Genomic DNA, 72,089 nt, shown 5'->3' with positions numbered 1-72,089 from the left:
ATTACATGTCAGAATGCTACACGGAGGACAAGTAAAGGGGACCAGAATAGGATCTACCTTCAAAGGCAATAGACCGCTCACACTCATCTCCCCTATACTCTCGGCCACCACCTCATCCCCACCCTTGTAACCATCGATTCCAGATCGAGAACTAGCTACACTTGTTTCACCGTTGGTAATATCCATTGAGTCAGAAGGCAACGTATCATCCATTACAGAAATCAAAGTGCTTGGTGAAAGATTAATTTGCTGTCAATCATTGTTGTCTAATCCACTAAGAATGTCAAATCGATTAGAAGTTGGGATAGCAGATCTTCCTCCCTCAAAACGCCCCCAGTTAGGTAATAAAGGATGATAACCCTGCATCCTTTCCTGCCATGGGGACGAATAAAAATAATCGAGGGGAACAATGTTGACATGATCTGTAAGGAGCTGGCCAGAAAAACATCTCTCAAGGATATCATTAACCAGAGTAGGTGACCGGAATGAAAGAATCACGCAGTCCCCTCTCAATGATTTAGGAGATGAACCAATCCAGCCAACTCTTCTAGCCATCTTAAAAATAGAAAACAAAGCACCATTTGATCCAAATTTAACAGATAAGAAATATAAAGATTTATTTCTCAAAGTTGACCAGTGTTCTTGGACATTTAGGGGAAGGGGTGGGACATTAGCTAACACCACGGTGTATGGTAAGGCCTCCGGGGGCAAATTTATGGTAGGTAAACTGGGTGTAATAGTAACCTCCCTAGCATCAACAGCTGTTCCTTTAACAGTTGGAGAAATATTTTGGACAGCTTTAGAAGGTCCTGGTACATCTAAGCCCACCAAATTGGTGCCTTTTGATCTGGTGGATTTCTCCTGCACGCTACTTTCAGTCAGGTGATGTACTTTTTTAGGATTACCTTTCATCACAGGCAGCGGTTTTTGTGGTACAGAACCATTTCCCCGCATAGCCTGTGATTCAACCATAACTAATCCTTCCATGTGGGCGACCCTAACTTCAATATTTGATAATTTGACCATGATGGGTTCCACAAGGGTCATTAACAAATTCTCCATTTTCCCCCAGAAACCCTCCCCTATTAACGGGTCACTCATGCTAGTATTAGGAGGGGTAACTAATGTGTTATTAATAACCTTTTTCCCTTTTTCCACAGATTTACTAGTAGTTTTGCGTGGTTTATGGGGTCCCTTTCCCTTAGCATTTGTCAAGTGTGACCCTTCCTTAATGCAATAGTTTTGCTTTTGCTTCGCCTTCTGGCCTCTAGTTGTCATTCGTAGTGAATCGTTATTGATGTTTTGATCAGATCCAGAAATTAGGATTGGACTTGAAAGAGGAGCTGCTCCTGCCTCAACTATAGGACTCTCATGCAGAGAGTGCTCAGAAAGTTGATCACTAGAAAAAATAACAGGGTACAAAGATAACCTAGATTCCATAGGCCTATGATCTAATTGTACCTGTGGAAGGGAATTTATATTGTCCCCGGGTATTTGTAAAGATCGAACTTCAGGAAGGCCAATAAAAGATGGAACTATTAGTGACTCCTGTAAGTTAGAAGTAAAAGTCGATGCATTAGTGGCAGAAAGAGGGGGAAGCATACCTACAGGGAGAGAGAGGCGCCTTTCAGTACTTTCGATAGCCGATGAAACCACCCCAATGGTTTTTTGTAACATACGATCGATTGCTGTCAAGCTGGGAAGAGGAGTATTGACAGTAGATTTGGATTTCGAGTCATTATGTAGTTGTACAGACCTATGCTTTCCCATATCTTAGGACAATAATACGTTAAATAACAAATATATACAATCAGTAAAAGCGAGGGAACCAAGCCCTAAAAATCACTCAATACGAAAAATATTACTCGATGCTACGACCAGGAATTATGGCCCTGCCCTGCCGCGGCCTGCCCCGGACGGCCACAGACGGCCCACCCTTTGCCCGGGCTTAGCCCGGTGTCGCCCACGCGCGTCCCGCGACGCGGGGGCTCTCCTCCGTCTTAAAGCGCCTCCGGGCGCGGAAGAGGCGTGAGCGGCTTCCTGCCTCAAAGTGCTCTGGGCAGTGTAGTCCTTGTTTCTGCCGATGCGGCGGAAATGGCGGCAATGACGGTAGTTGCAGGGAAGTGGCGCCGGTCAAGCTGGTGGCCCAACAACGCCCCGCAGGTAAGGTGATGACTCAAGCTAGCAGCAGGAAGAGCCCCCGCTCCACCGGGGCTCTCCTCCGTCTTAAAGCACCTCCGGGCGCGGAACAGGCGTGAGAGGCTTCCTGCCGCAAAGTGCTCTGGGCAGTGTAGTCCTTGTTTCTGCCGGTGCGGCGGAAATGGCGGCAATGACGGTAGTTGCAGGGAAGTGGCGCCGGTCAAGCTGGTGGCCCAACAACGCCCCGCAGGTAAGGTGATGACTCAAGCTAGCAGCAGGAAGAGCCCCCGCTCCACCGGGGGCTCTCCTCCGTCTTAAAGCGCCTCCGGGCGCGGAAGAGGCGTGAGCGGCTTCCTGCCGCAAAGTGCTCTGGGCAGTGTAGTCCTTGTTTCTGCCGGTGCGGCGGAAATGACGGCAATGACGGTAGTTGCAGGTAAGTGGCGCCGGTCAAGCTGGTGGCCCAACAACGCCCCGCAGGTAAGGTGATGACTCAAGCTAGCAGCAGGAAGAGCCCCCCTACTCCAAGTAGTTCATTGTCCAAACAAATGCATCTGAATTGGGGGTAGGGGCTGTACTGTCACAATTGAATGATGAAGGTCAGGATCAGCCAGTAGCTTTCATAGGCAGAAGGCTGACCGTAGAGAGAAACGTCGTTCAGCCATTGAGAGGGAGGCCTTTGCTGTGGTTTGGGCTCTGAAGAAGTTGAGGCCATACTTGTTTGGTACTCACTTCCTTGTTCAGACAGACCATAAGGCCCTCTTTAGGCTAAAACAAATGAAGAGTGAAAAACCCAAACTGCTTAGGTGGTCCATTTCCCTACAGGGGATGGACTTTACAGTGGAACATAGACCTGGGAGTAACCATGCCAATGCAGATGGACTCTCTAGGTATTTCCACTTAGAACATGAAGACTCAACTGGTCAAGGTTAGTTTAATGTCCCTGCGTTTGGGGGGGGGGTTGTGTAGGAGAGTAGGATCTGCTTCACATGGGTACCCCCACTTTTTGCTGGTGTTTCACTGTTTTTCGACCTTAGTCTGGCTGTGGCCCTGCTAATCAGGACCACAGCCTAGCTGCTTCCTCTCTAAAATGGTTTGCATGTACATTGGGTACATATCTAATTGGATTCTGGAGTGCCTTATAAGCCCCTAGTATATGGTATACTATGTACCTAGGGCATAGCTACCTCAGAGGCCTGCCAGGGGCTGAAGCATATATTATGCCACCCCTGGGAAGCACTCCAAAATGACACCACAGGTCTGCTACTGCAGCCTGGGTAAGGGTGTGCTTGCACCCCTTACAGTGGTATAGGCTACCTATATCCACCTATATATACAGACACATATAAACCTATAAGTCACTCCTATGGCAGGCCTTGACAATCCTGAAGGCAGAGTGCTTGGTTTTGTGTGAGAGGGTGCCCAAGAAGGAGCTGAGCCCCTCTGCAGCTTTCAGAAATCCTTCCTTATGGCTGTTCTGTGATACAGCCATACTATATACTCTTAAGTGCATTATAACCTCACGGTAAATGCTAACTTTGGAATGGTTGCAATAAAACATGTTGTGTTTGGTGTCAAACACATTGGAATACTACCCCCCACCCCACCAGTTCTGGCGGCAGGGGTAGCATTCCACCCATCTAGAGGGAGAGACATGTTCACACTGGTAAAACCCGGTAGGACTTTCCTGAGCCCTGGCATCACAAAATGGATGCCTCTGCCACAGGTCTGGCCTCCTGCTGCTGAGCGAAACTCCGGCAGGGGAGGCCTGGATAATAGGTTTCCTGTCGAAGGGAGGTGTAACCACCTTCCCAGACAGGCAGATGTGTATTGGGGCTGGGCGGGAGCACTCTCTGGTGCTTTGAAGTCCTGCACTGGGAGCACACTTGGTGTCCCTGTGCATAGTCCAGTTCAAACCAGTTGCAGGGACTACCTGCCCCTGCTCTGGTGCGAAACTGGACAAAGGAAATGGGTGTAACCACCCCTCTTTCCAAACCCTCCCATAGGTGGGTCCCTAGAGTATGTCCAACCCCCAAACTTGGTATAAGTATGGGAACCCAGTCCTTGTGACTTTAGATTACCCTGGACGAAACTCTGCAATATATATCCTGGACCTTCGACTTTCTATCCTGACTAGAAGACTGAAGAAATCTCCCTTGGGGTCAAGGAGTGACTCCCCTGCTTGGCAGGCACCAAAGAAGCAACTGTCCGGTCTGCAATTTCGTAGCTCCCGTTGGAAGCCGAAGTCTGCATCACCAGAGGTGGATTTCCTGACTTCCCCGAGGCTACCCTGAGTCCACAGCAAAGCTGAGGCCCGTGGCTATCGTGGGTGACGAGGAACTGTGACCCCTGGGCACTGCGTACTATTGCTGGTACATCGACTTCTTGTGTTTCCCTGAGGTTCTGCTTTGGGCTCCAAGTAGCCCCAGCCTTGAGCACTGACTGCACCAAAGATCTCTGGCCTCCACTCCACGAGTGACCCGTGGGCCAGTTTCAAGTGCGACCGCTCGAGGCTCCTTCGCGATCGCTAGCCCGTTGGCTAGTGGGTCCCCACGAAGGTAACTCCACTTCTGCTTGAGCTTTCCTGGTTGCTCCAGACGTGTCCTGACTTACCCTCGCTGGGTGAGTCCCTCAGACCTTGCTGGTCTGCACCGACGTCCTTCTTCTCGTTCCACGAGACTTACCGTTGCCAAGGCTTGTTGGGTCCATTCTGGTCGCCGACACCGCAGCACTCGACAGACTTCATGGGACAGCTCGAATTCGGCTCGTGGACTTCGTCGATGCCTCCTGGACCTTGTGGCTGAAGAGTCAAGGCACCCGTCAACTCACCTGAAGCACCCAACATCTGTGGGCATTGTTCCATCCTGCCCTCAGTCACTGGCTAGTGACCCAGACTCTGTCCCTCTGCTTTCAGGTTCCTTCCATCCTAGATCCAGGCTTGGATCTCTTCGGACACTTCTCCTCTTCACGGCAGCAGCAGTTCTCTGCAGGCTTCCATTGCAACTGACGACGCGACCCGACACCAAAAGACACCTATGCACCCGGCTTCGCTGGGTGAGGTAATACGAGTACTCTGGTGCTCCCGTGGGTGCTAGCCCTAGAATTCTTAAGTCCAAAAGGGTTTGATCCTGACTCGATTCTAAGTGTCCCTAATCTTTCAATTTCTAACCGCGACATTGCCCATAGAAGATAATGGGAACTCACAGTTGTGTTATCACACTGCATACAGTCCCCGTGGGTCCCCTGTGTCACTACCTTGGGTGGTTCCTTGGGGTCCCAGCGATTCTACAGGCTCTAGGCCTTGTATCTACCTCATTCGTGGTTCTTATACCACTTTTTTTGTATATGGTTTGGTACGCCCCTAGGACCCAAACGTGTATTTGTGCTATTACTGATAACTGCTTACTTGTAACTTAAGTACTTAAGCTCCAGTCTCATAAAGAGATTAGAGGGATGTGTTGGATCTTAAATACATATATTTTAAATATATACCTGGTGTGGTTGGCCTTTCATTTGATCATTCAAGAGGTTATAGACTGGTAAAACAAGCTGCTTTACATTCCTTCAAGACTTAGCCTGAAGGCTGCTCTCCATAGCTACCTCTAGGATAGCTTTCAATAAAGGTTGTATTTAACCAATCACAATAAGGGGTTGTTTGGACTGATACAAGGTGCCCACTAGAACTAGTGGACAGCATATATCAGGCCACCTTCTCACATCCATACATTGGGGCGGCCCTGCAGCACCACTAATTAAGGCCTAGATGAAGGACCTCATATATTGTGATACCACTAGTGATGTGAATGCGACGCTGGTGCCTCCCTCCTCGAGGCTTAAAAATATTTGGCAACCCCTTCGCTCTTACTTGTTGCTCCAGCCTGAGGTGGTGGATGGACATCTGGACATTCGGACCCAGCCTGAGGTCCGGAAGCAAGAGGTGAGCTAGAATCATAGGGAATGCTGTGGGAGAACACAACACCACCCTACCTATACTGTAATGTTGTCAGAAGTGCACCTCCCCCTGACCAGAATCATGTTCATTTAACTCTGCCCTTTCCAGCCATTCACACTGCCACTTTATGCTCTGACCTGCTAATACTTCAAATGTACTGGTACTATTGTGGTCAATGATGTAACTGCCAGCTGACCATGATGAATGCTTCATCCTCTTCACCTTTCCTTATTGTGTATTCCTGCATTGTTAACTCTGTTATGTTTAAGTTGATTGCTGCCATGTCAATTATCTTTATTTCTTACTGCACATGATCCTAACAATGGATATGATGGCAGTTGTTTATGAAAAATGTATTAAACAGTTAAAGAAACCACCTTAGTCCATAAATACTGCACCCGTTAATTTTGGACCTGGAGACACTATGCCTGGTTTCACTGGGTGTGAATGACGGGGAAAGGAGCAACAGCAACACACTCTGGTGAGCCATTTGTTGTTGCAGTGACCTGCTGGTCACTGTTCTAGTTGTTGCTGTGCCATCCACTCCCCGCGGGTTAGCTCACACCCCACCCGACACCCATCCAACACAGGCGTCACAGGACATGTGACCCTGTTAATAAAAGGGTCTGTGAGCACGTGCCTTGGCCAGTTCTACGCACTAAGTTTCTGTGTCGTGATTATATATGCATGGGGACCTAGGGCCCCAACTCATTACATTGGCGACGAGCGGGTGGACCCACAGGTGCTGCCACCTTTTGGGTGGATAAGAGGGTAAACAATGCCCTTGTTGAGGGCACCCCTGCCAACACCAAGGTGGAAGGTGATCCTGCAGGGTGGTAAAAGTGCAGCAGAGTTGTGTCAGTGCCCCGTGGAAAAGGGGTGGAGTACCACGCTGTTGCATTTTACGTTCTGTCACTTTAATTACCTATACTTATGTCTTTACTCTTGGCATGCGCTCTGTTATCTTTTATTGTACATTCCAAGTTCCATTTAGAGCTTCTGTTAAGTTTTCCAGAGAGAGACTCAGTTGCGCCTGGAGTCTACATCTGGATGAATGTACTGCTGTGCTGTTCCTCAATAAACCTACTGAAGATTTACTTTGTTGTGGATTTTAAAAATATTGGCGATGAGGAAGAAACTGCTCCTGTCTGCATCAGCACGGGAACGGAGAGTTTCAAGAACCCAAAGGAATTTCAAAAGGATAAACCTAATATTTTAATTTAGTTGGTTTTTCGATTTATACGTGGAAGAAAGTAGAAGCATTTCTGACCAGCGCACAGAACAAGGACGCACCTTCCTTAAAGTCTTTGTTTCACTGGGGAAGAAAGTGCTGAATTTGGTGAGCCAAAAGTAAAGGAAAGAATTTGAAAGTAAATATTACCGGCACGTAATGGTCTTGAAGGACAGCAACCACTGTATCCTAGCAGCGTTAAAGTAAGAACGTGGCAAAGGAGAACAGCAGTATCCTGGCATCAGCGCGATATCTGGAAGCTCTAGAATCAACGAACACGTCAGAAGCTACGTCCAAAAATGTGCGAGGACGGACGCTGACGTGCGATGCGGTGCGGCGGCCATTTTGTGTTGCCATAGTAACCAATACATGGAAAGGAAAATCATATGAGGAGAGCTGCGCGATCAATATAAAAGTATTTATACAATTTCAGATATCGGATAAGAAGTTAAAAGGAGAGTTTGAGTTAAAATAGAATTATATGAAAATTGTGAGTAAACTCTGGTGGGCAAGTAGTTTTGAGTACCCTTAAATATCACATCAGAAGGAAGTTATAAAAAAAAAAAAAAAAAAAAAAAACTCGAAATTTAAAGGAACATTTATTCATTTAAAAAAAATTTTTTTGTCAAAGTATGTTGTAAAGAGGAACTTTCAGAGGATACTTAAAGACAAGGAAATATTTGAGAACATTTGACCACTAGACTATTAAAAAAGAAGAAAAAAAAAATGCAGTTTGACCCACCAGGAAAGTTTTTACAGAATAAGGGTGATCCACCTTTACCATGGACAAGGAGGAAAGAGAAATTTTGAACTTACATGAAGGCAATCGATGGCGAACGCATGGGCGCTGAAAGGAAAAAAAGCATACTATTACACTGTCTAGGATCTGAAGGACAGGACATTTTCAGAGCATTACCAAAAATCACACCACAAATAGGAGAGGAGAGTGTAAATGTATATATTGAAGCTTTACAAAGGCTCGAAAAGAGGTTTAAACCAACTACCAGCATTGCGCTGAACAGATTTAAGTTTTACACAAGGGCGCAAAAAGAGGATGAGTCATTTGATGATTTTCTAACTGCTTTAAGATCTCTATGTGTTCTTGTAAATTTGGCATGATGGCAGATGAAATAATTAGGTATCAGATAATTGTGCATGTTAGGAACAAGAAGGTTCAAGAGAATCTGTGGGTGATGGGTGATCCTAGTTTATCTGAAGCAATAGCTAATGCTAAAGCTGTAGAACAATTTGAAAGTTGGATGCAAACTGTTAGGCAAAGTACAAAGAAGACTGAGATTGTGGAAGAAGTTTGTGCTATAAAGAACAAAACTGGTAATAGTCTGGAGGGTCGTAGTAGCAAGCCGGAGAGTACCCAACAGAAATTTGTAACAAATAAATACAACCATAGTTATGCATTTCGAAGTAACTGGAGTTTGGGAAATCAAAATTCTTGTTATAGATGTGGCAGCAGAACACATTTGGCATCTTTCATGGGTTGCTATTAACAGAGAATGCAGGAAGTGTGGAATGTTGGGTCATTTTAGCAATGTTTGCAGAGACAATAGGAGAAATAATACAGCTACGACAGGGTCAGGCTCAATATCAACGATTACTGGAAATGAAAAGATTCACAATGAGGTTGAAAGGAAAGAAAGATATGGTAATTCTGAGTGTGAAAGAGGTTTCGTTGTATCGATTGTTAATAGAAGTGTAGATGGAAACAATGAGATTTTGCTTAACTCACCTAAATGTACGGTACAAGTGTTTGGGGTGGAATTACAGCTCATGGCTGATTTAGGATCACCGTGGACCATCATATCAAAACAATATTTTGAAGAGAAATTTTCTGAAGTTTGTAATGGGAAAATATTACATGCTAGTGATATTATAGCTGAAAGTTTTGACGGTTCAAGGATCGATATGGAAGGATATTTTAATGTTACCTTGTTGTTTAAAGGAAGATTTGCGGATATTAAATTGTATATTGCTGTGAAGGGTGTAAATGTGCTAGGATGGCGTGATCAGTGGAAGCTTGGGATTATTCTCAATCCACGATCTTCTGAACCAGTCACATTAGGTGATAATGTTTTAACACAAAAAGTAGCTGTTTTAGATTCAAATGACAAAGTTAGAGCTTTGGTTAAAAAGTACAAAAATGTTTTCAGTGACAAGTTGGGAAGATATAAAAACTTTGAACACAAAAATTATTTTAAAGAAAAATGCACGTCCGGTTATACAAAAACTCAGGGGGGTGCCCATTAATGTGAGAGAAAAACTTAGAGACATGTTGAAAGAGCTTACCAATGAAGGTATAATTGAAAAAATTGATTCTTCAGAATGGGTTTCGCCCATAGTTTTAGTACGTAAGGCTGATAAAAAATTAAGGGTGTGTGTGGATCTGAGAGCTTTGAATTCTAATATAATTATTGATTGTCATCCCCTTCCGAATATAAACAAGATGGTATCTATGCTGGAAGGTGCAAAGGTCTTTTCAACATTAGACTTAAGGTCTCCGTATCATCAGATTTGCCTTTCTGAGGATTCAAAAAACCTAACGGGTTTTATAACTCCTCAAGGCCTGTATCGTTACACAAGGATGCTGTTTGGTTTGGCTTCGGCCACATCTGTTTTTCAAAGAGTTATGTTCAGGATGTTCAGAGATATTGATCAATTTGTAAAATGTTTTCAAGATGATATATTAACTTTTTCCAAAAATGAGGCAGAACATACTTTACATTTGAATAAAGTCTGCATGAGATTAGAGAAGCATGGACTCACACTTAAAGAACACAAATGCAAGTTGTATAAAAAATCTGTAGTATATTTAGGACATACATTATCAGGTGATGGTGTGGTTCCAAAGAGATCTAATGTTGATGCCATCCTTAATGCTCCAGCTCCTGTTAACAAGGAACAATTGTTAAGCTTTGCGGGAATGTGTGAGTACTATAGCAAATTCGTTAATAATTTTGCAAGTAAGATGGAACCTTTGAGAGAATTACTTAGAAAGAATGCAAACTATGATTGGTCTAGTGCTCAACTAAAAGCGTTAGAAGATATCCAGCAGGAGATAGTGTGTGCACCCACTTTGAAACCTTTCTGCTGAAAAAAAGAGTGTATTATCACAGTAGATGCAAGTCTATATGGGATTGGTGGTGTATTTTCGCAAAGGTATGGTAGAGAAGAATGGAATGTAGTGTTTGCTTCCAGAACACTTAATGAGACGGAGAGGAAGTATGCTGTGATAAAACTCCTTGCCTGTGTTTGGGCTATTGAACACTACAAGTTGTATGTGTGGGGTAGTAAATTCACTTTAAGGACGGACCATAAACCATTAGTAAACATTCTTTCGTCTGGTGGAGGATGGAATTCCACTGCTAGAATTGCTAGGCTTTCCTCTAGGCTTCAAGAATATAACTTTAAGACGGAGTATGTACCAGGGAAGAAAAATGTGACAGCAGATTTTCTTTCTAGGTTACCATGTGTTCAAAGTGGAGTGAAACCTTTGTCAAAGAATCTGATTTTGTACTTACCATCTGTGACATCATGCCTGCACAGTTTCATGAGATTAGTGAGAGCATATGGGAAGAGTGTGTCAATAAGGATTGGTTAGATATTAAACAATATGTTATGGAAGGATGGCCCAATAAACATCAAATTAGGCCTGAGTTATTACCTTTGTTCAAGGTCGCTGAAGAACTGGAATTTGAGGGAGACCTTCTTTTTAAAAATAGTAAATGTATTCCCCCAAAAGAAATGCAAGATGTTATTCTTACAATAGCTAACAAGACTCATCCTGGCATTTCATCTATGAAACGCCTAATCAGGAATTTTTTTTGGTGGCCAGGAATGGACAAATTTATCGAGCGCATTGTCAGGGAATGCAAATTTTGTGTATCTAGTGAGAGAATGCGGAGTGTTAAAACTCATCCTTTAAGAATGGTTAAATGGCCCAAAGAACCGTGGTAAAAGTTAGCGTTTGACATTTCAGGTGCATTCAATATGTTGCCAGAAAATTCTCGGTTTGCGTTAGTCTTAGTAGACTACCATTCGAAGTGGCCGGAGGTAAAATTTGTGGCCAAAATCACCACGGGAGTCGTTTTAAATTTCTTAAAAGAAATATTTGCACGGGAGGGATGTCCATCGTGTCTTGTTATTGACAATAGAGTACAATTTACTTCTTCAGAGATGAAAACTTTTGTAAGTGAATGTGGCATTAAACATGTTTATACTTCCTTATATGGACAACATGAAAATGGTCAGGTTGAAAGATTTAACCGTGTTTTGAAGGATTTTATTGTTGAATCTGTCAAACAAGGGAATGATTGGTTGAGTAGAGTTGGAGAGAAATGATGCTTATATAGAATAACTCCTCATACCACGACTGAAGTCAGCCCTTTCAAATTGTTGAAGGGAAGAGATCCAGCTTCTAAAATTTGCCTTTGGTGGTTTAGAGAAAAGTGTAAAAAAAAAAAAAATCTGAGCAGTGAATGTGTAAGAGACATTGCTCTTAGAGTGGAAAACAAACAACAGAAAACTTGCACTTGGTTTGATAAGAAGTGGAAAACTAAAGTTCCGTCTTTTAAAATTGGTGATTGGGTCAGGATTTTAAAACCAGGTCTCATCAGCAAGGGGGCCAGCAAATTTGGAAAGGCCACCCAATTTAAAAGGGTTTTTAGGAACTCTGCTGCCACTCAAGATGGTAAGGTATGGAACATTAGAAGGGTTGCCAAATGTCCACTTAACGTGTGTGGTGATACACAAACAAACTCTTCTAGTAAGCCTGACAGTAGTAACAAATTTAGTGCTGGTACATCTGGTGAATCCAGCAATGTGAATAAAGAAGATTCTGTTTCTTCTAGGGTCAGGACCTCTAACCGTTTAAGACATTTTCCCAGAAAGTTAGAAGATTATGTTTAGTTTGTTTTTCTTTCCTCATTATTGTTTTTGCTTATATTTTGTTTTTATTTATAAAATGAGGGGATGTGTTGCATTTTACGTTCTGTCACTTTAATTACCTTTACTTATGTCTTTACTCTTGGCATGCGCTCTGTTATCTTTTATTGTACATTCCAAGTTCCATTTAGAGCTTCTGTTAAGTTTTCCAGAGAGAGATTCAGTTGCGCCTGGAGTCTAGATCTGGATGAATGTACTGCCGTGCTGTTCCTCAATAAACCTACTGAAGATTTACTTTGTTGTGGATTTTAATACATGCCAAGTCGGGCACCTGGACTCCGAGGGCGGAAATGATCAAGAGCCCACTCTGCATCTCAAGGTCCCGCAAGAGTGGGACTCTACCCAACAGCAGAGAGCCCCGCGTGGCGAGTGCGGGAGTCGGTGGTAGTGAACCAGCTGACAGCCTGCTGAGACCTCAGGGAGAGTGGTACCGGACTGCCGAGGTGCCGGCCCACTTCAGGATTTGAAGCACAAAGAGGAGGAGTGCCCGGTCAATCTGTGGGAGTGAGGTGGGCCCTAGACCGTGACAAGTGCCTGGCCGGCTGTCACAAGAGCCTGCGGCAAGAGCAAAGGCTGTCCCTGAAGCCCCGCAGTGCAGGGAGATAGGGGCAAGGCTGTCCATCGAGGAAGAGAGCGGTTAAAGAGACTGTCCTGCGACTCCTGAATAGCCAAGCGGCAAGATATGGTGAGCTCGTTGAGCAGGATGCCTAATATAGTACATCCTGTGTGAAAAGCGAAGGGCGACGTGAAAGTAAAGTAGAAGCAGCTGTGTGAGTGGGCCTATGCCACATACCTGTTCTGGCATCTGCAGGCCACCGTGGTTGGTGGCTGTGGGGAGATGAGGAATTCTCTGTCCCTGCCGAGTTGAGGATATAAGGCCGCTCCCTGCCCTGAGGGTAAATGCCTGCATTGGCAGCACCCGAAGTGGGGAGCTGTGGTCACCGTGAGCTTGGGGAAGGGGGAGCGTGAGGCCCGCAGCATTGGGAAGTTGCCGGGGCCTGGGACCAAGTGACAAGGTCACCTAGTGGCCCTCTACAGGTACCGCATCTGCAACAAGAGATACACTGCTGAGGCCACGTGTGGCCTCCTAAACGGCCTGAAGAAAATAAAACAGAAAGACTTACTGTGCACTCTGTCATGCGGAGGGTCCCCCACTGTACGTGTAGACCGGTGGCAGCATTCGGTGGGCACAGCCTGCTGGCTGCATGGAGGAGGTGGTGGCGGCACCACCTAGTGGTCATGCTGACTGCGCGGCCGGCCGAAAACAAGGAGACGAGGCCTGAGTACTGAGCAGTTCATTGTGGGTGAATGCGAGTGGTCGAAGAGGTCTGCAGCGTCGAGAAAACTGCTGGGGCCTATGAAAATGAAACAGCATCACCTACAGGTTGTGGAACGCACACGGTCCGCCAGGCAGTCCAATAAATGTTTTAAAGAGACAGTGCAAGGGAAACTCACAGCAGCACAGAGACAGATGTGGCAACTTAAAGTTGATGGGGGAAAGTGCAATTGCCTAAACTGAAGAGGCAGAAACCCCCTAGACTTTGTTTTGCTATGCGGGGAGGAAGGACTCCATCACCAGTCAGTGAGTGAGTGCTGGAGGGAACCTTGAGGACAAAGCCTGCCAGGGCTGGTGAGGAGAATGCAGTGACACCTAGTGGCCATAGCGGATTACTGCAGCAGAAAGGATAGCCTTGGGACAGAGTAAACAGGGACACTGTGGCCCTGGACTGCTGTGTGCAGAGAGGATGCAGAGAACGAACTGTGCTCCCCAGGAGAGGGAGAAGCTCGCACTAGCCAATACTGAAGAAGGTGCGCAGCAGGTGCGACCTGTGATGTATGGATGTCACCGCAAGTGGAATGATTGGGTGCACAAGATGCCTGAAACAGGAATACCCTCAGATGACAAAAGGAGAGGAGTTAGCCTAACGGCTAGGGCGCTCGACCTAGGGAACTGGGTTCGAGTCTCGGTAATGACGCTGAACATCCTGTGATTCTGGGCAAATCACTTAATCTCCCCGTGCCTAACAAAAAAAAATATGAATGTGTGTCCTCATGTAACGTAACTTCTGCTATGTAAAGCGCTCTGATACCTGATTGGTTTCGGGTCAAGTTTGCGCTATATAAAACTCTGCAACAAAAAAAAAGAAAGGATAGAAGTGCGCCGAAGATTGTACCCTACACACTACATTATGGTCTGGAGCCCGGGAGCGAGAGGTCAGTGAGAATGTCCAGTGAGGTTAGAGAAGAGATGACCTGCGAGAGGTCAGCAAAGATGACCTGCGAGAGGTCAGCAAAAATGACCTGCGAATGGTCAGCAAAGATGACCGAGGAGAGGTCAGTAAAGAGGACAGAAGAGAGGTCAGAGAAGTGGACCGAGGAGAGATCAGAGAAGAGGACCGAGGAGAGGTCAGAGAAGAGTGACCTGAAATCGAAGGCTGAAGACCGAGAAGAAGTCGGAAAGGTTGAAGGTCATGATGAGTGGTCTGGACACTGACAGAGGAGAAAACATTGTCCTATGGGTAGGACATGGCCAGGGAAACCTGTGTGAAGTGCCCGTCACATGGAGAGGCCTGGTCAGAGAAGGCAGGTGAGAAGATGGGACCAGAGTGGGTCGCAAAGTGAAAGAACAAGGAAAAGGAAATCGTGTGGCATGAGGCTACTGCAGAAGAAGAGAAAAGAAAGACGAGAGGAGTGTGTGAGCAGACACCTGGCGCACCAGAAGATAAAGAAGACGATCAGTGCAAGAATATCCGAAATGGAGCACAGTACCTTGGTAACATTGGTGGCTCCATGAGAGGCTAGCTGCCCAGAAGTCTTCAGCAACACCAAGCAAACCTGGTGACCCCGGATGTGAGCAAACTGGACCATTTGTGATATCCACCTTTGGGGTTGCTCAGGAGACTGGATTGTGAGACTGCTTGGACGTCTTGAGGGACCTCTGATGGGGCGGTCTAGAAGAGGATTCGACCACTCCACACCAGACCGTGGTGATCCAGGGGCAAAAGCCTCATGGACGCCCGGTGAGAGCGGGTCCCGCCACGAGAGATTAGTCCACCGCAGCTTCCCCGCAGGTCCCAGGAAGATGAAGATCTCGGGTAGCGTGCTGGTTCTTCTAAAGGCCATCCCATCAATGCTGGTGCACCAGAGTCTAATGTGCAGGAGTAATCCTATCGGGAAACAACTGCCCTCCAGGTGGAGTGAGGGACTTGGAAGGTGGGACTCGTAGCACTTCCTCCAAGAACCTAGAGGGTGGCGTTGGAGTGACACAGCGAAGTACACCCAGTCCAGTGGAAGCCTGGTGAAGAGGGCCTCTGGGACATCCTGTGAGAGGGGCATCCTTGTGAGAGAGAGATGTTTGTAACTACTCCACCATTCTGCAGCTAGAGGCACTGCTGTCTCTGCGAAGGCGCAACAACAACCAGGACTGATTTGTGTAAATGTAACTTCTACCATATACACTATCACTCCATCTGCACCATCACAGTGGACTGTTAATAGATACCTTGGTTGACAACTTCCACATCTCAAGTCCAGGGACGACCGGATCAGAAGGGCGCCACTGAACTGTGCCAAATAGAACTGGTGATCCTAGCTGCAGTTGTACCATCGTCCTGCTCTGAAAGCAGCTAAATAGACTTAGTGGAAGTTTTCCATTTGTTGTTTTGTGCTCTCCACAGGTTGGTCTTTGTTGTTCCAGTTTGAATAAAGTTTGGGAGGGATGTAGTGACCTGCTGGTCACTGTTCTAGTTGTTGCTGTGCCTGACACTCCCAGAGGGCTGGCTTACACCCCACCCCAAATCCATCCAACACAGGCGTTACAGGACATGTGACCCTGTTAATAAAAGGGGCCGGGCGCACGTGCCCTGGGCCAGTTCTACCCACTAAGTTCCTGTGTCTGAGTCGTGATTATATATGCATGGGGGCATAGGGTCCCAACACATTACACGTGTGACCCCTGCAACACCACAAGAAAGGGCGGCAATGTCTACTACTCCAATCCCCACAATTAAGGGAATACCCACCACAAAGTGCCCCTCAGCAGGAAAGCCAGCTACAAAAAATGATCCCAGAAACTTCTAGAGGCTGTTGCTTAGGGCATGCCCCCCGTGCCTTAACACCTGCATGGGGAAGTAGACTATTCTTTCTCGCAACCCCTACCCATCCAGCAGTTCACACTCTCCCATGTTGGCAGGCACACCTGGTGCCAAATGCCCCTCCCTGCCCTACTGCTGTAAGTTGTGTGCCAGTCCTCACGCTGCAAAAGGAGGAACCTGTCGGAGTCCAGGGTTTGATGGCTCCGTGGCCCTTCCCTAAGGAAACACAGCCCAGAACCATTGGCAGATCACAGGGTTGAAGCCTCCATCTCTTCCTGCCACCTGCCTCATTAATTAGAGGCTTGGGGATACATTGAATTGAATTGAATTGAATTGAAGAAGCTCTTATATAGCGCATGGCTACTCGAAAGCATCCCAGCGCTCAACAAGGGTAACCCAAGGAAAATAGGAAAGCCGTTAACTAGACCAGAAAACACGACTTAAGTCCTCGGAAAGAGCCAGGTTTTCAACTTCTGCCGAAACACAAGCAGACAAGGCTCCTGGCGAAGCATCAGAGGAAGGGAGTTCCAAAGTTTGGAGGCGTTTAGTGAAAAAAGACGCCCACCCGAACGAGATCTCTTAATTTGAGGGATCACTACCAAGTTCTGATCATTGGATCGAAGATTTAGAGGGGATTTGTGGGGAATGACCAAATTTTCCAAGATGGGAGGACCTTTCCCGTGGAGGAGTTTATGTGCCATACACAAAGATTTAAAGAAAACCCGCTCTTTCACCGGAAGCCAGTGAAGAGATTTCAGGGCGGGTTTAGCTGATGTGCGGTGCTTGACGCCCATTAGAAGTCTTGCCGCCGCGTTCTGAACAACTTGAAGCCTTTTGGTCGTGGAGGCTGGTACTCCCAAATACAAGGCATTCGCATAATCTATCCTGGAAAGGATCAAAGATTGTATTAGGATTTTTCTGGCCCTTTCCGGCAGTTGTGGGAGGATTTTTCGCAAGGTTTTTAGAATCCCAAAACAAGTGGCAGCAACCTTCCTAACCTGAGTTCTGAAAGTTAGCCCCGTATCGAGCCAGAGCCCAAGGCTTTTAATTTATGGATTAGAGATAGGGCCCGGCCCCATACACAAAGGCCAGAAGGTCGCGTTGTCAAAGCTGGCCTGCCGTCCCAGCAACAGCAGCTCTGTTTTCCCGCCATTCAGTTTAAGGTGGGATTGGTCCATCCAACATGCCACAGCTTCTAAACAGTTACGTAACTGCAACGGAGACTGTCTGAACTGATTCATGGAGAACACCAGCTGAGTGTCATCGGCGTAACTCACAAGCTGGACCCCGAAGGGGACCACTATCTCCGCCAAAGGGGCCATATACACATTGAACAATGTGGGGCTGAGGGACGACCCCTGAGGAACCCCACACTGTAATGGGACCGGACCGGAGCAATGATCATCTTCAAAGACCCTAAAAAATCTGTCCTCAAGGAAGGATTCCAGCCACTTAAGAGCCTTGCCCGTGATTCCCATATTGCTGAGGCGGGAAACCAGAATGTGATGGTTAACTGTGTCGAAGGCGGCACTGAGGTCCAGGAGGATAATGGCTGCGCTGCCACCATCATCCAGAATCCTCCTGGCATCCTCCACCACCCTCAACAAGGCAGTTTCTGTTCCCTGTCCTTTCCTGAACCCAGTTTGTGATGGATGCAGCAAATTATTAGTTTCCAAAAGGAAGCCAATTGTGAATTGACGAATTTCTCAGTCAGTTTACTAATGCCCGGTAATAGAGAAATAGGACGGTAGTTGGAAAAGTCCCCTGGATCCAAACTGGGTTTCTTAAGCAAGGCCCTAACCATTGCTATCTTCCATTCTCTAGGCACAATAGCTGAGTTTAAAGATACATTCACCATATTCACAATTGGTTTGCTGATGGTGGAAAGGGCTGCATTTAAAATGCTCATCGGAGCAGGATCACACGGGGAGCCACTCTTGATGGTATTCAGCAAAGTAGGCAAAAGATCCTCCCTAAGAGGAGAGAAGAAGGAGAGCCTGGGTTGATCCGATAGATTCTGACTAACAGGTGGCATTTGAGAGGCGATTGGAGATAGTGGAGGAAGCGTATCAATGATCTTTTTAATCTTGGTGCAGAAGAAAGTCGCCAGTTCTTCGCATCGACTGCCTGCTTCGTCCGAGACAGGCCGTGGGTCAGGGACTTTAGTCAGCAATTTCACAATTCTAAATATCTCCCTGGGAGCATTAGCAGAGGACTCGATTTTACTGGCAAAGAAAGCAGATTTGGTATTAATCAGGGCGGTCTTGTATTTCTTTAGAACCGCTCTGTATCTGCTTTTTTTTCCCCCATTAAAATCTCTCCTCCATTGCCTCTCTTCCCTTTTACACTCTTGTTTAAGAGCTCTCAGCTCCTGATTAAACCAAGGATGCTTGGCGAGGCCTTTCTTGGTTGTTATTGGTTTTTTTGGCACCAGACTGTCCAAGGACCGCTCTATCCACAGGTTAAACTCCTGATTGGCTCTCTCCACGTCCAAATGGACTGAGGGTTCAGTGCGCTTCAGGATGCTTGCCCATTTAGAAAGGTCAAGCTTGGACCAATGCCTGGCTAGCCCTCTATAAGAATTTGAGGAAGAATTAGGCTGAGCCATCTTCCAGCTAAAAGGGACCACCATATGGTCTGACCAAGGGACCGGAACAGGAACTTCGGTAATGAGGCCAGGAATGTTACAAAAAATGGGGTCCAGAAGGTTGCCCTTCGAATGAGTAGGATGTAATACCTTTTGACTTAGGTCATAGCTGCCCAGATCCTTTATGACTTCTGAAGCGGCCAAATCCGAGTGTTTATTAAAATGAAGGTTGAAGTCCCCCAGCACCAAAAAGTTAGAGACAGTAGTGGCTACATCCATCACTGTTTCAGCCAGGTTTTCCTGAAAGAGCCCCAGAGGGCCCGGGGGCGGTAGATCAGGAGGCCTGAGAAGGAGGTAGCTGGGGATGTTGTAATGACAAAGTGTACACTCTCACTATCCGAAATTGAAAGCTCAAGTAAACGACATGTGATGTAATCCTTATAGATGATAGCGACCCCTCCCCCTGCTTTCACGCCTCTATCCTTGTGCTGGATCAGATACCCAGGGGGCAATGACCGCACGATATCAGGGTCCGAGGTGGGGCTCAACCAAGTTTCCGTAAGAAACAAGATATCCAAAGATTTGTCGAGAAGTAAAAGAGAGATCTCGACAGCAGTTTACTAGTGCCATTTTTAAGTCCCGTTCACATCGGCTACTTAACTTGTCACTCTCTGTGGTCCCAAATGCACAATTAGTACACGTAGATTGTCCACGGGCTAAATTTAACGAGTGGTAACAAGTCGGGGGTGTGTAGCCCTTTAGTGATAGTAGAGACTGGCGTGAGTACACAAAAGGCAGCATACATACTGGGGCAGAGGGTCCGAGCCCTGAGCCCGACCGTGCGCGAATGGGCGCAAATGGGCTTACCTCTGGCGCACCTCCGGCGCATAAACGGCGCTCCCGCTGCGCGTATCCATGAGTCGTTTAAGTAGGCTGCCGACCTGACCACCGGAGTGCTAGAGCGCTAACAACAATGGCGCTCCAAAACGGCCCTTCCTACCCCCAATATGGCGGCAATATCGAGCTCTACCGGGCAGGGACCCGCTCTAAAAGCGGTGGATACAACAATTTAGAGTGCAAGAGATGCGTGACTGGAGAAATAGCTCGAACATCCAATGCCACAGAATAAAAACAGGGCAAAACAAATGAAGTAAAACACAAATGAAAAACGAAGGGGTAAGTTTAAAAAACAGCACATCAGAACTGAGCAATAGCAGCATGCACCAGTAGCAAACAGCGCTTCCAGCACCCAAGGGTACCTTGTTCAGACTGACCCACCTGAGTATGGGATTTAAGTAGGCTGCCGACCTGACCACCGGAGCGCTAGAGCGCTAACAACAATGGCGCTCCAAAACGGCCCTTCCTACCCCCAATATGGCGGCAATATCGAGCTCTACCGGGCAGGGACCCGCTCTAAAAGCGGTGGATACAACAATTTAGAGTGCAAGAGATGCGTGACTGGGGAAATAGCTCGAACATCCAATGCCACAGAATAAAAACAGGGCAAAACAAATGAAGTAAAACACAAATGAAAAACGAAGGGGTAAGTTTAAAAAACAGCACATCAGAACTGTGCAATAGCAGCATGCACCAGTAGCAAACAGCGCTTCCAGCACCCAAGGGTGACACAACACTAGAGAGCATTTAATGTTCTCTGAACTGATCCTACCCTACCCTGATCCCCTTTTGCTAATATCTCAACTTCTGCTGAGCAGACGGCAAACGTCTATCAATTCGTCTCCGTAAATTATGTGGAAATGACTGGAAAAGGGCCCGGTGTTCCTCGGTCCATTGGGTTATTGTTAGAAATGGGGGTCTCTAGTTGGCAAGGGCTTGCACCTTTGTCCAAATAGGGACCCTTCTTCCTAGTCAGGATATGGGAGTTACACTCCTAAAATAACCCCTGCTTACCCCCTTGGTAGCTTGGCTTATCTTAGAAGCAGTGTGTAAAGCATTTGCACGTAACCAACAGTAATACAGTGTAAGCGCTACAAAAGAACACCACACCAGTTTAGAAAAATATCCAATATTTTTCTATACTTAAGACAAGACCAAAAACGATTAAACATCCACCATATAGTACTAAAAGAAATCTTCAGTTAGCAAAGTAACTTTGTAAAACAGTTCCTTGATATCGATCGCTCCGTTCGGGGCTATCACGGCATCGTGAGCAAACAAATCCAAACAGTTCTGGCTGACCGTGGCATCGCGGGCCAGATGCGGTGTCGGGGAAGACCCACAAACAGTATCTTTCAGAAATGCAGGGCATCGATGACCTCTCGTTGAGCTTCTGAACACACAGCGTCCGCAGGCGTCGGTTCCGAAGGTCGGTGCAGTTGTCGTCGAAGCCCTCGAAGTCACACGCGTTGCAGATCGAACTCCTCTTTGTTGAAGTCAGGAGTGCTGGCGTCAGCGTGCGGTACCCTCAGGTCGCGGTGGCGGCCTCAGATGGCATCGGCGGCGAGACCCAGGTTGTGGTGTGAGATGAAGGCGGTGCTCGTCACGGTGCGGACAGGTCACGGTGCAAGAAGCAGCGTCGTCGTTGCTGGAGCGCTGTCGTCGGCTGACGAACTTGAGTCGATGGCACCGGCGTCGGTAGGCCAAGGCTGCGGTGTGGGATGAGGGCGGTGCGTCGTGTAACTTTATGAGCGGTGCCCTCGAACCACGGTGCAAGCAGCAGCGTTGATACCGGCGTGGAGCGGCGTCGCCGGGGATTCCAAGGCGTTGTCGTGAAGCGAGGCGGTGCGGAGTGCCGTGCCCACAGGTCGCGGTGCGAGCAGCAGCTCGGTGGCGGCGTCAGCAGGCATCGTTGGTCAGACCAGGGTCACGGTGCGGCGTTGTGGCGGTGCCCTCTGCGGTGCCTTCAGGACACGGAGTCGGCAGCAGCGTCGTAGACGGCGTCAAGCTTGAAGTCTTTGCTGTTCCTGAGACTTCTTGAACAGGGGGCAAGCTCTACCTCAAGCCCTTGGAGAAACTCACAAAAGCACACAGCAAAGTGGTAGTTCCTCCTCACAGCTTCTCCAGCTCTTCTTCTTGGCAGTCTTCTTGATCCAAAAGAGTTCTGAAATCTTGGGGTCTGGGCCCCAATATTTATACTAGCAAATCCTTTGTCCTCTGCAGGCAGAGGGTCCTGTACCTAGTTCAAACCAGTTCTGGGTGCATTCTGTCAGTGTGCACCTTCTTCCTTTGTCAGTGTGGGCCAGGGTCCTCAGACACACCACAGGAGGTGGAGCCAGCATTGTGGAAGGCAGGCACAGCCCTATTCAGACCCAGGTGCTCCTCCTCCCACCACTCTACATGCAGATAGATCTATTCAGCCTTGTGCTGACTCACACTGTCTCCTGGAGTCTCCCCAGCCTCTGTCACTCACAAACCAGACAGACAATACACAAGCTAGCAGAGGCAGGCTGGATGGTTAGGTAAGAAAATACCTACTTTCTAAAAGTGGTATTTTCAAACACAGAATGTTAAAACCAAATTCACAAAAAGATGTATTTTATCACTCTGAGTTCAGGCATACTAAACTCGAATTCCTATCATGTTCCCTGGGTCGGTTAGGATTATAAGATGTTATAATCAAACTGCCCATTCTGGCCTATGGGGACAGGTAGCCTTGCAATAGTGAAAAACAAAATTGGCTGTAATTCACTATCAGGACATGCCACACACACCAGGGTATGTCCTACCTTTCACATACAATGCACCCTGCCCATGGGGGTAGCTAGGGCCTACCTTAGGGGTGACTAACATGTAGAAAAGGGAAGGTTTAGGGTCTGGTAGTGGGGGCATTTACCAGGTTGACATGGCAGCCCCAGGCTGCACACAGGCTCTGCAATGGCAGGCCGGGGTTACACTTTACGGGCTGTTTGCGTGGGTGGCACAATCCAGTGCTGCAGCCCACCAACAGCATTTGATTTATGGGCCCTGGCACGCGTAGTGCACTTTACTAGGGACTTAAACATAAATCAAATAGGCCAATCATGGAAACACCAATCCATAACACATTTTACACAGAGAGCATATGCACTTTAGCACTGATTGGCAGTGGTAAAATGCATAGAGATAGGAGGAAGAAGCAAAAAGTTTAGGGATAGCCCTGCAAAAAGGGCCATCTCCAACAGTTATTCCCAATTCAGCTGACACATCTCATAATTTCCTTATTTTTAGATATGGATACTGACCAAAATTGAATATTCTAGCCCCCTAAGTTTGCTGTACCAAACTCCAGCAAATTCTAATGTGGGCCTAACCTGCAAATAGTGTAAAAATAACAATGCGCATCAGGAACACCATTTAAACCCAGGAGATGACATTTCTTACATCTCAGGAAGTGTAATTTCAGGGGTGGTTTCTCTATGAGGGCAGAAGGTCATTAACCCCCTGTATTTGTTTCCATCCGGCCCTGTATTAAATGTAAAAAAAAATTTTTTGGGCTGCACAACAGCAGTGCTTTTATTTCAGTCTTGTGGATGCCTTTTCTTCCTGATTCGGGCGGGCAGGGGTGGGGCTTTGCAAGCTAACTCTCTTTCAAGTGCAGTGAAGTGCACGTCAGGTTGGACGACTGCCTTTCACCGTCTTTCCCTACATGTGCACTTGAGAGGCCGTCTCTCCCTCCCTGCGATTAGTGACCTGGAGAAGCTGGGATCACAGGCGCAGCTATCCCAGTCTCTTAAGGAGCGTTGTGTTTTCCTGCTCTAGCCAATCCTAAAGCTGCTCTCATGCTATTTCAAACAAAACAGCGAGGGTGTAGCGTCTGGAGCGTGTTAGGGTTTGCAGATAGGCCTCCATTCGATTCTGAACATAAGGCAGCTTGCAGGTGGGAGGCTCAAGTTAAGAATCACAGAATATGGCCAATCACCGTTTACCTTTATTACAAAGCCATTTAAGTGACTGGAAATGTTCTGCCTCTTGCGCACTTTCCTCTTCGTGCCCAGTGCTATTAACGGCATTGCACACAAGGTACTGGAAAGAGATAGAGGTTGGGGATGTGCCAGGGGTTAGTCTATCTATTCCTCCTGAGCCAGTTCCTGCGGGCATCCATTTAATCTCCCTTAGGGAGGTGACTGATGCACTGGGTAAGATAACACCAGCCAAGGCCTCAGGGCTGGATAAGATCCCTGGCGATCTCTTTCGCTATGAGCCCACTGTCTGTTCCTGTTTAATGTCATCTTACAAGGTATGGCGACTCCTACCACCTGGGCGGGTGTTCCAGTCTGCAAAAAGGGTTCTCCGCTTATGCCCGTCAACTATCGTCCCATCAGCGGGGGCGCTAGGTGGCGCACAACCAAAATGGCTGCACGCCTGTAAAGCTCTCGCCCAGCCAAGCAGGCAACTACCCGTTATGACCATCCTGAGGCCGAATATCATGAATTTGAGTTCACCGCGAGCCGGCTGAGGGGGCTGCTGATGCCGGAGATACCAGGAACGCAAGCTTTACTTGAAGGCATGCAGCTGCGGCGGAGGCTTTGAGTGGCGCTTCCCGATACTCTATGGTCCCCAACGGCCGGCGATTGAACCATGTGATCCCGAGGCCGCTGTGACACGACTGCTGCTGGTCTGGGAGGGACGCGCTGGCAGAGGAGGCCTCCTGCATTGCCTGGCGGCTGCACGTAGCGGGAAGGCTACGGCAGATACGGAGCCTGGGGAAGCTGCTGGTGCCGACTCCCGGTCCTTGACGCTGAGCGCGAACCTGAGGGCTGGCGCCCCGGGAGCCGGCGATACATGCGGTGGCGGGGCGGCGGCTCCACGGGACGGAGCTCTGCGGGAGGCGGTGGGCACGGAATCCTGGTGACCTGGGACGGTTTATGGACCACGCTCGCTGATGCTCCGGGATCGGCACTTCTTCAACAACTGCGGGTGGAGCCACCATTATACTGTGCGCGTTGTGCCTGATAATGGCAGCCTCCATTTTAACTGCCTGCCCTGCCACAGCCTGCAACAGAGACGCGCTACCCAGTGGCCTAGAGTCGAGGTGATCGGGGTAGGGCTCCTGTTCAGCTGCCTGTGGGGGGGTTGGGTTTGCTGCCCCCCCCGACCAAGGCTCTTTAATTACCCCGCGAGATAATTGGTGATCAGCCTGCCACTGGCGCCCATTTTGTGCAGGGAGTGCTGTGTTGGATCTGCACTTCTGGAGCGGGACGTCTGTGCACGGCTGATAGAGGGTGGATGCGGCAATGTTCTGCCCCCCCGGGACTTTGACGGAGCGCTGGGTTTGCTGGTGGTGCCTCGCAATCCTCGGCGGCCCTGCTTGGGGGGGTACCACTAAACTTGGGAGCGGCTAATTGTGAAAAGAGTGGGCGGACATTGCTTTGTTGCTGCTGCAGCTACCAGCGGGGCTGTTGTACTAGACATTCTTTCAGCTTGATGCTGGAAAGCTGGTATTTATTCGCACATTAGAGGGCGCTGGCTGTGTTACTCTATGGGGGGGCAGTTGTCATCCCTAACTTGCGGAGACTGCGTATGTAAGCGACATCGAGGGGGACTCTGCTTGGGGCCACCGCATTGATTCCAGCGTTGTAGGATGGGGCGCACGGACGCCAAGCAAACTAAACTTCCATTTGAAACTCGCAGGGCTACCGGGTCGTCGTCGCAGGGGCATGCGGACTCGGATGCCTCAGAGGTGCCGGACGAGGACTGGAAGTCCCTTCTGCTGGGCATGAAGCAAAGCCTCACGACCATAGGTACTAAAATTGACACCATGAACATGCGAATGGAGGCAGTGGTCCATAAGCTGGACCAGCATGAGCAGCGTCTGAAGGAGGCTGAGACCAGGGTCTCGGACCTGGAGGATGGCGCCACTGCGAGTAAGGGGCAACTATCACAAATGGACAAGCTGCTCAAGATAATAGCTGACAAAAATGAGGATTTGGAGGCCCGGTCACGAAGAAATAATGTTCGTATTCTTGGCCTGGCAGAATCCACCAATGTGGGTCACATGGAAGATTTCATTCAAGGGTTGGTTGTGGAGCAATTTGGCAGAGACCATTTTTCAGCACACCTTACGGTGGAAAGAGCCCACCGGTCTCTGGGCGCTCGACTGCCCCCGGGGGCGCCACCTCGACCGGTGATAGCCCGATTTTTTAACTATCGAGACCGCGATACGGTCCTGCACCTGGCCCGGGAGAAGAAACGGGTGCAATATGAGAACACTACCTTGGCATTCTACCCCAATTTTACCCCATCGGTTCAGGAGGCCCGATGCAAGTTCGCTACAGTAAAAAAAAAAAAGCTTCAGGCGCAGGGCATCCCTTATGCTATGCTATATCCGGCGCGTCTGAGGAAAACGCATCAGAGTAAGCAGCATTTTTTCCAAAACCCGCAGCAGGCTGAAGATTACCTTAAACGGCAGCGACGGGGGTCGTCCGGGAAGTTGGAAGCCCGGAATCGCTCCAGATCCCAGTCTCCACTATCAGACCCCGACTAAGGCCTGTGATTGACTTTGATTTTCCTCTGGATCTCCTCTATCTCTTGGCTCCTCTATCTGGTTCGTAATTGGTGATGGACTATTATATTATATGCACTCAACATACTGTCCTGCTTGGCACCTCTCCTCTGTCCCAAGATAGCTGCCCGCTTATTAGCGATGCAGTGAATGGGTGAAAGTAAGGAGGGAGAAGGCGGGTCGTGGGCCCCTGGCGGTCCCTCATGAGGGCATACCCCCATTACTATGGAAGTGGGCGATAGCAAATGGGGGATGCGGGTAATTGGTGGTGCGGGGAGGGTTGGAATGCCCGGCGAGTTGGGGAAGCCGGTGTGGGTGGCGGGTGGGGGGTGCACAGTTGCTGATGTATGGTCTGTTAATTTTTCGATGGTTCTCGATGCAGGACTGGGCACGGCCTTTTACAACAAATACATCAACGAACACTGTGCGTGAGGGACATGGGTTTAAGTTAGCATCATGGAATGTGCGGGGTCTGAATAACCCCAGGAAAAAAAGGCAGATATCTAGATAGACACCATATCTCTGTGGCTATGTTACAGGAGACCCACCTCAGTCCAGGTACTGAAACTTTGTTTGCCTCGAGGTGGGCTTCACACCGCTGCTTTGCCTGTTACTCTAATTACTCTTGTGGGGTTACTATTTTATTCAAAAGAGGGATGCCGTTTGTACTTGGAGGGATGGATGCAGATCCCGGGGGAAGGTTCTGCCTGGCCTGCGGAAGACTCCATTCCTATGATATGTTCGTTAATTATTATGGCCCCAACACAGATGACCCCCAAACCCTTATTCGGTTATGGAATAAAATCCAAGAGATAGGCACCACTTATGTCATATGGGGGGGATTTTAATACAGTGTTGCAGCCGCTGTTGGATAGGTCTAGAGGTGCACCTGCGCACTATACCCTCACTCACAGAACATTGCGAGATATAGTTACCGACAATCGCCTGCTTGACACTTGGAGGCACATGCACCCCGAGCGCCAGGAAGGCACACACTACTCAGCGGTACACTCATCCTGGGCCCGACTGGATTACATTCTCATATCTATTGGCATGACACACTGGCTACGTAATGCGACTCATTTGGCCCGCACGTTTTCGGACCACTCCCCTGTGGTGGTGGAGCTTTATGCTCCTTTGCAGCACTCCCCATACTCTAGCTGACGTCTTAATCCGGCGCACTTGCACGACATGGTGTTTAAAACAGAACTGGAGCAAGATATCCGTGACTTCTTTGATCGCAACATCAAGTCCGTGTCCAGTATAACTACCGTCTGGGAAGCATTTAAAGTGACGGTTCGATGGTGGTGCTTATCTAAGGGAGGGGGTATTCTTAAGACGCTGCGTAGGGACCTTGCAAGGTTGGAGGCAGAGCTTAAAACATTGGAGCAGGACGTGAATGTCAGCACTGATGGGCATGCACTTAGGGCCAATCTGCGTAGTAAGCTGACAGAATATGGCGAACTAGCGAGCAGGGAATGTAAATTTCGGGGAAAACCACACATGGCAAGGAAATATGGGGAGGGCGATCGGCCGGGGAAGGCATTGGCTATAGCATTTAGGACCCCCAGATTCTCTAATTAGGTCACGGAGATTCAGGATGTGCAGGGAACCATGCACAGAAACCTTATTGACCAACTGAATATTTTTTGAGACTTTTACAGAACTCTATACTCCTCACAGAGGGGCACCCCGCTTAACCTGCCTGAATATTTTGAGGACACTGCTCTGGCCTGGTTGAGGGACGGCCAGCAGAATTTTTTTTATTTGGAATTGGAGATAGATGAAATTACCGAAGCCATTATGACAATGAAATCTGGCCGAGCTCCTGGGTCTGAGGGGCTGCCCTTAGAATTTTACAAGACATATGCCCTTATTTTAGCCCCTATATTGAAAGAGGTCTTCTATGCGGCGTTAGAGGAGGGTGGGTTGCCAGGAACCATGCGCGAAGCGTTAATAACCTCCCTTCTGAAGCCTGGGAAATCCCCGCTGTCCTGTGATTCGTACCGACCTCTATCGCTTCTCAATTGTGATACTAAAATACTGGATAAAGTTTTGGTGATTCGCTTGGGCCTGTTGATGCAGCGGCTGGTGCTATCTGACCAAGCGGGCTTCATCCCTAATCGAGCAACGTCACATAATCTCAGAACCCTGGTTGCCGTGTTGCAAGTTATTGACCCTAAATGTCCAGCTGTGGCGGTTTTTCTCGACGCCACTAAGGCGTTTGACTCCCTGGAGTGGGATTACATGCTTGGGGTTTTGGACCGTATGGGGATGCCTTTTACTTTCCTCAATTGGATACGTTTGCTCTATAGTCAGCCGGTAGCATCGGTGCTTTTAAATGGGGCCAAATCTTCCCCCTTTGTTGTTTCCAGGGGCACCCGACAGGGGTGCCCCTTATCCCCGATTTTGTTTGCTCTTGAAATTGAGCCATTGGCTGCGAAGCTCCGCCAACATCACAATGATAAGGGATTGATTTACCCCTCTAGACAATTGCTTATTTCGCTATACGCGGATGAAGTGACATTGAATGTTAAGCATCCCCAAGTTAATCTGAATCCCATACTTCGAGAGATAACTAGATTTGGGGTCATATCCGGAGTACAAATTAACTGGTCTAAGTCTGCTGTGTTTCCCCTAACAGAGAATACTGCGTCATACCAGCTGGACTACCCCCTGATGTAGGAAACTGATGATTTGACATACTTGGATATCCACATCACTAGGGATAAAGATGCGCTGAGAATAAACTATGGCACGGCCATTGATAAAATAACTGACAATGCCACCAAATGGTTACGCCTCCCTTTGTCCATGGCGGGTAAGATATCTTTAATTAAGATGGTGGTGTTACCGAAGCTGTTGTACCTCTTTGTCAATATTCCATATCATCCAGGGAGATTTTTTTTTAAAACACTTAGAACCCAACTCACGAGGCTCATTTGGGGCGGGAAGCAAGCACGCCTCAATCTGAACACGCTCATGCTACCATACCACCAAGGAGGGTTTGAAGTCCCAGATTTCGAACTTTATTACTATTGTGCGCAGGCTCATTTCGCCACCTCCTGGTTTCATCCACCGCCCTTTATGCCACATTTGGCGGTTGAGGACGGATATATGGCTCCGATCCCGCCGTCTGGGTATCTGTTCACTGCAGTGTCGGAGAAGGCTCGCGATCCATCCACTGTGGATTGTACTATATTAGCCTGGCGCCGGATAGCTCGCAAGCTAGGGAATCCCATGCTATATTCACCCAAGATGTCTTTGCTGTGCAATCCTCTGATACGTGTCACGAGTGAGGGAATCTGTCGCAAGATGCTCGATGACCTCCAATACTCCACGTGGGGTGATCTGTATGTAGCGGGACAGTTCCGCTCCAGGGAGCAATTCTTTGGAGCGCGCACGCCCACAATTATGGACACGTTTTTATATACCAGACTCCGACAGAGTATTAAGGCGGTGACCCCGGATTTCCCTGCAGAGCCGGCCACACTAGCCCCTTTGCATGCTTTTTTGCAGAAAGAGCCCCCAACACGCTATATCTCTACTTTATAAGCATACTCGGAAGGCGGAGCCTACCCGCCTTATATGGGCCAGACGAGAATGGGATAGTGATCTAGATCCCCGCTGACGGATGACCAGTGGGAACTCAGCTGTACGCACACTGGAGCTATTACCAATAACAGTAGGCTGCGCCTTATTCATTTTAAGGTCCTTCACCGATTGTATTACTCCCTGGCCAAACTCTATAGACTTCGCCTTCGTTTTTTTGCTACCCAAGCCACCGCAGGTTGGACCCAGCTATATGCAAATCAGTATTGACCCTGCTCCATATTGGAACAGTCCAGCCCAAACTGCCTAGCCAGGTCCTCCCTTGACCGGAAACAAAAATTCTGGAACAGTGTTCAGGGCATCACTCCTCATCAGCCAGACTAGCTTGAAAACAGTGGCACAGTGAGCACTTTACCCATGTCGGGGCAAACACTTCCAACTTAGTGCAACATAAGCAAAAATAGCAGATAATGGACCTAGGGTCAGATGTACGACCACTAATGGGAGATGGCACAATCTTTTTGTATTGTCCCTATCCCCCTCGTTATAAGATAAAACAGTCTTGATCAGAGTCATCCGGACCTTGGACATAGGGGGCGAACCTGTGTGCTATAATACTGGTGAAAATGTTCATATCTACATTAAAGAGGGAGATCGGGCGGTACAACACAGTCACTGGGGTCTTCGCCCATTTTCTGGATTACTGTGATAGTTGCCTGGAGCATTGAGTCCGGCACCGTGACCCCCAACCAGTGTGTTGTAAAGTCTCGCTAAAATTGGGGCAATCTGGGGGTTAAACATTTTATAGAACTCAGCCCCATACCCGTCTGGGCCTGGTGCTTTATTAGGTTGCAATCTATGAATTGCTAGAGGGACCTCCTGCACAGTGATATCTTTTTTCAACATTGCAAAGGTGGTCTCCTCCTGCACAGGGGGAGGCGCTGATGCTAAATAAACTTCCCCATCTGCATCTCAAAGCTTCTCAGCTTTATAGAGATTCTTGTAGAAGTCTCAAAACTCGTTAGCTATATCTACATCAGAAAAGCAAATCATGCCATCTGCCCTCCGTATCTCAAAGACCCTGTGTTCTGCCGGCTGCACGCAAGACTATGCGCTAGGATGCGCCCTGCTTTATTACCAACCGCATAGTACTTTTGGCGTATTTTAAGAAGAGCATATTCCGCTCTTCCCATGTCCATGGTGCTCAACTGCTTCTTTGCAATAGTCAGTTGGCAGCGGATCGCTACCAAACCCAACCTAGAGAGGGCTGACTCAAGCTCTTTAATCTGGGATTCCAGCAGACAGTGTTTCTCCTTTCGCTCCATATTATATCCTGCAGCTATCCCTAGACATTGTCCCTTTAGAACCACATTCAGGGTTTCCCACAGTGTTATGTTATGTTAGCTCATATTTATATAGCGCACGGCTACTCCATGGAGTGTCCCGGCACTGAAAGAAACATAGACCACATAATGACGAACAGAGCTCGTCACTTCAAAGGAAAATCATAACTGGAAGATCCATGTTTTGAGACTCTTCCTGAAGGAAAGGAGGTCAGGGCTCTGTCTGACAGATAAAGGAAGGCAGTTCCACAGCCGAGAGGTCACTACATGAAAGGATCTGCCCCCTACTCGGGGAAAGTTGCACCTTAGTGGTGGTAATCAGGAGTTGGGAAGAGGATCTCAGAGTGCGCTGAGGCATATAAGGTTGGAATCTGTCCCTAAGATAAGGGGCTCCAATCTTGTGGAAGGCTTTAAAGACCAAAACCAGGGCTTTAAACTGAATTCTTTTTCGCACCGGGAGCCAGTGCAGTGATGACAGGAGCTGGGAGGTATGAGTTCTGGGCCCTGTCAAAAAGATGGCCCTGGCCGCTGCGTTCTGGATCACTTGCAGACGGCCCAGGAGATATTCAGGGAGGCCGAAATACAGGGAATTAACAATCTAGTCTAGAGACTATCAAGGCCTGAACCACTGTCTTCCTGTAGGGGACTGAGAGCAAGGGAAAAAAAATTCGAAACATTCTCAGCAGCCCGAAGCAGGCCGAATCCAAATTGACTCCTAAATTCTTCATTGCAGAGACGGCTGACACAGGAGGGGACACGGCCTGAGGCCACCATGCATGCCAATCTTCACACGGACGTGGGCCAAAAAAGATGATCTCTGACTTTTCAGAGATGCATTTTAGATGGTTATTGCTTAGCCAGGAGAAGACTTTAGAGAGACATATATTAATTAGGTTGCCATTGAATTCAACACCCTTCTCGCAGGTGAACGACAGCTGAGTATCATCAGCATATGACACTATTTTAGCACAAAATTTCTCAGCGAGCGGGGCCATGTACAAATTAAATAATGTTGGGCTCAGAATTGAGCCCTGGGGGACCCCAACATGTATAGGAGGAATCGCCACAGAAAAAGGAGGGAACCAAATAGTTTGGGAGCGGTTGGTAAGAAAGGACGCATGCCAACTCAATACCGTGCCACCAATACCACTCTCACAGAGTCTTTGCAGTAATCTAGTATGAGGCACGCTATCGAAAGCTGCAGAGAGGTCCAGTAAAACCAGTACTGCATTACCTCCTCTGTCCAACGTAGCTTTAATTGTCTCAGCAACTTCTAACAAAGCAGTCTCTGTCCTAAAATTAGCTCTGAAACCTGACTGGCTAGAGTGCAGAAAGCAGTTGATCTCCATGTAGTTTGTTAAAACTCCATTAACAAATTTTTCCACAACCTTGGAAAAAAAAGGCAGGAGTGAGATGGGCCTATAATTACTGGCGGCCGCAGGGTCTGCCGTAGGTTTCTTCAATAGGGGAAGAATTTTGGCGTGTTTCCACGTTTGGGGCATCAACTCTTTCCTCAAAGCGGTGTTCAGAATAGGGTTCACTATGGGATTGATCACTTCCGCAATGGAAGACAAAACTTTAGCTGGGCAGGGGTCGGAAGGGGAGCCAGATTTTAAAGATTTCATTAGCACCAGAGACTGCTCCGAAGTGATCATAGGGAACTCCATAAGAGACGTACTGGAATGTGGACAGACCTCTAACTGAGGTCCCCCGACATCCTCCAGATCCAATGACTGTTCTACAAAGGAGTCCTCGATAACTTTGATTTTTTCATAAAAGAAGCAGGCCATGCGATCAGTCCATTCGCTTGTAGGAACAAACGGTTGGGTGATTGTCGTCGGGAAGGAGAAGCTTTTTACAATATTGAAGAGGGTTTTACTTTTATTAGCTGCCAAATCAATTTTTGTTGACAGAAAGAGTTTCTTTTCCTCACGTACTTTCTTGTAGTGATTTTTCAAAGCGAGTTTATATGTCAATTTATCAGAGGAGCCATAAGTTCTCCGCCACTCTCTTTCGAGATGTTTACAGGCCCTTTTGCTATCCCTTAGGGCTTCGGAAAATAGGGGGCTGAAACTCGAGTAGGTTTAGCAGGCCTCACTGAGGGGGAAGCTAGTTCCAAGGCCTGTCTTTGTAACCAGCCCTCTAAGGCCAGCACATCTAATTCCAGGGTACCACTTAAGGGAATCGGTTGATACTGCATAGCGCACTGAATGGCCTCAGGTGTCATCAGATGGAAAGGCCTGAAACTGTGACTGGCCCTGGCAATGTCCGAGAATTGGAGTCTTGCATGTTGTCTGCGAATTTTAAACTCAACCAAATGGTGATCTGACCAAGTTAGGGCTAATGGGACATCCATGTAAATCTGGTTTAAAGAAAAGACCTGGACCAATGTGTGCTCTTTGTCATGGGTGGGAAGACATACATATGGGATCAGGTTGAAATATCAAAGGATTCATACAATCTCATGGAATCAGGATCCAATAACTTGTCCATGTGAAGATTGAAATCACCAAGGACCACACAATGGCTATATTTAGCTACAATGAGGGAGATAATATGGCTAATGGATTCCACAAAGTTCTTTGCCGGTCTGGTAGGGCGGTAGATTGCTACTCCTGCCATAGATTGCTGGGCCGAAAATGTCAGAAGAAAACCCACACTCTCAGCCCCTTCTATCTCCCTATTTACTAAGGGCGTACAGGAAAAAGAGCTCCTGTATACTATGGCTAACCCGCCGCCTCTCCCGGTGAGGCGGTCCTTCCTCAAAATCTGATAGCCCTGGGGGATCGCATTAGCAATACTAGGATTGGAGGCATCCGTTAGCCAGGTTTCTGTGAGAAACAACAGATCGGGGGAGGAGTCGACCAAATAATCATATATTTCAAATTCATGTTTTTTTAAGGAGCGAACATTCAGTAAGGTGGCCCTCGGGAAGTTACATGAAGCATCTGCTCTAATGCTAGGGGCAATCGTGTCCATTTTAGCTTTGCGCTCTCTAAGAAAAGGGCAGACTGTCAAATTGCAATCTTTGCACCTCAAGGAGAGGTTATTCTCCAACATATCTAAGTGAGGTCTGCAGGCAGAGTGCTTATCAAAGTCTAGGAGGTAGTCCCTGCCATATGCAATTACCTTCGGCGGCTCCGTAACAAAACCGACAGCACAACCGGCCCCAGCCCCCTACGGGACACTGACGGGCGCAGACGGGCTTGCCTTAGGCGTGCGTCCGCTGCGTACTGGCGCAGCGTCCCGTTTTGTAGGTGCCAGTGTTCAACCACTAGACCGCACCGTCGTGAGTAAAATGCGGATTGCGGTCGAAGTGTATGTATGGACGTCTGGGGGTGTCGTGTTCTAGGTAGGTATGTATAGCTAATTGCGTATCTTTTCTTATTTTGCATAGGTCAAAAGTTTTACTTTCAGTCGCCATTGGGAGGGGGTGGATGTTTGTTCTCTGTCATTAAACCGTAAGGTGTTGCGAGGAAATAATCTATGTGCGCATATGTCTGGTGAGACGCCGAGAAGAATGTATAATCTACTGTTGTGGGGTGCATGTGTCTCCATATGTCCGTAAATCCCGACTTGCTCAGCCACTGTCTAGTGCCTTGTGTTAGTCCCTCATCTTGTCCCGATCTCGGAGCTGATCTGTCCCTGCTAGGGTCCATTGCTATGTTGAAGTCTCCTCCCACCACTATTTCCTTATCTGTTGAGGTGAGCAGCAAACCCATGGCCTCACCCAGAAATGCTTCCTGTCTCTTGATCGGGGCATACAATGTAGCAATTGGATACTTAGTGCACATGCAAAAAAACCTGTAGCGCCAACAACCTGCCGGGTATTTCCACAAGAAATCTCTTCACCTTCCCAGCAAAATGCGTTGCAAGCAGAATCACCATCCCACCCTTTTTGGTAGCCCCCGAGGAAAAATACTGCTGGTCAAACCAGCGGGAACGTAGTCTCCGCCCGTTACTTTGGAGCAGGTGAGTTTCTTGTAGCATACAAATATCACATTTTGAGTCCTTAAGGCTCTAGGAATTTAGACTAGACAGGGACACCACTACGAGTACTCATAAGGAGTAACTTCTGGTCCATCCTTTGCCGCTCACACCAACCAGACCACCCCGTGTACAGGCCAGAGGAAGGGGACACTCAAGGTATAGCAGAAAGAGACAGGGAACGAGGGAACCAGATACAGAGCAACAACAGTAAAACCATGAATTTCCCCCACCTGGGGGCACTCAGAAATCAATTAAGAGCGGGGTCCATATCGCTGGCAGGCACAGTTGACATCAAACATCACTAGGGTGGAGCCCCACCAGACTCCCTCCTTGTGTACTGCAGAAGAGGTGAACGACTCAACTTTCCTTGGTTGAATCCGATCGAGCATTTATGGAGGGGCAAATGTTCAAGAGAGGGGTATATCTCTACCACCTCTCTTCAGTGTTCGTCTGCACTGTCCATCCAGCCTTCTTTTTCCTGCAGCTGATGGAGTAGCCGAGAGCACTCCTCCCGGCTAACGGCATCAGTGGGCTTGCTCAGGAGTTTCTGCCGATGTCGAGAGGGGCGGCAGCTGGCCCGATTTCCTTCCTCTGTCCTCCGACTCTGTGACTCTGGATGCCCTTCCTGTCCAAAGTCAGGGACGTCTGGTAGTTTCCACGCCTCTTCAAGCATCCGTACCTCCTCCTTCCACACAAATGAAAGGCAAAGTGGGCAACCCCACTTGTACTGTACTTTCTGGAGCTGCAAAAAATCCGCGAGAGGCTTGAGGGCCCTACGGCGCTGGAGTGTTATTAGTGAGAGCTCCTGGTAGAGCATGACCTTATGGCCCTCAAAGTCTATGTCTTTTAAGTCTCGGACTGCCTCCATAATCACATCCTTTTGGCGGTAATAATGTAGGATGGAAGTATATCTTGTGGTTGACCTGGCCTTGCCGCTGGCTTGCCCGCTCGATGTGTCTGGTCCAGAACGATTTCCTGATTTTGCAGTGTTGGCGCCACTTGTTAGAAAAGGCGAATGACAAAATCCTCCAGTCTGCCAGAAACAGCCTGCAGAGGTACGCCCTTAATTTAGATATTAGAGCGCCTGGACCTGTTTTCCAGGTCCTCTATCTGGTACCGTAGTTCTGAATTGTATTCGCGCAGTGACAGTAATTCCTGGCTGTGACCTAATTCTTCCTCCGTGGCGTCCTAGTTTTGCTCCATTGAGGTCATTCTTTGATCGAGCCTAACCACATCTTGTCGGATATCTTTGATGTTGGAGGTTATGTCGTGCTTGAGGCCTGCAAAATCACTGAGGAGGGACTCGAAGAGCTGTTCTAGAAATGCTTTATTGATGGGGGATTCATCTCTCCCGGCCTCTCCACTTCGCACCATTTCCCTCGCTTGATCATTATCTGCCACTTCTGAGGCCGCCTCTGTTTTTTTTGTTGCAGATGTAGTGAGCAGATCTTTCACTGACATGTCTTTCTTCGATGATTGGTGGGAGGACATGGTTACCGGCTGGCAGGTAGTGACACTTTGTAGTGTGCTGGTCTGCTAATATGATGGCGTCGCTCACCAGAACACCTCAAGGGTGTCACGATCATGCGTAGATGACGAACAGTGACACATACTCAGCCCTAGGTATGAATGGTAATACAAGTGGAATTGGGTTTGTTGCATTACAAACTACATCTCCCATAACACCCATGTGGGAGGGACTTACCATTGGCACCAGATGCATGACTATTTCAACTCCGCTCGCAAATTGTCCTGTGCTTGACAATTCGAGTCGGAGTCAGCAGTTTGAACCAGCCTCACTACATCCTTGCAGGAGCGCATTCCCAGTTTGAGGCTTTATTCTAAAAGGAATGCTCCCATGAGCGTGATCTGTTTTTGCTGTGCTCGTGCAGGAGCGCGTTGTGTGTGTGGTTGCTGGACTACACGCCTGCGAGGAAATCTGTATTCCGTTCTTCCCGCGCCGGAGCACGATGTCTGTGTGTGCTGTGAAAGCGCCTCAATAGTGTGTTTACTCTGTGTGTCAAGTACCGCGCAGGAGTGCGTTCTTTACAATGGGAGGCACATATTTCCATTTTTACTCAGTTGAGTGAAATGTCTTCAGCAGCGCAGGAGCGCTATTGGTATATTTTTTGGTTCCTTTGTTTTTGACATGAAGAGGCGTATGCTTCCTTTTTTTCTACGCCTTGTAAGCGCTGGAGTGCACCCCACTTACCTGCCAGATTAGAAGAGTAACACTCTGTGCCTTTCACAGAACGTGAGGATGCTCTGCTGCCTTAGAACCATCGTTCAGCTAAGTATTTGCTCAGAATTCCTTGTTGACGCTATTTCTACTGATTGACTCTAGACAGAGACTGTGTGAATTCCTCTGAGGGAGTGCTATATACTAACTCCTGATACTGGGTGTCTTGTTTTTCTTTATTTTTTGCATGAGGATGATTGCGGCAAAAGTGGAAGTAAGTGCATACACATATATGTTCTGTAATGTAAGACTACCTACGACACAGGGACGTTTAGGTTGTACAATGTGTCTTTTGTATTGCTGCAGGTAACACGGGACTTGACAACCAGGGTAGAGAGAATAGACCGGAAAACCCTACTGCCAAGGGAAGACACCCTACCATGTGTCCACCACTGCCGAATCTTTATTGTTTCCTTTGTCCCTTTTTCCCCTTTCCCCCAAAGTGGTGTTTCCTGCTTAGTGATATATGGCGCACTCTCAGAATACGAACACGAATGACGAAATGCACTCCATTTACTTCAGTTTTTGGGGGTCACTTTTAGATTCAATCCTTTTGCGTGCAGCCCAAGTTTTGTGGCTATTGCCCTTAGACCACTGGCATGACGAATCAAACAAAAGTGGAGCGACACGGCGCTCCCATCTCCGACGCACAGCTGAAATCCTTTAACAAAAAGGTAACTTCACTTCTCCGTTTTCTTTAGAATATTTATTCACGAATTTATCCAATGCTTTGACAAGTTAAGGTTCGTTTTAACAATCACATGTGAGACGATCAATGTATTTCCAACGTTTCAAATGCTGCAGTTTGCTAATACAAGCCTTTCATCCTGCAACACGACGGGTACATTTAAAACATCCTCAATCCAATGCATTTCGGGTATCTTTTACCCTTCGTCAGGGATACACTGCAAATTTTTAAAAAGAACATCGTTACATCATAACAGTCGATAACTCAATTCAATGTGCAGGTTACTTCGCAATGCCTTAATTTACATTTACCCATATTTAACGTTTTCCCACTAATCACAAACCATCAAAAACCATGCCGAAACATACTTCTCCCACCCAGCGGAACACTTATTGATCTAAAACCAACGGTGGATTAATCCTGTCGTATTCTATCTCAACGTAGCATCACAATCTATAACTTTTTTCCGTACTTACTCTTGCAAATCTTCTTACAAATCTTCCCGCCACCTTTCCTTCCTTCCTTTCTTGTGTACGTCATCTTTCACTCTTTAAGCTGCGTGTCCCTTCTCTCCACCCCCTTATTCCGCCAATCATTTACCTTCCTACTTCTTTCGAACTACTCATCCCAGAATGCCTCTTTCTGATGCTTTGTTTATTATTTTACAAAATTATGCTTTTCATTGGTGGAATTTAGCATAACTCTTTAGTATACTATCCCCGCCCTCCCTTAGATGTATCACATGGCGTTAAATATGACATTCGGCACACTACATTTATAAGTCTCCAAAAAGTCAAATGTCTTGGTCTACAAGTTCACATCCACGACTGCTGATCGTCCATGTCTTTAAAATTTGCCGATTTTCAAAACGGATGTCCTTATGTCTCGCATGTGATTATAGTAAAACTTTAACTGATCCTTGCTGGGTGCAACATGTCGGCAGGCAAACTGTAAACAATACGAACACGAATGACGAAATGCACTCCATTTACTTCAGTTTTTGGGGGTCACTTTTAGATTCAATCCTTTTGCGTGCAGCCCAAGTTTTGTGACTATTGCCCTTAAACCACTGGCATGACGAATCAAACAAAAGTGGAGCGACACGGCGCTCCCATCTCGGACGCACAGCTGAAATCCTTTAACAAAAAGGTAACTTCACTTCTCCGTTTTCTTTAGAATATTTATTCACAAATGTATCCAATGCTTTGACAAGTTAAGGTTCGTTTTAACAATCACATGTGAGACGATCAATGTATTTCCAACGTTTCAAATGCTGCAGTTTGCTAATACAAGCCTTTCATCCTGCAACACGACGGGTACATTTAAAACATCCTCAATCCAATGCATTTCGGGTATCTTTTACCCTTCGTCAGGGATACACTGCAAATTTTTAAAAAGAACATCGTTACATCATAACAGTCGATAACTCAATTCAATGTGCAGGTTACTTCGCAATGCCTCGACGCTCGAACCCTGGTTTCCTGCACCAGAGTCGGCAGCGCAGCCGACGGACCACCCTGTTCCCAGGGGAGCGCTATCAGTCAGTCAAAAGTACTTTATTCGGTTCATATCGAAAACCATAAAAGTCAATGATACAAATTATTATAAGCCATACATTACAATCCCTTATATACAAACATATCTAAAAAGAAAAGCATGGGACTCGGTCAGAGTTCATAAAATCCCACTATGTGCTCTGTAACCAATTAATATTTTTCCTGAGTCCAAGTGCTATTGATAAAAAATTTGCTATATTAAAAATCACCCAAGAATTTTGCAGCAGCTGTAAATACAAAAGAGCAGGTTTAACTTGTTTAAAACCTCTATCTTTAATAAGAGGAATGATGAACTTTTTACGGATGGGGTATAAATGTTTACATAAGAAAATAAAATGCACAGTATCTTTAATAGAAAAACTATCACAGGAACAAATCTCCAGATCCATTCCCTTCGTCCACCCAGGGCGATCAGTAAGCAGGAGATGGAATTTATTCAATCTAAACTTGGTTAACAAGTATCTGTGATTCATATTGTTAACAATTCTCAGATAGGGTTCTAAGCCACTGGAGGTGATTAGCAACTGGTGAACCCTTACTGTTGGTTTACATAATTCCATTTCCTCCCTTGCTAGATATGCCAACTGTTTAAATATGTCTTTCACCCATTTCACATCCCCTTTTAATAAGTTTTGTGGGTGAACAAACAGTTCTGGGCGACCCAATTCTATGGTTAATTTTTTAACATAGTTCAACCAGGGAATAGTGTTGCCATGCTCAAGGGCTAAACAATCTCTGAGAATCTTGTGATTCAACTGTAACTCAGGGTTTAACCATAATGAAATCCATTTTAATAGGGGGCTGAAGCTATACGATCTGTAAGATAATCTACCCCGCACTCCTGGTGAACTATATATCCAGATGTTGACTGGGGAAGGAATAAAATAGATTTCAAGAACTTATCCTCTGCTACTTGCAAGGCCTTTACATTTTTCGACCCCCACAGATCCGCTCCATACATAGCTATTGAAATGCATTTAGCATCATATGTTTTCAATACAGCCTCTAAGGGCTTCGCCCCTAACTTACGGGCGAAGTCCAAAACCGCCAGGATGGACCTAGAAAAGGCGTTACGTTTAGCAGCTAGTTGGGGCAACCAGGAGGACTTCTCGTCAAAAATCACCCCCAAATATGGAAATCTTGAAACCCTAGATAGAGCGTTCCCTTCACAGTGCAAAGTCTTAAGTCTTAAGTCTTTTAGGCTTGCTACCCACAATCATAACATGAGATTTTGAAAAGTTTACGCTTAAATCCAACGCTTTCATAAAATTAGCAAAATGCATTTAAAAGACGTTGCAGCCCCACTCCTATGCGTGCTATTAAGGCGGCATCATCCGCATATAATAATGCCGGAATAAAAAACTTGCCAGCCTTTGGAATGTCTTGGCATGCCCCCATGAGAGCTGCACCCAAATCATTAATATAGAGAGTAAATAGCAAGGGGGCTAAAATGCACCCCTGCCTGACCCCATTGATGATCCCAATCTTACCCGTGCAGTTACCTAACCTGTCGTATCTAACTGTGGCTGTTAGGTCTCTATGCAAATCAGCCAGAGAATACACAATATTTTTGTCTATGCCCAACTTAAGGAGTAATCCCCAAAGTTTAGACCTATTCACGCGGTCGAAGGCCGAGGAAAGGTCCATAAAAGCTAAATATAGCGTACCCCTTTTGGCAATAGTGTATTTTCCAATTAATAGGTAGAGGTTAAGGCTTTGGTCTATGGTCCCTCGCCCCTTCCTAAACCCGTTTTGCAGGCAGGAAAGGGTGTCTGTATCCTCCAACCAATCACTTATTTTACTTAGAATCACTCGCCCCAACACCTTCACCGCAGAGTCATTAAGCGAGATGGGGCGATAACAACTGGGATCCCCTCTATTCCCTTTCTTAAAAATAGGTATGATGACAGATTCAGACCAAGAGTCAGGAATCCCTACAGTACATACCCTATTAAAAACATTGGTTAAAACTATGGACCAGGTCTTGATATCTGATTTAAAAAGATCAGCTGGGACGCCATCAGGTCCCGGAGCCTTATTACTCGTCAACTTGCCGATGGCGTCTGCCACCTCGGTCTCAGTAACCGTTAAAGTATAAGGGTCCAAAAAGGGGGTGAGCATGTCCCCCTCCACAGAGTTTACCCCTTCATAGACTGACTTAAAATGAGAACACCACAACTGTTCCTGAATACCACAGTCTGAATGGTTATCACAAAGGTCATGAAAAAAGGGTTTATTTACAACAGCCCAAAATTTGGCACTATTCCTGAGCACGTCCACAGAGGTTAATTCTTCCCAGGCATCCTCACGTATCTGCCTTCTTCTGGTTTCCAGAGCTTGGTTATAATTTTTCCTTAATAACGCCACTAAGGCCCGGTTCACTGGCTTACAATTCATGGCGGCCCTCAACTTTTTATTGGCTGACGAACAGTTATGATCGAACCACCCCTTTTCAGCAGGATCCTTTGCTAACCCTGTACAACTAAGGTCTAATGAGGCCTGGGTACAAATTTTTGAGTAAGCCTCTAAGACCTCCGCATTATCTGCTTCCAAATTCGAGCAAATGTCCAGCTCTAATCCTACCTCACTTTTTAATTTAGCATGAAAGTCACCCGGTATGACTCTATTCCATCTAAACCTACGGGCCTGATCTGTTGGACGGATGTCAGATTTGTCCTTTCTGTTTTTAGCTATCTCAGGCTTTATGATCAGGTCCGAGATACTGAGGACCACTGGATTATGGTCACTAAAATGTGACCAAACCGGTGAATAACCGTGAATCCTATCACCCAATGCTAAGCTAATGAAGATGTAGTCAATAACTGAGTGACTTCCATTCCCCTTAAAGGTAGGTATCTCCTCATCCACCATTGATGGGAGCATCAAACCATTATCCGCCAGAATAATTTCAAGGAGATCTCCCTGTGCAGAGTGTTCGAAATAAGTATCCCCTTGCTCTGCTGGACCTAACAAATCTGATGACAAACATTTATCTGGACAACCATGGATGTTGAAATCCCCCATAACTATAATAAAACATTCTTTTTTATTGACCTTCTTGTAATCTGCCAAAAAGGCATCTAACATAGACAGGTGATCAATCGGGGTGACTCTATCATACGAATTATAAAAATTAATGATTAGAACGTCTCTCGCTCCACTCAGGGAAATTTGTACAGCTAAACAATATCGTGATCCCGTATCTAACTGTATATGGATACCCGGAATAGTGGTTGAAATTAGGGTGACCAAGCCACCCTTCGCCCTCCCCATATTCGATGGAACCTCCGGGATACAATAACTGGTATATCCAACCAATGTCAGGATATTCCCTGAATCCCAAGTTTCTTGTAAGCCAATGATATCACCCAGCCCTACAAAATCCCTCCAAACTGGATCATCTATTTTATGTTTAAGGCCTGAACCTTTCCAGGTTACCAGCTTTACAGACATTCCCCTAACCCCTAAAACACACCCATCTACAGGGGAGACTTTTCTTACCAAGGTGCCTCGAATACAAGTACTAACCGGGGTATCTGAGAAAGAAATATCTTCTTGACTCCACAGTCATTCAATATCCCCCAGGTTTGAGAGAGTATCAAATCTATTAAAGACTGGGACAGTGAATTCGTAAGGACCCCTCCCTTTAAATAGGTCACTACTCACTGGCCTGATATTATGTGGGGGGTAAAAGAATCCCAAAGGGAGTACATTTACATACTCATTTAGGATTCTAGCTGACCCAGCCTGCCTCAAGATATTGTCCACCAGCCTGGGGGATCTAAAGCTTATGACGACACAATCGCCAGCTAAGCTTTTCTTAGTCCTACCCACCCACGGCACTCTTCTGATCATCAAGAAATTATCATACAAGTGCTGTCCCAGAACCGTTTTGTTGGATAGAAAATGGAGGGCCTTATTTTTTAATGAAGTCCAATGTTCATAATGTCCGCCCTCAATTTTAGGAACATTAGCAAGTATTATAGTATAGGGACAAGCCTCTACAGGTAAATGTAGCGAGGATTCTTTCTCATGGGACTGTACTAAGGAACTTGATCTCTCCACTGGGCTCCGGGGACCCTGTTTCTCACCCTGGGTGACTCCATTAATTCTTGGCACTAAAGATGGAACACTGGGTCCACCCCCCTGGTGATCAACTAAGGATACAGGTTGTTGGAGTGGGGTGATTATAGAGTCCAATAAATTGTTGACGGAGGCTGTAGCGACATTTAGTGAATGAGCTACTGAGGTACATGGCACACTCTTTAGGTCCTTCATATTCAAGTGTATTTCGATAGACTTAAGACGGTCTTCTATTGATTCCAACTTAGCCATTAAAGGCGAAGAGAATGACCTAAGACGTGTCTCCAAAATTTTAACAAAGTCCAGCATGCTTCCCTCACTACTCTGTTCAGTAACTGGGTTCATACAATCATAACTACCCTCCCCACAATTCTCAATAGCTATGGGTGGAATTATAACTTCAGTTTGATCCAACCCAGATGCGGTCTTACTATTTTTTGGCCTTCCTTTTTATTGGGGCGATTTTACTGCAATTAGTTGCTATGCGAGGTCCAGCCCTCAATAGCCTAGTACATGTAGCCACAGGGGATGGAACTATACTGGCTTCTAGTGGGGGGGCAGGTGAAATTGTGGAACTATCAACTACTACTGACCCATTAGAAATCATATGAGGGTGCAACCGATCCAATGGGACGTCAATAGGGGCAGTTATGGACGGAGAAACCAGATTGCTAATAGGATCCAGGGACAATCTGCGCTCAACTAAATCAATCTCTCTAATAACAGCCGTTTCTACCTGTTCCAAATAGCCATCAAGTGTCCCCATTCCCATTGCCCTCATGGCCGTTTTGCTCTTAACTTTCGCCATGCTGAGCAGTTAATATGGACCAGCTAGTGTCGTGCTCTCACGTACACACGTAAACACGTAATCACAATGGTCAAAATTTCTCTCACCACCCCACCGTGCAGAGACGATAGGCAAAGTATGATCACGAAATGACAGGGGAGTGTCCCAGCCCAGCCACCTCTGGCCTCTGATGGCCCGCCCTTTGCCCGAGCTTAGCCCGGCGCGTCCCGCGACGCGGAGCAAGCCTGTTCGTATTTGGCGCCTCCGGGCGCGGAAGTGGGTGTGTGTAGGGGCGGGACCACTGCCGGGAATCCTGGGTAATGTAGTCAGTTCCCTCCGCTCGGCGACCGCTGCGAACACCAACAGCGGCGGCGGGAGGGAACGGCAAGGCAAACCACGAGCGCCCAGCACACAAGTCTGTCAACCAGCCCTGTTCTTCCAGCAAGAGTTCCCAGGTAGGGGCACACAGAAATTCAAGCGAGAAATAAGGCTCCCGCTCCACCGAGGGAGCCTGTTCATATTTGGAGCTTCCGGACGCGGAAGTGGGTGTGTGTAGGGGCGGGAACACTGCCGGGAATCCTGGGTAATGTAGTCAGTTCCCTCCGCTCGGCGACTGCTGTGAACACCAACAGCAGCGGCGGCGGGAGGGAACGGCAAGGCAAACCACGAGCGCCCAGCACACAAGTCTGTCAACCGGCCCTGTTCTCCCAGCAAGAGTTAAAACCAAAGGAAATGATGGACGGAGTGTTGAACATTGCAAGCACTCACCCCCAGTCAACTGATCCATCACCGTTCTTTAGCCCACTCTGCCACCCCAGTTCAGACATGGCCATATGCAAATCAGTCTGACCCTGTGCCTCATGGGAACAGTCCAGCCCGAACTGCCAAGCCATGTCTTCCCTGGACCGGAAACAAGCTTCCTAGGACCGGTTTCTGGCATTTCAGCCGTCTTCAGCCAGGCTTGCTTGAAACCAGTGGCAAAGTGAGCAAGGGACTCACGTCTGAGCATACCCTGCCAACTTATGGCGAACAAAGCAAAAACCAAAGGAAATGATGGACGGAGTGTTAAACATTGCAAGCACTCACCCCCAGTCAACTGATCTGGGTTTAATCCATCACCGTTCTTTAGCCCACGCTGCCACCCCAGTTCAGACATGGCCATATGCAAATCAGTCTGACCCTGTGTCTCATGGGAACAGTCCAGCCCGAACTGCCAAGCCATGTCTTCCCTGGACCGGAAACAAGCTTCCTAGGACTGGTTTCTGGCATTTCAGCCGTCTTCAGCCAGGCTTGCTTGAATCCAGTGGCAAAGTGAGCAAGGGACTCACGTCTGAACATACCCTGCCAACTTATGGCGAACAAAGCAAAAACCAAAGGAAATGATGGACGGAGTGTTGAACATTGCAAGCACTCACCCCCAGTCAACTGATCTGGGTTTAATCCATCACCGTTCTTTAGCCCACTCTGCCACCCCAGTTCAGACATGGCCATATGCAAATCATTAAACCCAGATCAGTTGACTGGGGGTGAGTGCTTTCAATGTTCAGCACTTCGTCCGTCATTTCCTTTGGTTTTTGCTTTGTTCGCCATAAGTTGGCAGGGTATGCTCAGATGTGAGTCCCTTGCTCACTTTGCCACTGGATTCAAGCAAGCCTGGCTGAAGACGGCTGAAATGGCAGAAACCGGTCCTAGGAAGCTTGTTTCCGGTCCAGGGAAGACATGGCTTGGTAGTTCGGGCTGGACTTTTCCCATGAGGCACAGGGTCAGACTGATTTGCATATGGCCATGTCTGAACTGGGGTGGCAGAGTGGGCTAAAGAACGGTAATGGATTAAACCCAGATCAGTTGACTGGGGGTGAGTGCTTGCAATGTTCAGCACTCCGTCCGTCATTTCCTTTGGTTTTTGCTTTGTTCGCCATAAGTTGGCAGGGTATGCTCAGACGTGAGTCCCTTGCTCACTTTGCCACTGGATTCAAGCAAGCCTGGCTGAAGACGGCTGAAATGCCAGAAACCGGTCCTAGGAAGCTTGTTTCTGGTCCAGGCAAGACATGGCTTGGCAGTTCGGGCTGGACTGTTCCCATGAGGCACAGGGTCAGACTGATTTGCATATGGCCATGTCTGAACTGGGGTGGCAGAGTGGGCTAAAGAACGGTGATGGATTAAACCCAGATCAGTTGACTGGGGGTGAGTGCTTGCAATGTTCAGCACTCCGTCCGTCATTTCCTTTGGTTTTTGCTTTGTTCGCCATAAGTTGGCAGGGTATGCTCAGACGTGAGTCCCTTGCTCACTTTGCCACTGGATTCAAGCAAGCCTGGCTGAAGACGGCTGAAATGCCAGAAACCGGTCCTAGGAAGCTTGTTTCCGGTCCAGGGAAGACATGGCTTGGCAGTTCGGGCTGGACTTTTCCCATGAGGCACAGGGTCAGACTGATTTGCATATGGCCATGTCTGAACTGGGGTGGCAGAGTGGGCTAAAGAACGGTGATGGATTAAACCCAGATCAGGTAACTGGGGGTGAGTGCTTTCAATGTTCAGCACTCCGTCCGTCATTTCCTTTGGTTTTTGCTTTGTTCGCCATAAGTTGGCAGGGTATGCTCAGACGTGAGTCCCTTGCTCACTTTGCCACTGGATTCAAGCAAGCCTGGCGGAAAACAGCTGAAATGCCAGAAACCGGTCCTAGGAAGCTTGTTTCCGGTCCAGGGAAGACATGGCTTAGCAATTCAGGCTGGACTGTTCCCATGAGGCACAGGGTCAGACTGATTTGCATATGGCCATGTCTGAACTGGGGTGGCAGAGTGGGCTAAAGAACGGTGATGGATTAAACCCAGATCAGTTGACTGGGGGTGAGTGCTTTCAATGTTCAGCACTCCGTCCGTCATTTCCTTTGGTTTTTGCTTTGTTCGCCATAAGTTGGCAGGGTATGCTCAGACGTGAGTCCCTTGCTCACTTTGCCACTGGATTCAAGCAAGCCTGGCTGAAGACGGCTGAAATGCCAGAAACCGGTCCTAGGAAGCTTGTTTCCGGTCCAGGGAAGACATGGCTTGGCAGTTCGGGCTGGACTGTTCCCATGAGGCACAGGGTCAGACTGATTTGCATATGGCCATGTCTGAACTGGGGTGGCAGAGTGGGCTAAAGAACGGTGATGGATTAAACCCAGATCAGTTGACTGGGGGTGAGTGCTTGTAATGTTCATCACTCCGTCCGTCATTTCCTTTGGTTTTTGCTTTGTTCGCCATAAGTTGGCAGGGTATGCTCAGACGTGAGTCCCTTGCTCACTTTGCCACTGGGTTCAAGCAAGCCTGGCTGAAGACCATTGAAATGCCAGAAACCGGTCCTAGGAAGCTTGTTTCCGGTCCAGGGAAGACATGGCTTGGCAGTTCGGGCTGCACTGTTCCCATGAGGCACAGGGTCAGACTGATTTGCATATGGCCATGTCTGAACTGGGGTGGCAGAGTGGGCTAAAGAACGGTGATGGATTAAACCCAGATCAGTTGACTGGGGGTGAGTGCTTGCAATGTTCAGCACTCCGTCCGTCATTTCCTTTGGTTTTTGCTTTGCTCCCAGCAAGAGTTCCCAGGTAGGGGCACACAGAAATTCAAGCGAGAAATAAGGCGCTATCTAAAAACTAAAGGTTTAGCGGGCACTACTGCAGTGTGTGGTCTACCTCAGGAGATCTTACCGGGCAATTGCGCAGGTCCCGTCCATACCAAAAACGTAATTCGATATACTTTAAGTAGCATATTTAGATCTCCATATTTTATCAGAGCAGAATATTAAAAAACAGAACAGAACGTATCTTTTTATAGTGCTTGAGAGGTGGAACTAAACATGAACAACTTATGGGACTCAGCATGTCTCTTTGCTATGCGTCAGGCTCAGGTCGATAAGAATCTGTGGGAGAAGAGGTCAAGCTGCTGCTCCTCTGCAAGAGGTCAGGGGAGGAGTTATTTCCCAAGGCTGAAAAGTGAGGCTTGGAGCATAATGCATTCCAAGCCTGATGTAATAATAAATGAAAGAAAATTAAAACTGAGCCGTCATGCACGCTTGAAATGCATGCAGCCGGGGGGGAATGATTATGTAATGCTCTGTTCACAGGAGACTAGGTAAACAAGCGCAGGTGCAGCACAAGCGCTGTGCAGGATAAACATTAAAAAACAGAAAGTGCCCCAAAAGCGGATGGATTTAGTAGTTCCCACCAGGAAAGTAATAAGAGAAGCACACGAGCGGGACAACAGGAGGAAACAGTGTGCTACATTCAATAGAAATGCAGGAAATATCAGTGGCAAGCACAGGAACCAATCAAAAGCAAGGGCAGGATGTGAGCTCCTTTTAAGATCTATATTTAATACAAAAGATTTCACAAGCACAGCACAAGCGTTGTGCAGGCAAAACCTGAAGAACACAGGATGGACAGAATGCTGTACAATGCAAACATTCTCCCCAGTCAAAGTTCTGGGTTTCATCCATAATTTTTTTTGCTACCCACGCCACCCCAGTTGGGACCCATCCATATGCAAATCGGTCTTGACCCTGCTCCTCATGGAACAGTTCAGCCCGAACTGCCAAGGCAGGTCCTCCTGGGACCGGAAATAAGAATCAGGGGAGCGGTTTTGGGGTATTATCTCTCATTGGCCAGGGTAGCTTGAATCCAGTGGCACAGTGAGCACACAACCCATGTTTAGGCTTACCTTTCCCACTTAGGGCAACATAAGCAAAAGGAACAGATAATGGACGGAATGCTGAACAATACAAACATTTACCTCAGTCACAGATCTGGGTTTAATCCACTGTATTTTTGTTCAAATGGCATTCCAGTGTGGACCCAGGGAAATGCAAATCTGTCTTGACCCTGTTCTTCATGGAACAGTCATGCCCAAACTGCCAGGCCAGGGCCTCCATGGACTGGAAACAAATATCCTGGGGCCGTTTTCGGTGTATCACCCGTCAACATCAACATCTAGCTTTAATCCAGTGGCACTGTGAGCACTGGACCCACGTTTGGGCACACCCTTCCCATTTAGGGCGGCATAACAAAAAGAACAGATGACGGACAAAATGATGATTAATGCAAACATTCACCCCCAGTCACAGATCTGGGTTTCATCCATTATGTTTTTTGCTAATCACGCCACCCCAGTTTGGAACCAGCCACATTATGCAATCAGTCTTGACCCTGCTAATTGTGGGAACAGTCCAGCCCGAGCTGCCAACCCAGGTCATTCCAATATGTTCAGTTTAGGTGGAGGTGAAAAACACTTTGAAAATACTTCAGCCTAATATTGTATAGGTGGCTTAGAACAAAACTCCTATTCAAACAGTAGTCTACCAACCGATTGAGTGATATTGCTCAATCTTGTCTTGTTACTTCTGAAAAAGGGCATTTTGTTTCTTAAATTGAAATTTCAAAAAGATGGAAAGATGAAAAAAATTGATGTACATGTACAGATTCGCACATAATGGTTTGTGAAATATAGGACAAGTGATAACATATTTGAAAATCTGTGTTTTTAATTTTTGGAATGTATGTCTTCTTTTAGTATGAGTGGGTATGAGTATCTTGAAAGTGGTATAATAGAATTGTGTTCTCTTTTCTCCTTTGTCTAATTCTGAACGTGCAGTGAGCTCACACAATATGTGTACATATATCCTTATGATATTAATTAATAAAAAATTTGAAAATAAAATATTTTGCGAAAATAAATTAACAGAATTGGCCTGATTTATGGTCTTTAATAATATATTTGAATTTTTTTTCTCTCTTAAATTGTTGAGAGAAGCTATCGTTGTGCTTCATTGTTACTGTTGATTCCCCTGGGTGGCTTCCCCTTATTTGTACTTTCAGGGTCTCTCTTTTGTCCTGACCTTCTCCTTAGTAGCCATATATTGCTGTGATTCTTCATCCAGCAGTTGTGCTATTGTCTTACACTCAATGCACAAATCTTTAGACACATTAATTGAAAAAAACACACATCCAGATTACTAAAAGCACTTTCGAAATAGTCCCATTTCCCTCTACCTCATTATACCACTTTTCTGGTTCCTCTTTAAGCTTCGGAAGATTCTTTCTCAAAGCACCTTCGAAATAGTCACAATTTTCTCTACCTCAGTATGCCACTATACTAGTTCCTCTTAAAGCTTCGTAAAATTATTTGTAAATGTCCATAAATTTTGTTGAGTCCAGGGAAAATACAAATATGTTATTTACACTATGTTCCTCCAACCCTTGGACTACGTTCAAACTAGAAATTTGCTAGACTGTCTTTTATCTCTCTTCTGAATATCTGTGCATGCAAATACTGTTCTCCATGATTTAAGTCATAATATATATTTTATATCAGGCTATATTATATTGTTATTATTTGTCTGTTTTTGCTTGTCCTGTAAAGCCCTCTGTCTCCCGTAACGGTCTTGTTCACGCTATATAAAACTCTAGTTAAATAAAAAAATAAGTTAATTCATATTACCACTCCTCCTGTTGGTCAAAATTAGCACAAACTATCCAGTTTCTTCTTTACTTGAATGCTGCACAATTGCCGGTCTGCAGCCAAACACTGCCTCGAGATCACAGACACAATCATCGACTACAACATCAACATCTTGGTCCTCATCTAAACCTGGCTGAACAATACTACAAACAGTTTCTTCTGCTCCTGCTGTCCCCCTCTCCCACTCCATTATGAAGAGTGATCGGGAAGGCAGACAAGGTGAGTGCCTAGCAGTCATCTACAGAAACTCTCTGAGTTCAAGGCTACACCCCAATAGCTTTAAATCCTTTGAGTGTTTATCACTGGAAAAGCTACCTCTAACCTCAGGTTAAAAGTAATCTACCAGCCCCCCAGTCAAACCAACACCTTCATCAAAAAGTACATTGAAACCCTCTCAGCATAATTAATCAGCTTGACAACATTATCTTTTTCAGTGGCTTTAACCTTCACTGGGGTTCTGAAGGAAATAAAGCACTGGACAATTTTGCTGCATTTCGAGAAGACCGCAACCCCCACCATCACTGACAGAGACTCACAAACTGCAAAGGCACCACTTTCGACCTGATCATCTCTGAAACACCACACCTATCGACCAGTGACCCTATTCGTGTTGATTGTTCTGCTCACCTGCAGATTACCTTCACAGTGTCTTTCTCAAACAAGAAATCCCCTGAACAACCAAAGAAAGAACAGATCTGGTTACAAAATATCAGTAAGATCAATACTAAAGCCATGGCTAAACTAGCCCTATCAAACCTCTCTGTGATAGTTACTCAACTTGACATGCAGGCCATTGACTATTTCAACTCCTGGAAGCACTCCTTGATCAAGGAACGCGCACCCATCAAGACCAAATACAGTAGACCCAAACCCTCCTGCCCCTGGAACTTCAAAGCACTCTACCTAAAAACATTAAGTCTAACAAAGCTTTGTGCTGCAAGACAAAACTACAAAGGTCGCATCTTTAAAGCAAAGGCATCACTTATTAGATCCCTCCTGGAAGCGGCCTAGAGCAAACTGAAACAACTATTTGAGGTAATTAATCAATCCAACAACTCTCTTCCAAAGACTCCTTCAAGGCATCGGAGATCCTATGCAATAAGTTTGCAAAGTTCTTTGTCAAAAAATAAAGACATTAACATCTCGAGGAGAAACTGCCTTGCAAGGCGCTGCATCCGTGGTCCTCTTTCATTCAAATCTCTGAGATCACTAACACTATGGTGAAACCCTCTAACCATCTCTGCGATGCTATTCATAGCTCCATCAGCAAATACCTATCTAAACTGCCTCTTCCCATTTGGATAACTCTTGTTAACTCATCACTGGATCGGAGCTCGTTTCCAGACTGTCAAAAAAATGGGTGAAAATTCTCCTCTGCACAAGGTGATTGAAAGTTGCATAGCATCCCAACTGTAGTCCCACATCCAGGCCAACAGCCTCTTTGATTCCATTCAATCTGGATTCTGACTGGAAACCACAGCACTGAGACTTAAGGACAACACCCTCTGCATCCTCGACACTGGTAACTCCTGTCTACTTGTGCTCCTCAACATCTCCACTGTATTTGACACAGTCAACCACCAAGCGAAATGGACGAATGGGTATTGATGGGATCGTTTTAAGTGTTTCACCTCATACCTAATAAATTGCTCACTAATAGTAAAAATTGTGAACGCTATCTCCTATCCAGTCAACATGCAACAGGGGCTTCCTCAAGATTCAACGATCTACCTAACCGATTTCAACCTCGAACCCCTCTGTATGATCCTCAGGAACTCAGGAGTCCTCTTCCATGTATATGCCGTTGTCACCCAAATCTACCAGAAGGTCTCATCCCCAGAAGACTTTACCCGCCTACCCAACTCCCTGAATAGAACTCAAGCTTGGGTGGCAAACAACTACCTCAAACTAAACCCAGCGAAAACAGAATTTCTTCTTATCTCGCCAAAGAAAACTAACTCTGTAATCCAAGACTAGATGGAACTCTTTCCAGACACAGAGGCCACTCATCCATAATTCAGAATGCCAATTGTCTTGGATTCACCCTCAACAGATATCTTAAGCAACAAAACCATATCACCTCGATGGCTAAGAGTGCCCGATTCCAGCTAAGACTGTTTGGGGGATCAGGACCTTCCTCCCAGCACATGACCTTAAATCTGTGGTCCAGGCGATTGTGCTATCCAGACTCGACTACCGAATTGCACTCCTTTCAGGAATTCACAAAGTCTATCATGGACCACTGAGAACCCTCCTACAGGTAGCAGCCTGCTTCATGACAGGACACAAGAAATTCAGCCCCATCACTCCCATATTATGCTCACGTCAGTGGCTTCTCATAGAGGTGAGCACTCAATTTACAACTGCCTTCACCACTCAAAGCTCTCCACTTCTCTTTACCCTGGTACCTTTCCAAGAAACTGAACATTTCAGGCACTGCCTGAGATTAAAAAAATGCTCAATTCATCCTCCTCAAACCTCCCACCTTAAGCAGGAGCAGTACAATGGCCTATCCTTCTCTGGAAGTGCCATATGAATCTAGAACTCCCTCCTGCAGAGCCTTTGCATAACCACCTGGCATGTCACCTTAAAAAAAGACCTCCAAGCTCTTCTTTTTCAACAACACCTGGGTTAAATTCCTCCTACTACCTCAGGTTCCTTCCAATTACATACGATCCTCGACCTGCATGAAATATTGATGACCCTCACTTGATACTGTACCACCTGCTTTTCATCAATTTGTTTTATGAGTATGCGTGAAGGGCTCAACTTGCGTAGGAGACTACCCCGGCGAGCACTCTACCCTTGATGTAGATGTATATTTTCTACTGATATGTTACGGCTTTATTGCGAAATGCTCTAATGCCTCTGGGCCATATCTGCACTGTATACAACCCACAAAAATAAAATAAATACATTTAGAATCACTTGCACTCAAAACTCTTTTCCACTTGCTCTTTTGTGGCTTTCCAGACTTCTGAGGCCAATCTTCTTGCAGTTTCTGATCAATTCAATTAATTTCTCTGTGATGTGCCCTTTTTTTTTTTTGCAATCCACGTTCTGTTAAGCTCATTCTGTATGTTTCACAAATTTGTTTTTTTCTTTAAACTTATATACCATTTCCCAGCCAACCTCTGAAATAGCATTCCAAATTCTAAAACACTAAGGGCCAGATGTACGACCCTTTGATTTAGCACCTCACAATTTGCGACACATTGCGATAAATGAAATGTACAACAGTGTGTTTACACTGTTTTGCGAATCCCAATGGGGTCGCACATTGCGAGGCTCATTATATTAATGAGCCTCTCGCAATTTGCAAGCCCATTGTGAATGCCAGCCCTCTCAGGGATGGTGGCCTGCTGTGCTCAGCAGACCACCATGTCTGGGTCTGCTTTTTAATAAGACAGCTTGTTTTTTTTAATGCAGCCCGTTTTCCTTAAAGGAAAACGGGATGCATTTAAAAAAAGAAAAAATGGGATGTTTTTGTTTCATTTTTTAAGGGCAGGGAGTGGTCCCTGGGACCACTGCCTGCCCTTAAAAAAGTATTTTGCATGCATTGGCAAAGGGAAGGGTCCCCGGGGACCCCTTCCCCATTGCAAGTGCATTACCATCTACTTGAAGTAGGTGATAATTGCGAGTGTTTTGTGACCGCAATTGCAAAACATTAGTACATTGTTTTGAGACTAGCAATTTGGAAGAGAACGCCCCTTCCAAATAGCAAGTCGCAAAACATATTTAGCGAGTCGCAAACAAATTGCAACTCGCTAAATGGGCTATGTACATGACCAAATATGTTTTTGCATGCGCAAACGGGTTCGCAAACCCATTTGCGCATGCAAAAACGGGTCGTACATCTGGCCCTAATTCTTCTTTATTGCATTTTAGAACTTTTTCCTTACAAATGTCCAAATCCACACTTTGATCTGAATCCTTTTTAAGTTTTAATGTGTTCATTGCTACAACTTTTGTCTCACATGACTGTGCAGCCTCCTATATTGATTTGTAATGCCTTTCACTCAATTCACTTGTTCTAGCTTCTTGCTCTTCCACGTGAGCCTCCATATGGAGGTGGTCTTTTCATCAATATCAAATAAATAGATACATTCTCCCTCTTCTTCAGAAAAACTTTTATTCTCACACTTGTTTTCATCCTTCTCATTTTTGTGTTCGGTCTTACTCTCTTTTGTTTTTGTTGGAGTCCGTAGCAATCACAAAAAACATGCCCACAATTTCTAATACTTTTCACACCACTCCTTTTTCTGTAAAGGCAATCTTGCTTGCAACCAATTATTCATGGCCTTACTAACTTGTCCCTTTATTTTGTTGTGATGTCTCTTTCTCTTTCTTGGTAATAAAATTCCATTCAGCCTCAAAGTGTTCAGGTCTCGGTTGCAGTCTCATATCATACAGGACGCGCCTTAAATACTCAAGTTTCTTTAAATCAAACATACGATTCTCAGCAAATTGCAACTTTTGTCACCTTTAGTAGCCTTATGCCATTCTTCAAGCCATAGACATCTGTTACCCATGATTCAGCAACATCTCATATGCAGCACTTCCCACTGAAGAAGAAACTTCACCACCATATAACAATTTCTTAGGTTTTGTGATAAGCGTACTCGTTGCTGGTTCATCCAAACTTTTACAATACGCATAACGAATCACAATACACGTTTTACAATGAAAACCTTAAATTCAATGCACAATGTCAGAACAAATCAACTTTTATCCGCCTACCACTACACAAGAAGAGAATCAAGCTCACCACTGAAAGGGATATAGTGCCTTGCGATACTACTACATACACTCTGAGCTTGGTTTCTTAACCAGCGATTTACACCCAATCTGAAATTCTATCCGGTACAGAGAATAAAATGCCACAATTTCTAATAAATACTCATTCAAAGCTAGACTATTCGGTGTCTTATAAACTTCAACTTCTACTTAACTTGGTTCCACACCTTATTCAGCAGACAAGTTTATATCTAATTCGAGTTTTCCAAAAATCCTATTCCTTTACATGAGTCACATAAAATCATGATACCTTTATAACTAAATATGATCCCACAACGCCTTAAAACAACGTACTTCTCATTACAATATGTTACAACATAGATTGTTATTCACAAATATAACCTGACACAAATGCCATCAACCAAATATACAATGTATGTCCAGCATTATATGCTGGATGAAGGGCAACTCATTAAAGATCAATACAGAAAACCGAGGTGCTAGTTTTTGGCCCACAGAACCTTATCTGGTCAAATGCCTGGTGGCCTGCAGACTGCGGTCACCTTCCTGTCCCGGTCAGGACAGCAATAAATCTGGGGGTTACCTTTGACGAGGGCCTTACCTTCAATGCTCAGGTCAGCTGCACAGTCAGCACCTGTATCTACATCCTGAAAACCCTGAGAAAAGGTGCTGCTGTATGTTCCTTCTGAACTGCATCAGTCCACCATCAGCACTCTAGTCACCTCCCGGCTGGACTACTGCAACGCTCTGTACCTCAACATCAACACAGTTTCCCTAAAAAAGCTTCAGGTGGTACAGAACACAGCGGCAAGGCTGATTCTCAACATTCCGAAGTATCAGTCAGCCTGGGAAGGGATTCGAGCTTTGCATTGGCTCCCCATCAGGACGCACGTTTCCTTCAAGGTCCTGAATATGGTGTATAATGCATTGCAAAGGCTCATCTCATTTGAAAACCATGCTTCAGTGGTACACTCAGGGGAGGACCTTGAGTTTCTCCTCAGAAAAAAACTGGTTTCTCCTAGATTGCAAATGTCCAGATGGGGCAGTTGCTCCTTCCCTGTGGCATCTACCAAACTTTCTAACTCTGCCTCCTTCCATCTCCAAGGAGGTGATCCGGCGATCAGGGATCAATAATTCTACACAAACAAAGGCTCATTTACTTTATCCAACTAATCACGCTGGGTTTAGTGTGATGCAAGTTTATGCCTAACTTACCAAATAGAACCTGCATTTCTCCTTACAATATGTATATTTGTGGCAACGAACTGTGGGAATTTGAATAGTTGATAGCAATAATATGCACTTATCACTACTACTAAATAATAACACTCAGTGTGTAATTTATTAATGTTTATAGAAAAAATAATGTGAAATAAATGCTCATCAAGTACCGTTACACAATGCAAATCATAGATTATCATGGAGAACATATATTAGCAATGATTAGAAACAAACTCATGTCAAGTAAACAGTGCATTGAAGGAGTAAATAGGCGAAGAGAGAAAAGTTTCAGAGACAAAATACATTTGCAAAAGAATATGCAAATTCAGAATACTATCCATACTAACCCAAATAGGAATCAGGGAAATCTACCCTCTGGCCAAAGTGTAGTAAGGCCCCTCAAGAAGAGTCGCGTGGCAAAGATTAAGTCAGGAATCAGGAACAGGTAGGCCTCTATCTGGAAAACAGCAAACCGAAGACAGTGACAATCTCCCGCTACCTAAACACCAGCCGACCTAACCACACCCACCAGTGACTATCAATTATACCCTAAAACCTAAATTTCCAACTCACATTTATTTCAATATGCCAGCAAACTCCGTCTCTCATTGGCTAAAGATGGGGGTGTACTGACACACCACTCTCATCATGACCATTTTATTCAATGTTCTTTTGTCTTAAACTTTCAGCATTACGACAGATTCTTCCCAGGAAACAACTTTGAACACAATCGTAGTACATATTTCCTGCGGCACATTCCTGCACTCTTTCTTCTCTCTCGAAACCCTCATTTGGTCATTTTATTTTTCCACCAATTATTAACCCCAGACTGGCATGCAGAAGAGTAGACCCATGCTTGCTTGTTCTACAGAAAACAAACACTTAACATTATTATTTTCATGAAATGTAATTATATTGCACACCATCCCAGCATTGCACTAACCCATACACAACCCGTGTTATTTTCTCAGCAGACGTTATTAACGTGCACAAAAGCAGCATTAGTCTTTTTATCAAAGCACTTGCGGCCTAGTTTTCATGCATTAGTATACTCATGCACAAAAGTATTTCCCCCTATTTTAGCTTTCTTTGATAAAGTTTTCACAGCACACTGTTAATATATGTTCTTGAGGGGTTTAATCAGAGCGGGTTTTATTTTAGCAAAACCCTGTTCCATCAATCCCCCCTTTGATGGCGTTTTTGAGCCATCATCAAAATACCCTGACAAATACAAGTTACCACTTATTTAAAATGCTGTACTTCTTACTCGTTTTATCACTCTTCTATCTAAGTCCTTCATGATCTCATAATAGTTTCCTCTCATGTCCTCTGATTCTATCTCTTCTTTCTTTCTTTTTCTAGCTCTACGTTTAAGATCTGATGTCTCTTTTATTCTACATTTGCATTTGAAACATTTATAAATCATGATAATCATCAATATCACTACAACTACTGAAGTAATAGGTATTAGTATCTTCCTAATAAGCTGCTCCCTAAAGTAGAAAACCAATTTCCCACTGAGAAAAAACACTTATAAATTTTCTCCCATGCACCAATCAACCTTTAGTTTAGTCAAATTTTCATTAAGTTTTGTAATATTTTTAATATACCCCTCAAGATTTTTTATCTTATCAGGGATATAAGTGCAACATTGTTGTATTTTCAACATGCTACAGACTCCACCCTCTTTTGCCAATAATATATCAAGGACAAATCGATTTTGTGTCAATCATCAAGAACCCACCAGCAGTATCTGTTGGTAAACCATCAACCAGTGTGGACAATTTTAAAATTTTGTGTGAATTCAAAATGACTCCAATTGAAGGTATCAGTGCTCCAAAAATATACCCCATTATCTCAGAATAACTCGCCCTCCTCTTATTACTTGTTAGTCCCTGTTTAATTTCATTAACTCTATTATTCTTATCTATATGGCACACCTTAGGAAACACTATGTCTAAATAACAACATCCATACCAACCTTTCTGGTAACCTATAATAGGCATCCTTACCACACACATAATAAATTCCTGGGAAAACAGGATCAGTTCCTCCTTTCAATCCCCATTTTTCTTTTATCAAGAAAGTATGCTCACATTTACTAGAGCCAATAAAGTAACTATTAAGTTCAGTCTTTTCTCTAAACACACAAAGCTTTCCTCTATGTTGAAAATCTAGAGTCAATCTCTCGCATTCATTGTATTTACATATTCATACAACAATTTAGTAAAAACATTTAACGAAAAGTCGTTAATTGATTTATCATGGTGATAAATATTATCATCTTCTATCTTTTCTATATTAGTGTTTACATTTTCTTTAGTGATAGTATCCATTCTCTCACTTCCCACATCATTAGTGTTATTTTTGTGATTAGTCACCATTAGAACAGGCACAATAACAATCAATGTTAACCACACCAACATTAGTAATAAAACACTACATAAGCAAGCAATAATAAATCTGTTTAAAACTATGATTTTGATATCCAGTCTCTGTTACCGTTGCCATTTTAGACACTATATTAAAAAATTTAAAATCTAAGAAAATAAAAACCCTACAATTTTTAAAAACTTGAAAAACGTATCCAAAAAACATCTAGAGTTGTGTATCCTTACACCTTATGCCTTTCTTCTTAACCCCCTCTTTATATATATATATATATATATATATATATATATATATATTACCTACTGGCGATAGCCAGTAGGTAGTTATAGTTAGGACCACGTTTCCATAGGAAAACCTCAACATTCTATTTTGAATAACTTTGGCGCCGGTCGACGAATCCTCGCGAATTTCTCAAAATAGGTGGGGCGCTACGCTCCGCTCCTACCCTGAAAGTCTCGGGGGGATTCGTCAAGCGGGGGCTGAGATAAAAGGGGGGTCCCAAAACGCGTTTTTCCCATGCATTTTTCCATAGGACCTTTAGAACGAGCTACAGCCCGAATGGCTGAACAGAATTACTCAAAATTTGGCAGAGAGGTAGTCCCTAGGTCAAGGAAGTGCCTTTTGTAGGTTTGGTGTAAATCTGTTCAGTAGATTCTGAGAAAATAGCCTTTAAATCAATATATATATCTGAGCCAGCTTACGGTACGCTTACCGTACGCTTACGGTAAGCGTACGGTGGCGTGCGCGAGCGCGATTCTGATTGGCTCTTAGATCTTAGTAAACATTCGAATCGGCCGAAACCAGGAAGCGGCGGCCGCCATTTTGTCTCTCGCACTGAGAGAGATTTTTAAAATCGGAAGCCCAAAAACATGTAAAGGGGCTGTTTTGACAACTCCCTCCCACATAGTCATGTGGAGGGAGTCCCCAAACATCCCCCAAGTGCAAAAACGGTTTTATTTTTTTTTCGGCAATTTCGCGGGGTACGCTTACCGTACGCTTACGGTAAGCGTACGGTAAAAAAATAAAAATAAAAAAAACACTATCCACACTTACCCCACCCCCTGTGCTTTTGGTGGCCGAAGGCCACCAAATGTGCTGGGCTTATTACAATGGAAAAAAACACTATCCACACTTACCCCACCCCCTGTGCTTTTGGTGGCCGTAGGCCACCAAATTTACAGGGCTTATTATAAGGGAAAAAAACTTAGCATTTAAAAAACCGTACTAATTCACTGAAAAAACCATAGGTTTCACACACGTTATAGTTAGGAATTAGCATTTAAAAAACCTTGCAAATTCACTGAAAAAACCATAGGTTTCACACATGTTATAGTTAGTGGAAATTTTACTGATAAAAAACCAATGAAATTGCCCCGTTATAGTTAGCGCAGGCAACTATAACTCACGCGACCGCAATCCTCTGCTGATTACATATGTGTCTTTAGGAAAAAAAAATATTTGTAATATATGTATAGCTAAAAATGTATGGAAGAAGACATGGGCAAATAAGTGTCTAAATACAGTATTAGCATCAGCAGAGGATTGTGGTCGCGTGAGTTATAGTTGCCTGCGCTAACTATAACGGGGCAATTTCATTGGTTTTTTATCAGTAAAATTTCCACTAACTATAACATGTGTGAAACCTATGGTTTTTTCAGTGAATTTGCAAGGTTTTTTAAATGCTAATTCCTAACTATAACGTGTGTGAAACCTATGGTTTTTTCAGTGAATATATATATATATATTCACTTAAAAAACCATAGGTTTCACACATGTTATAGTTAGCTGGACATTTCACTCATAAAAAACCAATGAAATTCCCCCGTTATAGTTACTGCAGGCAACTATAACTCACGCGACCGTAATCCTCTGCTGATGCTAATACTGTATTTAGACACTTATTTACCCATGTCTTCTTCCATTAATCTTTAGCTATACATATATTACAAATATTTATTTTTCAGAAAGACACATATGTCATCAGTGATGTAATATCTGACGTCATCAGCAGAGGATTGCGGTCGCGTGAGTTATAGTTGCCTGCAGTAACTATAACGGGGGAATTTCATTGGTTTTTTATGAGTGAAATGTCCAGCTAACTATAACATGTGTGAAACCTATGGTTTTTTAAGTGAATATATATATATATATATATATATATATATATATATATATATTTCTTCTTCAAATCTTTTGGAACTTTCAAAATAATCTTCATTGAAATCGTTGCACCTTAATTTTCACAGTTCTTTTTAAGGCGGTTTTAATTTGCTTTCATCGCTTTGATAAGTACCAGCCTCTTCTTTGTTTTGATTTATGTTTTCAATTTCTTCCAACACCACATGTGTCCATTCTGGAGCTGTGTATTGCTTATTCGCAATTCTTATTCTTTTTGTTTTTCGTACTAAATCTTCTTCTGAGTCACTTTGTTAAGTTTGACTTGATATTTCACCTATTGGATCTGGCTTTTTCTTTTCTAGAGTGTATTTCAATCTTTTCACTCCTTTTGGCCACACATCACCTTCTCTTGCTCTCTTAACTTGAACTGCTTCTTCACCTTTGTTGTCAAGTTGTCAAGTTCTTTTATTCATTTCTCTTCTTTGTTGTACTTGCTCTTGATTTTCATCAATCACTTTCTCTTTTTCTTTCTCAACAGCAGTCTTTCGAAACCCAGTAGCTGGTGCCCACTTTATTCGACTTGTGCTTGGTTCTTCCTCATGCTCAGCCTTTTCAGAATCTGTCACACTAGATTCTATAGTTTCATCTCCTTCAGCTTCTGGTTCTTTTCTTTACCAGTTGCTTCTCTTCTTCTTGTCTTTCAAGTGCACTTGGAACTCTTCTTGTAAGACTTGTATTAATCCAATTCGGCAAGCCACCACACTTTACTGCTGTCGTTGTTACCAATATAATTTGGTATGGTCCATGCTTGATCCGGCTGTGTTGTGGTTGCAATTTCTCCAACCTGATGAGACACAGAAAGCACCAGATCAGCCAATCCTTTGCAATAATCAAGCACTAGATCATCAGTAATATATGCATCAGTTTGTTTGCTTGGACCATTGCTTGACTCATTGCTCTCCCCATCAAAACTTCATGAGGACTTAATCCAGTTTTTTTTTGTTATCAGGAATGTTTCTAAGACTCATCAATACCAGGGGTAAAGTGTCTGGCCATTTCAGTGTTGTAGACGCACACACCTTCGACAGTCTGGACTTAATAGTGCCATTAATTTGTTCGACCGCTCCTGATGCTTCAGGTCGATTGGCACAATGCAGCTTTTGCTCAATTTGTAATGCTGCACAAATCATTCCAATTATCTCATTATAAAAATGAGTTCCTCTATCTGTTTCTAAAGAGACTGGAAATCTGAATCTGGGGATGATCTCTATTAAAAGCAATTTAGCAACAGTTAGACTATCGTTCCTTCTTGTTGGATGTGCTTCTACCCAATGAGAAAACAAACAAACAACCACTAACACATATCTCAGTCCATTACAAGGGGAAGTTCAATAAAGTCTAACTGTAGCCTGGTAAATGGTCCTGCTGCTTTCCCCATCTGACCCCAGCTAACAACTGTATTTCTTCATAGAGTTTGTTGCTGGCAGACTATACACCTCTGGCATAGACTCTCTGCAATGGCACTAAATTTTGGATTGTACCAAGACCGCTTGAAGAGTCTAATCATAGCATCTCTTCCAATATGCGCAATTCCATGGTACATCCTTGCCATCTGTGAGAGTAAGCAATCTGGCATTACTGGTCTTTTATCAACATACACCCACACTTCATCTTCTGCTCTCTTTTTGCAATCTGATTAGTGATCTCTGACCTCTTCCTCTGTCCCAGCTGGGCGACCTTTCTATCGTCTCCCCTGTGCCTCTGACCTACTCCTCACTGTCGAACTCGTTACTATCTCTGTTTCCCTCTCTCGCTTTGTTTCACTCTCACTTTCCTGTCCTCATCTGCCTTCCTTTCCCTCTCTCATTTTGTTTCACTCTCACTTTCCTGTCCTTATCTGGCTTCCTTTCCCTTTCTTTCTGTCCCCCCTCTTCCTTCCCCTGCCCCTTAGATTGTTCTTGTCTCCTATTCTCTGACGCTTTTACTGCTATCCCACTGCTTTTCGTTGCCTCACCTAGCGTCTTCGTTTGCCATCCTCGAGTATTCTCATGTCCTTACCCCCTGTTTTTAATGTGTAACTTTGTGTAATTTATTGTACCTCTGTTGATACTCTTGTAAAGTGCTCTGATACCTCCGGGTCTAGCCAGCGCTATATAAAACTCATAAAATAAAATAAATAAATCCAAATTTCCTTTTCTTCTTCACTTGCTTCTCCCTGCAACTGTCTAATTTCTTCCCGTGTTTCCAAAGAAGAAAACATCAAGTGGCAATTTGTATCGTTTTTCTCCATCCCTCTGTTAATTAAAATTGAATTTTGTGCACAGAAACGAGCCACTTGGTCTGCATATTTGTTTCCATTTGTCACATAGTCATTTCCTAACTTGTGTGCTGAACATTTAACCACAGCAATCTTTTTGGGCATTTGTAATGCATGCAATAAATCCTTCACATTTTTACTGTTCTGGATTGGGGATCCTGAAGAAGTCAAAAATCCTCGTTGCATCCACAATTGACCAAAATCATGCACCGCCGCAAAACCATATTGACTATTAGTGAATATGGTTATTCTCAGATTTTTGCCAATTATACATGCTCTAGTCAGAGAAATTAGCTCAGAAATTTGAGCAGAATTTACCCCTTCAAACATGATGCTTCAAGTACCATAGCTACTGTACATACTGCATAAGCAGCAGAATACACCTTTTTCATCTCTCAAACAAGATCCATCCACAAACATCACACTATCTGATTCTTCTAGTGGTGTATCTTTTATGTCAGGTCTTGTTTTTTTGCATAATTCTGTCACATCTAAACAATCCTGATCTGCTTCATCCTTTACTTCTTCACAATTTGAACTCGGCAATAAAGTTGCTTGATTCAATGTTGTGCATCTTGTTACAGTCACATTTTCAGCACCCAAAATCACTCTTTCATATCTAGTCAGCCAACTATACGTCATATGCTCATATACTTTCACTAGATGTCTCATAACAATTGCTTCACTCTGCTCTAGACTCACACACATAGCTGTCACTGCTTTTAAACAGCCTGGTAACGCTGCAGCCACTGAATGAAATGAAATGAAATGAAATGAAAAGGGGATTTGTAAAGCGCGACTGCTGCCCGAGGGCGTCCAAGCGCTAAATAGAGGAAGTAGTACTCTGAGGGGCGGGGGGAGGGAGCAAGGGGAGGAATCAGTTTCTGAAGAGGAATGTTTTTAGCTCTTTACGAAAGGACGAGAGGGTGGGGTTGGATCTTAGAGGGAGGGGAAGGGAGTTCCATAATTTAGCGGCATTGAGTGTGAAGTACCTGCCTCCTGCTCTGGACCTTTTGATTCTAGGGACTGCAGCAAGAAATGCGTTTGTTGATCGAAGTAGTTTGCCGGGAAAGTAGGGGGTGAGAAGTGAGTGATTGATCTCAGGGCTAGCTCTATGGAAGGCTTGATGGGATATACACAGGGTTTTGAATTTTATTCTTTCCCTGACAGGTAGCCAGTGGAGTGACCGGATCCCAGTTTTAGCCGATTCTCTGCGAGGAATCTGGAGTAGCATGCGAGCTACGCAATTCTGGATCCGCTGGAGTTTTTGCAGCACGTATTCAAGGGCTCCCAAGTAGAGGGCGTTGTTGAAGTCAAGCCGGGACTGGATAAGGCCCTGAAGGACAACTTGATTAGCTTCAAAGGGCAGGATTGGAAGGATTTTTCTCAGCATCCGCATGATCCCGAAGCAGATTGCTGAGGTTTTAGTTGCCTGAGTGTTGAGGGTGAGTGCTTTGTCAAGCCAGACTCCTAGACTTATGATGTCCTCCTTCGGGGTTGGTGGTGGGCCTAAGCTGGAGGGCCATAGCTGGTCGATGGTGGTGAGAGTGGGGGGGCCTAGAAACATGATCTCGGTTTTGTCACCGTTAAGTTTTAATGAGGATGCTGTCATCCATCTCCTAACATCCTCCATGCAGGCTGCCAAGTTAGCTTGAATCCAAAGTAGCAGAAAAATATGCCACTGGACGACGTGCAATTCCATGTTTTTGTGTTAGACTGAAAGTGTACATCCATCTTTCTCACAACAGAATAATGCAAATTCTTTTGTGTAATCTGGCATTCCCAATGCAAGTGCTCGACAAAGACTATCTTGCAATTCATTAAAAGCTTTCATACACTCTTAACATAACATGTGTATTTGTAAAGCGCTCGTTCACCCCAACAACGGGGCATCTTGGCACTGAATAACAGATGTATATTGTTACCCAACTTAATGGTACTCATTTTATCGACCTCAAATGGAAGAAAGGCTGAGTGGACCCGCCAGGATTTAAACCTGTGACCATGAGGTCGAACACAGGCCCCTGCAGTGGATGCATTAGTCCACTGAGCCACCAGACCTGGCTTTTCACCCAATTCAATCGGATCAACCACATCTTTGTGTCAACCTCTGTAAAGGTTTTGCAATCAGTGTAAGCCCACTTATCCACTGTCTACAGTATCCAGTGTTCTGTTACTTTTCTAACTCCTTTCTCAATTTTGTGTCCCAAATATTGAACCTCCTTTTGACAAAACTGTAATTTTGCTGGTTACACTTTATGCCTACCTTCTTCCAAATGATTCAGTAAGGCAATTGTATCTGTCACACAGGCCTCTCGTGTCTTTGATGCCACTAGCAGGTCATCAATGTACTGCACTAACACTGAATTTTCTGGCATAATCAATGACTCCAAACATTTTTTCAAAATCTGATTAAAAATCGATTGACTCCCTGTATACCCCTGAGGAACTCGGCACCATGGCACACCACAGTCTCCGAACCGGAAAGCAAAAAGATATTGGCTATCCGGATGTAATGGTATAGAGAAAAAAGCTAGACACAGATCAATCACTATGTACCATTCCGCATCACAAGGAATTTGATTAAGAATCACTGCTGGGTGAGAGGAGCCTAGCGCTTGACCAAGATGGCCGCGTGAGCTTTGAGCTCCCGAGACCCACGCGCCCTCCGTCGACTATCCTGTCTTCAATCCTGTTTTATATGCACGGCATCTTGCAGATGACTCGTTATGGAGGCGATTGATGCTGCCCGAGTTCGGATCGCCCACCGGGAACCGGAGTTGTGCACGGCGGAAGATTGAGGCCTATCTCCGAGGGATGCCAGGGGCTGGCGTTGGCAGGATGCCCGACCTCTAATTGAACAACAGCGGCCAGGCGAGGTGTGAACTGTCGGACGGAGGACCTCGTCCTTTCACTTTCACTTTCTCGCTCTTTGTCTGCCTTGGCCCGGGAGTGCTTTCGGCTGCTTTATTATCCTCTGGACGCTCTGCGCCCTACTCTGGCTGGCTATTGCAGATCTGACTTCTCCTGATCCCTCTTACTGAGAGAGGGCCGTCTTTTTGCACCGGCCTGCTTGGTGCCAGACATGTCGGGTAAAGCAGAGGTGGATCGGCTGAAACCCAAGGCTACCAGGCGGGGAGCCTATACTCAAGCCAATAATATGGATCGCTATGCCCAGCAGAAGGGGTCGCCTGGTGGATCGAGCCAGTCGCTGGATGTACCGAAGACTGCCTCACCCTCAGCCTCGGAGCTCTCGTTGCAGGATGTCATGGGCGCGCTCGAAGGGATGCAGGCTTCGATTGGGAGACAGTTTGATGCCCTGGCGCACAAAGTGGATACCATCTTGGTGGACGTTAACCTGATCCGCGCGGATTTGGGCAAAACTAATGAACGGGTTAAAGCCCTTGATCTCAAGACCACGGGCCTCGCTGATGATGTCTCGGCACTTCAGACTGAGGTTCGTAAGCTGCGGGCCAAGAGTGACCTCTCCGCCCGTAGGCTCGAGGACTTTGAGAGCCGGGCCAAGCGCAACAACGTGCGCGTTATCGGGGTCCCGGAGTCCTCGGACGAGATTTCTGTAGACCTGCTCGTGGAGGACTTGGTGCTTAACCATCTGAAGCCTAAGGGCCTTGGGAAGTTCTTCGCAGTTGAGCGAGCGAGCTCACAGAGTGCCGGGTGGGAGGCCCAAGGTGGGAGCTCCACCGAGGCCAATTGTCGCCCAGCTCTTTCACTTCCGAGATCGGGACGCTATCCTGCAAGCATCGCGGGTGACGGGCCCGGTCCCTTTTCAGAACGCGTCGGTGAGTTTCTATCCTGACTTCACCCAACTGGTGCAAAAGCAAAGGCAGAGTTTCCTGGGGGTGAAGAGACGGCTTCGGGAGAGGGACCTGAAGTATGCCATGCTTTTCCCTGCCAGATTACGTGTGGTGTACGAAGACCGAACTTTCTTCTTTGAGTCGCCTGCTATGGCCGGTGAATGGTTGGACGCTTTGCCCCGACGGCGGACTGGCGAGGACGCTGCCGCAGACGGGGACAGTGGCCGGGATGGGCAGGGTTGATGCCTTTGGAGCCGGACTGACTTGATTTGGGTCTAGATAATGACTTGAACTGATTGTAGTAAATACGGAGGGTTGCGGGAGGACGATGGGAGCTCTTTCCTCCCTCAGGGTACTTTTTGTAGATTTGGGTTTTGGTAGGGCGACAGGCACACTGCAAGTTGGGGGGGCTTTGTAAGCTGCAGCAGGGGTGCAGGGTGGGGGGGATAGTTGGGATTTTGGGTTTGTTGGGGGGTTTGTTTTTGCAAGGCGTAGTAATCATTGTCAGGATTGTTCCATGGTGGCTCTTCGGGTGTGGGGTGGGCCTCTTTGTGTGTGGGGATGGGGGGTAGGGGTTTAAATGTTCTTAGCTGGAATGTTAATGGTTTGGGGGATCGCATTAAGCGGGGGATATTCTTGCAGTTTTTGAAACGGTCTTTGCCGGATGTCGCCCTACTGCAGGAGACACACCTTATAGGTAACACTTGCTATGCTCTTAATAGGAAAGGTTACAAATTCATAGCTCACTCGGGATTCTCCTCCGGCTCCAGGGGTGTGGGCATTCTAGTTAGAGCTTCACTACCGTTCGAGGTGAACTCCACCATTGTTGATGATAGGGGGAGGTTTGTGGCGGTGGCGGGGAGGTGGGAAGGAAGAACTTTGGTTTTGGTTTCGGTCTATGTCCCTCCTGCCCTGCAGGCCTCCACGTTTACAGATCTGGGTAGGGCCTTGTTGGACCTCCCGGAGGGTATGCTAGTGGTGGGGGGTGATTTCAATGCTGTCGGCTCTGGGCTGCTGGATAGGTACCCGCCCAGGGACACCGGGGGGCTCAGAAGTGGCTCCCAGACTTTCTAGACACACTCGGCCTGGTAGACTGCGGGAGGCTTCGGCACCCCACACAGAGCCAATACACCTTCCACTCCGGGGCGCATGGTAGCCTCTCTAGGATTGATTACCTGCTCACTCTGGCTGCGCACGCCTCATTGGTATCTGAGGCCAGGCATATGGCGCGGGGCATATCGGATCATTCGCCAGTGTGGGTCCGGCTGGACGTCCGCCGCGAGGGAGGGGGCAGGGTTGCTCCTATTAACCCCTGGTACTTTCGTGACCCCAAGATGCGCAGTGCGCTGTTGAAGACAGTTGATCACTTTTTTAAGGACAACCAGGGGTCCGTTGACTCGGCCGTGTCATTGTGGGAAGCATTTAAGACCGTGCTGAGAGGAGAGGCCCTCTCCTTGGTAGTGGCAGCCAAGCGGCGGAGAGATGGCGAGGTTACGCAGGTTGAGGAGGAGATCGATGCTCTGGAGGGGGCCCTGGAGGGGGAGGTTACAGAGGCCTCACTGCATGAACTGAGCTTGAAGCAAGCCGAATATAAGGACCTGGTGACGAATGCCGCCAAGACCCTCAGTAGGGAACAGCAGGGCCGCTTGTATGATGTTGGTGACAAGGCCGGGAAACTCCTAGCTTGGCTGGACAAAAAAGAACGGGTTAATAGAGTGGTGCCGGAGCTGACAAGAGAGGGGGAAGAGGTGGTTGTTGACCCTGAGGGGATAGTACAGTGTTTTTCGGATTATTTCCGTATGGTTTATGCCTCAGTTTCGGATAGGCCGACCGAGGATTCGCTTGACCTCCTGCGTGACATCGCTCTGCCTTGCCTTTCTGATGTGGATAGAGATGATCTCGATGGTGACATAACGGTCGATGAGGTGGCGGGTGCCACCCGCGCGCTGAACTCGGGCAAGGCCTCAGGCCCTAATGGTTTGCCGATTGACTTGTATAAGCTGTTCCCGGATAGGGTTGCCCCTCACCTGCGCGCCATGTTTGTGGAGGCGCGGGGGGGTGGGTCCCTTCCGTTGGATCAGAGACTGGCGACGATTGTTGTAATACACAAGGAGGGTAAACCCCGAGATAAGTGTGCCTCCTATCGGCCAATATCACTCCTTAATGCTGAGCCGAAAATTCTGGCAGGCCGCTTGGTCAGGGTGCTCGGAGAATTGATCCATCCGGATCAATCCGGCTTTATCCCGCACCGTAACACTGCGTTAAACCTTCGGCGTCTCCATGGAGTGATTGCCAGGGCGGGCACGCTCCGAGAACCAGCTATTGTGGCATCGCTTGATGCCACGATGGCTTTTGATACGGTGGAATGGGCATATCTGTGGGCTGTGCTTGCCAAGTTCGGCTTTGGCCCTGGTTTTGTGAGCTGGGTGAGGTTGCTTTATGAGGGCCCCCTTGCGAGTGTTGTGGTAAACGGGCGGGCGTCGACTCCGTTCCAGCTTGGGAGGGGAACTCGGCAGGGTTGCCCCCTGTCGCCTTTGTTGTTCGCCCTTGCCCTCGAGCCACTGGCGGCGTGGATATGCTGGCATCCGGATATACGTGGACTTAGATGGTCGCCCGAGCACGAGGACCGTATATCGCTCTATGCCGATGACATCCTGTTATATCTCGCCTCGCCCAAGAACTCGCTTATAGTGGTTTGTGATGTTCTGACGTCCTTTGGCAGGAACTCGGGACTCGTCATCAATTGGAGTAAATCGTATTTGTATGTTCTGAACGGCGAGGCTCCGCCGGTCCCGCGAACTTGTTCGATCCGGATCGCCCAGCAGGGCTTTGTGTACCTGGGGATTTTTATCTCCACTGACTCCACTCTGCGGTATGAGAGAAATCTGCTCCCCCCACTGGCGCGTTTGCGGCGGGATGTTGCGGGATGGCAGAAGCTGCCGCTCTCCCTCGTTGGGCGCGCCGCCTTGTTTAAAATGATGTTTCTCCCCCGGTTCCTTTACGCCTTGCAGAATACCCTTGATTGGGTACCGGCCAGTTACTTCAGGGAGGTTGAAAGCCTCCAACGATCGTTGTTGTGGGATGGACGGCCGCGCATATCGATTGCAAAATTGACGCTTCCGTGGTACGACGGGGGTATTGCGCTTCCGGACATTCGACGCTATTACTGGGCCACCCAGTTGAGCGCGATTAATCATGGTTTCTATGGTCCGGCTCTAAGCCCCGGCTATGCCATGGACCGATGGTTGCTGCGCGGCGGTAATTATCATAGAGCGTTGTACTCTCGGGCGCTGGACTCGTCCCTCACGGGGCCCACTGGGGTGGCGGTGCGCGTGTGGAGGTTGGCGACTGACTCGCTGGGCTGGAAGGATAGGCTCACCCTAGCTACCCCGTTGTTTGAATCTGAAAAATTGGGAAGGCTCTGGCATACGAAAGGTTTTGATAAATGGGACTTGATTGGAATCTCCAGGGTTGGAGATTTGCTGATTAAGGGGAGGGTGAAGTCCTTTGAAGAGCTGCAGCAGGAGTATGAGTTGGGGAAATCCGAGTTTTTCCGCTATGTTCAAGTGCGTCATGCCCTGCGGTCAGTCCTCGTAGAAGGTGAGAAGGTGCCTGAGTCCTCTCCATTGGAGGATCGGATCCTCGACGGCCATATGCCAGAGAGTACGATTTCTCTCATATATAAGAAATTGATAAATGTTCGGGCGGACCTGCTGTTGGGGCTGAGGGACCAGTGGACTAGGGACGGACTCGAACTGGATGACGAGGATTGGCAGTCTGCGGTCTCCTCTCCTAAGGAGGTCGCGATCCCATCACGTCTGAGGCTGGTGCAGCTCAAAATACTCCACAGAACCTATGTTACGGGGCCAAGGCTGGTTCATATGGGATTTTCTGAGGAGGGTTTATGCAGGAGGGGCTGCGGTATGGTGGGTACCTTTATGCATATTATTTGGGAATGTGGCGTCATCCTGGAATTCTGGAGGAGAGTCCATACGGTGATGGGGGAGGTGACGGGCATTGTTATGCAGCCGGAGGCGCGGTGCTGTCTCCTGAATGTTTGGGGGCCTACCGATCACGATGAGGCACAGACCCTGTGGGTGACTCTGGGTAATATGGTGGCTAAACGAGACATCGCGCGCCTGTGGGGCTCTGCGGGTCCCCCCACATTGACCGCGTGGAAAGAAAACATGGACTGGAGTATGCTAAGGGAAAAGACAGTATATTGTGCTAGAGGGCGCCCCCCGAAAGTGGCACGCCATTTAGGGGCGGTGGAACCAGTATAGGGGGGGCATATGTCTTGCCCCTGATTTGGATCCCCCCGATGAACAGCTCTCTCCTTAACATTCTTTC

The sequence above is a fragment of the Triturus cristatus genome, chromosome 4_2 (assembly GCF_964204655.1).
Source record: "Triturus cristatus chromosome 4_2, aTriCri1.1, whole genome shotgun sequence".
In the NCBI taxonomy this organism is placed as follows: domain Eukaryota; kingdom Metazoa; phylum Chordata; class Amphibia; order Caudata; family Salamandridae; genus Triturus; species Triturus cristatus.
This window is presented reverse-complemented; position numbering follows the sequence as displayed.